Source organism: Lolium perenne, chromosome 5 (genome assembly GCF_019359855.2).
Source record: "Lolium perenne isolate Kyuss_39 chromosome 5, Kyuss_2.0, whole genome shotgun sequence".
Classification (NCBI taxonomy): domain Eukaryota; kingdom Viridiplantae; phylum Streptophyta; class Magnoliopsida; order Poales; family Poaceae; genus Lolium; species Lolium perenne.
In genome coordinates, this window is record NC_067248.2 from 118,696,619 (window position 1) to 118,768,707 (window position 72,089).

General features: G+C 42.9%; 1 protein-coding gene, 1 long non-coding RNA gene and 1 pseudogene across 2 annotated transcripts; 2 read left to right on the forward strand and 1 right to left on the reverse strand.

The window, feature by feature from the left end:
• Positions 1-17,032: 17,032 nt before the first annotated feature.
• Positions 17,033-17,800, forward strand: LOC127303523 (citrate-binding protein-like). Its single transcript, XM_051334246.1, has 2 exons — positions 17,033-17,284; positions 17,408-17,800. The coding sequence occupies exons 1-2, from the start codon at positions 17,033-17,035 to the stop codon at positions 17,798-17,800; spliced, it is 645 nt and encodes a 214-aa protein (XP_051190206.1).
• A 1,766-nt stretch (positions 17,801-19,566) lies between these two features.
• On the forward strand, positions 19,567-20,376 carry LOC127303524 (citrate-binding protein-like; annotated as a pseudogene).
• A 608-nt stretch (positions 20,377-20,984) lies between these two features.
• LOC127299727 (uncharacterized) lies at positions 20,985-24,335 on the reverse strand. Its single transcript, XR_007850612.2, has 3 exons — positions 24,011-24,335; positions 23,168-23,891; positions 20,985-22,870 (listed from the first exon to the last, which is right to left on the reverse strand). It is a non-coding gene; the product is annotated as an uncharacterized lncRNA (long non-coding RNA).
• Between the last annotated feature and the right edge of the window lie 47,754 nt (positions 24,336-72,089).

Sequence of the window (72,089 nt, forward strand, 5' to 3'; positions counted from 1 at the left end):
TAACCTGAGTACGACAGGACGACAAAAAATCTAGACGTAGTGTGAGTGGGTAGAATAGAGAACACCTTCGTCCTTTTTAATTAGTGTAGATTTGCAGAGAACATTCTAGAGTAGTAGTATATTATGGTCGTATATTTGATTTTGAGTTAGACAGATTGTACATCAAAAAATTATATTTTGTCGATGTAACTTTCTCAGCGGATTGATAGTAGGTAGTATTGCATGTGCTACTAGATAAGTAGTTGTACAAATTTGTACCAATATGTCAGAAAAAATTAGGGGCACATGCAAATAGTTCTAAATATAGTTGTTGAATATGCATTTTAGGTGTAATAGAAGTGGAGCGCTTCTGCCATTGACGATTGGTATTTAGTTGGGAATTTTGTGGCGCGTAATTTATTATTGGAGAAGAACCATCATAGTCAAGTTGAGGTATAAATGATGTCGTCTTATATTTGGTGTTAGAATATATGATGGATGGCATTTTTTTCTAGAGTTGTTGTATAGTTTGTAGCTATCGTATTCGTAAAAAAGTTCTTATGGAACTAATAATTGTAAATTCTTAAGTGCATGTTATAATTGATATAATAAATTATGAAAAAGTAATATGAGTTAAGCTGCGATTTACTAATATTATTTTTAAAATATGGTTGTGCGGTAGGTACGATGGAAACTGTGTTATTGTTTTATAGAGAGGTCGTACGCGACGAATTTTCCGGTGTCGATGTGTCGCGCTGCGTGTCGATGAAAATTGTAGTGATAGACATGGTGAGTAGAGGATTTGTGGATGTTAGAAGATGCATCCGAGCAAAGTTTGGTCCTGGCATGCATGGGAAGAAGATGATCGTTGAGGCTCTCATCGTCGTAGGAGGGGATGATGGGACACGTGCCCGTTGAAGTTTGCGGGAGGTAAATAGTGATAGAAATTGGGGTAGGTACATGAGATTTGCAAGCACACCTGGTGCTTCTATGTACGGAGAGCCCATGGTGTATGTTCAGTTTATATCTGGTGATGATGATGCCGGATGCAGTACATGCGCTGGTGAAGAGGAGATGGCCATCACCACAGGACCGAGCGCCGTTCAATCGGAGCATATGACCCTGACTGCAGCACCCATGACAGGCCAATCAGAGCAAGATGGTCGTCCACTTTATTATCGACACATGATATTGGTCTGTGTTCGTTGATATTAGCGAGCGTGTGGAGGGATTGCCGGAGGCATTGGACGATGATACTCATTCTTCTTCATCTAAATCCTCCTCGGACGAAGAAGGCGTCGGCCATTCCCGGAGGGCGGTTGCGGCACCAATGGACCCTGAGTTCTTAAAAACAATGACCATCAGCAATGAATTACGCTCTGTTCAAGGCCTAGGGGAGGCGAGTTTGCAGGTTGGGCAAACTTTCCTAGACAAGAACTCGGCTGACCAAGCAATCAAGAGGTATGCGTTGGCCATATCACGGGAACACATAGTGAAGCCGTCTAATCGAAGGCACATGAAAGTCATATGCGTCAAATTGGCTGAGGGTTGCAGGGGGAGAGTTATCGCTCGAGTGAGCCCTGGGGTACGTCAGCCATGGCATATCTCAAAAATAAAACCCCATAGCTGCGAGCAGGTTGGGGCTCTTGACGAACACTGCAACGTCACTGCAAAATATGTATCACATATCATGCAAGTGGCAATGGAAGAGGATATAACGCTTGATACAAAGAAGCTGCAAAAAACCGTGGAATATATGATTGGCTTCCCGGTCAGCTACAGTAAGGCAAGGCGGGCGAAGGAGGGCATTTTCCAGAGATTGTTTGGCACCTATGAGGAGGCATATAACCTTGCCCCCAGACTACTCCATTAGATAGCAGTAACTAACCGGGGGACTCAAGTGGTTAGGGGAACTCGTCAACACCCTCTGGGGGAAAACATAGAAATCTTTGATCGTTTATTCTGGGCATTCCCCCCAGACTATACGGGCATTCTATCACTGCCACCCAGTGCTGTCAATAGATGGTACTTTTCTCACTGGAAAGTACAAGGGCACACTCCTGGGGGCGACCGCAGCTGACGCAAATAATCAGCTCTTGCCTATTGCATATGCACTTGTCGAGAGTGAGAACAAAGATAGCTGGTTATGGTTCCTCAGCTGCTTGAAGATGAGATTCGTGAGATGTTTGCTTCATATCATATCGTAACACGGGCCTTTTGAGCGCTCTCGAAATAATCAAGCATTCATCACACCCTGACTGGGGGTGGCCTGACCTGGAGACAAGGTGGTGCATGACACACTTGGCAGCCATTTTTTACTCAAAGTTCAAGAACAAGGATTGGTTCAAGCTATTTAAGAGGATGTGCATGCATAAGACATCAACGAAGATGAATGCTATTTGGGCTGGAATAAATAAAGAAATCGAGCATGCTGCCCTGCCGCCGAGAGAAGACCGGAGGGGCCGGAGGACTTAAATAAATTTGAGTACATGGATTAATGAGAACTGCCCCGATTTAAGTAAGTTAGAGCAAGCTCACGACACGGGGCTCGGTACGGCATAATGATCAGCAACATGTCATAGATGTACAATGGCGTACTGAAAGGTGTGTGAGCCCTCCATATCACAACCCTGATTGCTGAAACTTGGAACCGGACTCTGTCATACTTTGCAGACAGAGTGCATGTCGCAAACACACGGTACATGATGAAGAAACAATGGTGTGAAAAGATGCAACGACATTTGGATGAGAAAGTTGAAAAATCCAAAATTCATGGGTTTCGTCAAATTGATGCACTTAATAATAAGTGGGAAATCCACGTACGAGCCAAGTATATGAAAGGCCACCATAGAGGATCAAGAAAGCAAGCTGTTCAACTCAACCCCAACACGTGTGAATGCAGTTGCAACAAGCCCAAGATTTTAGGATACACATGTAGTCATGTCCTTAGGGCGGCTACAACGCAGAACACCAGCGTGGAGAGCTACATATCTCCGTACTTCAACATCCAGAACCTACTCGGAACTTGGAACGGTGAGTTCTGGATCTAGGGACTCGACCGACACTATAGGGACGAGTTTCCGGAAAGAACTACCAAATGGGTCCGGACCCGACGTTGAAGAGAAACGCGAGGGGAAGATGCCAATCTCGACGTCATAGGAATGACATGGATCATAGCTAGGCAGGAGAACCATGTAGTTGTCGCCTTACCATGTCGTTGTCGCCTTTGCAGATTGCCCGGTCATGCGCGAAGGGAATGCCCTTACCGCACCAACAATAACCCTGCATGATGTAACTTTTTGTTTTGAAATATTTGTATGTCTGATGTGCTGTAATAAAGAGAAATGTATTACTGTATGATTATCGCATCGCTGCATGCATACATATTTAAATATTATTTTTTACTAATGTGTGATTAATGTATTAATGTATGATTATCCCATCGATGCATGCAGGTTATGATGTCGGATTTGCCAGACCTTTTGCGAAGGTCCTGCGATGTCGGACACCGTTGCCACCTCTGGTCGAACCCGAACGCCCACTCGAACCCACCTCCGACCTTCAGGGTATGAACCATTAAGAGTAGGTTTCTTGTTAACAATGTTTATGAAAATCATCTCAGGACCCATGGACTTCTGCCATATTCTAAGCTGACATCAAGGAGGGAGAAGTTCACGTTAGACCCCTCTCTTCTATCGTCCCTTGTTGATCGTTGGAGAGCTGAAACCCACACCTTCCACTTAAGTTATGGGGAGCTGACATCTACGCTGAAAGATGTTTCCATTATCACTTGTTTGCCATTCAAGGGTACTCCTTTGGTCCCCGTCTCTTATTTTAGTATTTGGCCGACCGAGGTACATGACCGTCTTGGCGTGGCAATGCTTGCTACGAGCCACGGAGGGTCACTTCCTAGGAGGTCCCTCTAAGCTGGTTGGTCAATAATTTTCAAGAGTTACCAGCTCATGCAGATAATGCGATGGTGAGGCGACATCTTTTTGCGTATTTATTGTACCTATTTGGTATAATGTTTCCTTCGTCCCATGGTGACATTGTTCTCCTGGGTCTAATTAAGATAGCCGAGAACATAGTAGATTCCCCTCCACCTCCCAGCCCTATATACAACTTTTGTTCTACAGTGCTCGCGTATACCTATAGGGGGTTGTGTGATGCAACAAAGAAAACCAACGCATCTTCAAAGGGACAAACCCTTGAAAAATGCATTGCTCATGGCCCGGCTCCTCGACGTGAAGACTTCTTCGTCCTCCTAGGTCGAGGAAGCCCACTCAAAGGGATACCTTACAAATTCTTCTTGTCTCTTCTCATCCTTGGGTTTCTTCTTCTCAAACCTAGCTTGCAACCTAAGAAGCTATTGTCCTATTTCCACCGGAGTTCGACAAGGCTTACCTGCGTGCCTAGAAAAAAAAAGCCTACCTACCTCGACGAGGAGGGTCACATTCGTGACGAGGTCTTCGATATTGTCTATGTTATTGGCACTCATAACTAAAGAAGCAGAGGAGAGAATATGAGCAGCCATAAAGCTAGTAAAACTATGATCGCCGGGAGGAGCCATCTTGGAGCGACTATGATTTTCTTGAACAAATGAATGCCTGATACGTCCAAAACGTATCTACTTTCCCGAACACTTTTGCTATTGTTTTGCCTCTAATTTGTGTATTTTGGATGCAACTAACACGGACTAACGCTGTTTTCAGCAGAACTGCTCTGGTGTCTCGTTTTTGTGCAGAAATCCAACTTTCGGGAAAATCCTCGGAATTTATGCAGAAGGCCCTATTTTCCCAGAAAACTGACGGAGCCAGAAGGACAAGTAAGGTGGAGGCCCGAGGGCCCCACACCATAGGGCGGCGCGGCCCAGGGGGGGCCCGCGCGGCCCTATGGTGTGGCCCCCTCGGCCGGCCTCCGACGCCCTCCTTCGGACTACTTATTGGCCTCGACCTAAAAACGCAAGGGGAGAAGTCGAAGTCGCCAGAAACCCTCCAGAACGCCACCACATCGCGAAACTCCGTCGCGGGAGCCAGAAGTCTCCGTTCTGGCACTCCGCCGGGACGGGGAATTGGAGGAGATCATCGCCGCCATCACCGCCAACGCCTCTACATCAACCAGCCATGTTTCCCCCATCCATGTGTGAGTAATTCCCCCGCTGTAGGCTGAAGGGGATGGTAGGGATTGGATGAGATTGGTCATGTAATAGCATAAGATTGTTAGGGCATAGTGCCTAGTGTCCGTAATTGGTACTTTGATGATATTGTTGCAACTTGTTATGCTTAATGCTTGTCACTAGGGCTCGAGTGCCATGATCTCAGATCTGAACATGTTATTGTTTCATCAAGATATTCATTGTTTATGGTCTTACCTATAAGTTGTATACACATGTCGCTGTCCGGAACCAATGGCCCCGAAGTGACAAGAATTGGGACAACCGGAGGGGATGGTAGCGATGTGAGGATCACATGTGTTCACGGAGTGTTAATGCTTTGCTCCGGTACTCTATTAAAAGGAGTACCTTAATATCCAGTAGTTTCCCTTGAGGCCCGGCTGCCACCGGCTGGTAGGACAAAAGATGTTGTGCAAGTTTCTCATTGCGAGCACGCACGACTATATATGGAACACATGCCTATTGATTGATTTGTACTTGGACACCGTTTTATTATTATCTGCAAATGCCCTACTATGATTGTTACATGAGTTTCTCTCATCCATGCAACGCCCGTTCATCCGTCCCCGTGCCTACAGTATTTTAATCCTGCTGTTTACTAAAATCACTACTGCTGTCTTTGTTACTCTGCTGCTGTTATTTCACTACTCATATCGCTATAAAAGCTGTTACTCTTGATAAACTCTTGCGAGCAAGTCTGTTTTCTGTGTGCAGCTGAATTGACAACTCCGCTGTTAAGGCTTCCAAGTGTTCTTTGTCTCCCCTTGTGTCGAATCAATAAATTGGGTTTTACTTCCCTCGAAGACTATTGCGATCCCCTATACTTGTGGGTCATCAAGACTATTTTCTGGCGCCATTGCCGGGGAGTATAGCTTTATTTGGAAGTTCACTTGGATTAATATTGTTCGCTGCAAATTCTCCATCATGGGTAAACCTCGCGATACTAAGATCGCTATATTGCCATCCACTACAAGAAAAGGTACAATTCTGAGTACCTCCGCTACACTTGATTCACCATCAGTGATTGATAAACTTGTTTCACCGCCACATGCTTCACATGCGGGTACTTCTGCTGAATCTGAAAACTCTCATAATATTGATAATATTTCTGCTGTGCTTGATGATAGTGGTTCATTGGGATCTTTTCTAGATGCTACAATTGCTAGGTCTAGACAAATTGAAAATACTGAAACTCCTAATGCTACTACACCTGTTAATTCACCTGAACTTGATTATTTTAGTGATGATCCTGATGAAGATTATGTGGAGCTTAATGATGATTTTATTGAAAAATGCAATGCTACTACTGATGCAAGAAAAATTAAAAAGTTGCTTGCAGAACATGCTGTTAGATATAAACTGTCTCCCGATCCTAAATTTGCCACATCTCCTATAAACATTAAGGATAAAGATTATGATTTTTCTCTAGATCTATCTCATATAGCTATTGTTGAGAAAACACCCTTTTTTTGTACTGAAAAAGAAAGTGCTGTTGAACATATGACTGAGTTATCTACTCTAAGTAGCTTGTTTTCTGATGATGTCAAGATGCGTACTTACTTTGTTGCTAAAATCTTTCCATTCTCATTAAAGGATGACGCTAAAACTTGGTATAATAGTTTGCCACCTAATTCTATTAAAAGTCCAAAAGAATTGCTTGATGTTGTCTTCCGTAAATACTTTCCTGCTAGTGCTCAACATATTGCTTTGCAGAGAATTTATAATTTTGACCAGGGAGATGAAGAGAAATTGCCTGAGGCTTGGGCGAGATTCTGCTCTCTTATTAGAGCTCGGCCTGATCATGATTTGGAAAAGCATGATTTACTTGATATATTTTATATTGGACTAACCATTGAGTCTAGGGCATACCTGGATAGTTGTGCTGGTTGTGTTTTCAGGAAAAGAACTCCAGACGACGCTGAAGAATTATTGGCTAAAATAAGCCGGAATCATGATGATTGGACTACGCCTGAACCCACTCCAACGCCAATATTGAAGAAGAGGGGTTTAATTAAATTGAATGATGAAGATATGAGGGAAGCCAAAAAGTCTCTCAAGGAGAAGGGTATTAAATCTGAAGATGTGAAGAATCTTCCTCCCATAGAAGATATATGTGAGATAATTCCCCCTTCATCCATGATTGAGGTAAATTCCCTTCAACGCTTTACTAGGGAAGATATTCCGTATTCAAAACCTCCTGCACAATGCTTAGATGAGTTTGATAATTATATTGTTAAGCAAGAAAATTTTAATATGAGAGTAGAGAATCATTTAATGGAAAATTCTCGAGCTATTAGTGAATTGCATGATATTGTAGAGAGAACCTCCAATGATGTTAAGATGCTTGTTAAACATTTTCATATGATTCAAACTCAAATTGATCAACTCACTAAAGTGCAAAATAACTTGTTGGGGAATAATTCTAAAGAGAAACGCTTATGAAGTAACAACTAGAGGTGGTGTCTCTACCCAGGATCCTCTATATCCTGAAGGGCATCCCAAAAGAATTGAACAAGATTCTCAACGCATTGAACCTAATGCTCCTTCTAAGAAGAAAAAGAAGAAGAAACATAAAAATGTTGTAGAATCCTCTGAACCTGCTAATGATCCTAATAGTATTTCTATTTCTGATGCTGAAACTAAAAGTGGTAATGAACATGATAAAGATAATGATAAGAATGATACTCCTGATAAAGAAGAGGTAGAGGATGAACCTGAAAAGCATGCTAAAAATAAAAAGTACACTAAAGAAGATTTTATTGCTGAGAAACATGGTAATGAAAGAGAACCTTGGGTGAAAAAGCAAATGCCTTTTCCTGCTAAGAAATTAAAATCAAAGGAAGAAGAACACTATAATAAATTTTGTGATTGGATGAAACCTTTATTCTTGCAAATCCCTTTGACTGATGCTATTAAATTTCCTCCTTATTCAAAGTATATGAAAGATATTGTTACTAACAAAAGGAAAATCCCCAATGAGGAAATTTCCACTATGCTTGCTAATTACTCTTTCAATGGCAAAGTTCCAAAGAAGTTGGGCGACCCAGGTATACCTACTATTCCTTGTTCTATTAAGAATAATTATGTTAAAACTGCTCTATGTGACTTGGGAGCCGGTGTTAGTGTTATGCCTTTTTCTCTTTATAAGAGACTTTACTTAGATAAGTTGATACCTACTGATATATCTTTGCAAATGGCTGATAAATCTACTGCTATTCCTGTTGGTATATGTGAGGATGTTCCTGTTCAAGTTACTACTAACTGCTTGATATTAACTGATTTTGTTGTGTTGGAAATGCCTGAAGATGATAATATGTCTATTATTCTTGGGAGACCTTTTCTTAACACCGCAGGGGCTGTTATTGATTGCAATAAAGGAAAGGTTACTTTCAATGTTGATGATAAAGAGCATACCGTTTATTTCCCCAAGAAGATTGATAAAGTATGTGGAGTTAATACTATTTCTAATGTGAGAACTATCAAAGTGGGAACTATTGATTGTCCTATATATGAGCCTAAAGAAGAATATCAAACTCTCGTGATTGGATCCATATCAATACAATTCAAGGTAACATGATTGATTTGAGGTTTATTTCTTCTTATGCTATGTAAAATTTATTTGGTGGCAAGACTTGATCAACCTTGTTAACGAATACTTTTTATATGCATAGAGGAGGTAAACAACATCTCTTTCTTCCTCCACTTGCTCTAGTTGCTGTAGCACTTTTAATTTGCAAAGTTCCTTAGTTAATTAGAGATTTCAAAATTTTTCCTGGCCAGTAATAATAAATTAAATACCGAGAAATGTTCATTTTTCAAAGTTTTCAAAAATTCACAAAAATTATACCGTTGGTCCTATTTTTCGACCAGGCACCTGGGAGCACCAGAGGATGACCTGTGGGGCACCAGAGGGTGCCAAACCACAGGCGCGGCCAAGGAGGGGGGCGCGCCACCCTGTGGTGTGGGCCCCTCCTTGCCCCACTTTGCCATCTCTTCCTCCCAGCATCTTCTCTCTCCCGAAAAAACTCGTACCAGGTTCCTCTCACTCGCGTTTTTGCTCAAGAGCTCTAGATTTCTCGATCTCTTTGCTCAGTCCAGATTTCTTGCTGAAATTTGGCACATTTGCTCCTTGGTATGTGACTCCTCCACCCATCCAAGTAGAATTTTGTTTGGTTGAGTATATCTTGAATATTTTGCTGCTGTAGGTAACATGTTTAGTGAGCTTGCATGCTTGTTCTAAGTTGTATAAACTAGTTTTGATGCATGATTAGTACTCTAGCAAGTTCCTATAGTAGTTCCCCTTGATTATATGTCACCAAATCAAATTTTTATATTGTTTGTTGAAAATTTCAGAAAATGGAGTGGAATAGATATCAATTGAACCAACAAGAATTGGAAGTCCAACAAGTTATGAGAGTGAACCGTGAAGAGGGAGTATACCCCTCCTACTACCCATGCGCAGATTTCATGAGAAGCGCGGGAATATTTGAAGATGTTCAAAGTCTAATTTCTCGTGCAGGGCTGAGTGGCTTTGTTGAAGGAGAGCCAAGACAATATGCAAAATTAACTATGTCTTTTGTGCAGGACTTTAAGTTTAATTGGTCGCGATCTAACCCCACGGTCCAGTATAAAATTTATAATAAAGCTCTCAACTTGCCATTTAGTGATTTTTATGCAGCAATTAGAGTACCGCAATGGGGATCATGCGAGAAGATAAGGGGATCGCCGCAAGAAATCTTAGATCTCTTCAAGATGATTAGCTATGGAAGGAGTTTCTCAGAGGATAGTGGTAAAATCACTAGCATTCAGCTCCCGGCTATCCGCTACTTTGCCTATTTTATTACTAAATGCGTTCTTGCTAAAAAGATTGGTGGTAAACTTTCTATCCCGGATTTAGCTTTTCTAGCTGCGGCACTTCAAGGTAGTAAGACTTATAATTTGGGGGCATTGATAGCTTATAGACTTGCTACTAACCGTGAGAAAGGTGGAATTTGTGGAGGTCTCATCGCCTCTCGTTTACTAGCTTTTCATAATGTAGAACCTCATCATTTTGATATTCCATTCCCCATAGAAAAACTTGACATAGCCTCTATGATTAAACATGAATTCGTTTCTGATTCCTCCAACTTGGGTAACCTGTTTTACAAGATGATATTTTATAAGAAAGTCTGGAGAATAACTAAGAAAAATGAGAAATTAGTAAGATTGCCTGCGCCTGTTCTGTCTAACCTTGATTCCAGGGGAGATTTTTCGGTCACAGAAGGTGCACTGGATGCACACATAGAGAGAGGAGGCCAACATGCAAGAGACGACACGGAGGTCGAGGAGCACCTCGACTCATCATCCGATGCAGCAAGTTCCTCGCATCAACATGGTGGACATATGGAGCCTCCACGCTTTTCTTCTGCACAGGAACTTTACTATGACTACTCCATGAATTATCCACCGGCGAGAAGCAGCGACCCTCGTTGGGGTTGAACTCCACTTAGGCCAAAAGCCTAAGCTTGGGGGGAGGTATGCCGGCATCACTCATTCTTTGCATATTATGGTTTCTGGATACTTGCACATACTTGTTTTGTTCGTTTGAATGGTTTTCTAATGAGAGGAAGATGATATTTGGGGAAGTGCTGCCTGAAAACAGATTCTGGACTGTTACTAGAAAAATTCGTGCGCACAGCCAGAGCGTTATTTTGAGCTGCAAATTTTTGTGCAGGTTCCCCAGGTTGTTATCTAACTTTCATTAGTTGAACACTTTTCGATCTGAGCAACGTAAGATTTTTGTAAAAATCGATTTCTGTACTGCTGTCAGGTTTTGGCAGATTTCTGCCATCTGGCTTTTCTGTGTTTCTTCTAGTTTGCTATTTCTTGTTTTTGCTTTGTTTCCTTTCCAAAACACAAAAAGACCAAAAATATTTCTGTTGTTTCTCTTCACCATTTGTTTGTTTTGGTTTCTTGCATTTGTTTTGCTTTATTTGCTATTGCTAGTTTGCTATAAGAAAACCCAAAAAGATTTTGCTTTGTTTGTTTGTTTTCTTTTGTTCTTGTTTCCAATTCGAAAATACCAAAAATATTTGCTGTTCCTCTTTGGTTTGTAAAGTTCTTTATGAGTTCAATGGTCTTCGGTGGCTGGAGCGTGGTTTTCATTTCATATTATCCAAGCTGCACAAGTGAAAAGGCAATAATGACGATCTACGACAATTGGATTGTGGTGAGAGGCTGGTATAAACTCTATTTGTTTTCATTTTTGTACATATACTCATCCATGTGAGCATGCTTAGTTGGTTCATGTGAGGTATATGTTATTTGAGAAAGTCTAGTAGTTCATGATCTCTCATGTTTAGCTCCAATCTATTAATATGAGTAGCATGTCATGGATGTTTGCTTGCATTGTTTTATTCATAAGTAAGTATGGCATTGTGGTATCCTCCTCTGAATAATTCATTTATATCGACTTGGCACATGCTCACGCATGCATATGACTGAACCAAAGTCAATTAAGCCTCGATGATTTATATTGCTTCAGAGTTCTTGTATCACTTTTATGCCTCCGTTAATTTATTTTGCCGCAAGCATGATTATGACAGTTACTGCTCTCTTGATTTGTCGCTCCCTAGTCTATTGCTAGCCTCCACTTGTACTGAGCGGGAACTCTGCTCGTGCTTCCAACCACATGAAAACCAAGTTATTCCAGAGTGTCCACCATAAATACCTATGCATGGCATTTCAAACCATTCCAAGTAAATTCTCATGCGCTACCTTAAAACCTTCAAAATGCTTCTCAATTTGTGTTTATGTTTCATAGCTCATGAGGAAGTATGTAGTGTTTAGCTTTCAACCTTGTCATTTACTTTTGACGGACTCTCATATGGACTAGTGGCACATCCGCTTATCCAATAATTTTGCAAAAAGAGCTGGCAATGGGATTCCCAGTCCCGAATTAATTAACTTAAATAGACACTCCTCCATGGTTTGTGATTGTTGGACGGCACCCGAAGGATTCGGTTAGCCATGGCTTGTGTAAGCAAAGGTTGGGGGGAGTGTCATCATCATAATAAAAATAAAATAAAAAGGCACTCCTTCATGGTATGAGATTGTTGGCAGGCACCCGAGGATTCGGTTAGCCATGGTTTGTGTAAGAAAGGTTGGAAGGAGTGCCACATAAATATGCAATAATTCATGGGAGCCGCTCTTGAAAGTCCGGTTGGCGAGGTAGTTGGTGTACCCATTACCATTCGTTGACAACAACAAACACCTCTCAAAATAATTTTACTCCTGTCTTTATAAAAATGAAAAGCTCTAGCGCATGTTAATCCCTGCTTCCTTCTGCGAAGGGTCAATCTTTTACTTTTATGTTGTGTCTCCATTATTTCTTTGAGCATTATCTTGAGAGCACAATTGTCATTCTTACTATAATATGCTTGTCTCAAAATATGATTGATTGTGGTATAACTTTGATGCATTTATCTTTTGACAATCACTACTTCTAGTCTTTCTATGAACTCCAGAGGTGCCCGGGCATTTATGTTTTGCCAATCAAATACAGGCAAGCGAGATACCACTTTATCATACTCTCTTATGAACATTGCAATCTTGCTTATATACATGATTCATGATGCTTATTATTAATTGTTGGTACCTCTCCATGATTGACATAGCTGTTAGATGATCTTATTTGCATGTATCTCATTATGAACTGCTTAAGTATTAGCCATAGCATGAGAATATATACATCATATGAGCAAATGTGTTCGTGAAAGTTCTTTTATCGCTCAGTTGTTAACTGAATTGCTTGAGGACAAGCAATAAGCTAAGCTTGGGGGGAGTTGATACGTCCAAAACGTATCTACTTTCCCGAACACTTTTGCTATTGTTTTGCCTCTAATTTGTGTATTTTGGATGCAACTAACGCTGTTTTCAGCAAAACTGCTCTGGTGTCTCGTTTTTGTGCAGAAATCCAACTTTCGGGAAAATCCTCGGAATTTATGCAGAAGGCCCTATTTTCCCAGAAAACTGACGGAGCCAGAAGGACAAGTAAGGTGGAGGCCCGAGGGCCCCACACCATAGGGCGGCGCGGCCCAGGGGGGGCCCGCGCGGCCCTATGGTGTGGCCCCCTCGGCCGGCCTCCGACGCCCTCCTTCGGACTACTTATTGGCCTCGACCTAAAAACGCAAGGGGAGAAGTTGAAGTCGCCAGAAACCCTCCAGAACGCCGCCACATCGCGAAACTCCGTCGCGGGAGCCAGAAGTCTCCGTTCTGGCACTCCGCCGGGACGGGGAATTGGAGGAGATCATCGCCGCCATCACCGCCAACGCCTCTACATCAACCAGCCATGTTTCCCCCATCCATGTGTGAGTAATTCCCCCGCTGTAGACTGAAGGAGATGGTAGGGATTGGATGAGATTGGTCATGTAATAGCATAAGATTGTTAGGGCATAGTGCCTAGTGTCCGTAATTGGTACTTTGATGATATTGTTGCAACTTGTTATGCTTAATGCTTGTCACTAGGGCCCGAGTGCCATGATCTCAGATCTGAACATGTTATTGTTTCATCAAGATATTCATTGTTTATGGTCTTACCTATAAGTTGTATACACATGTCGCTGTCCGGAACCAATGGCCCCAAAGTGACAAGAATTGGGACAACCGGAGGGGATGGTAGCGATGTGAGGATCACATGTGTTCACGGAGTGTTAATGCTTTGCTCCGGTACTCTATTAAAAGGAGTACCTTAATATCCAGTAGTTTCCCTTGAGGCCCGGCTGCCACCGGCTGGTAGGACAAAAGATGTTGTGCAAGTTTCTCATTGTGAGCACGCACGACTATATATGGAACACATGCCTATTGATTGCTTTGTACTTGGACACCGTTTTATTATTATCTGCAAATGCCCTGCTATGATTGTTACATGAGTTTCTCTCATCCATGCAACGCCCGTTCATCCGTCCCCGTGCCTACAGTATTTTAATCCTGCTGTTTACTAAAATCACTACTGCTGTCTTTGTTACTCTGCTGCTGTTATTTCACTACCGCTACTGCTATAAAACTGTTACTACTGATAAACTCTTGCGAGCAAGTCTGTTTCCAGGTGCAGCTGAATTGACAACTCCGCTGTTAAGGCTTCCAAGTGTTCTTTGTCTCCCCTTGTGTCGAATCAATAAATTGGGTTTTACTTCCCTCGAAGACTGTTGCGATCCCCTATACTTGTGGGTCATCAATGCCCATGGAGGGTTTTTATAGCACGGGACTCAGAGAAAAGGCGGAAAATCTTGGCGGGAATTCCTAGCGGGAAATATTGGCGGGGAAAATATGGCGGGAATTTTGGGTGGAAAAAATTAGGCGCGATCTTTTTTCAGGAAATCAACATTTCTTTATTAATACATCTGACGAAATAACGATGCAAATATAACTAAAATTAAAATACGGCTAATCTGTACAACGGAATTTAAGATATAGCGAGAAAGTAAAACTGAAATTAACATGCCATGCGTCCAGCGTGGCTATTTTCCCGTCTTGTCGCCGCGTTCTTCTGCTGCCCGCGCCTCAGCAACACTTTCTCTTAATCTACTAATTTCCGCTTCACGGGCCTCCCTGCGCACCTCTTCCTCCGCATACCTACGCGCAACCTCATCATCCATCCTCTTCTGATTCACCTCACGATTTCGAGCTGCTCCGCCCTTAATTTTTGTATCTGTCTCTCTCTGCTTTATCATTAGCAACAACTTTTTCCCTACGCACCTCCTCATGGAACCTTGCCCATGCACGCCGATGTTTTTCCTCCACCTCACGGCGTGCCCAATCCGGCTACTCCTGGTCTATCTAGTGAAACCACTTGCAAAGGGGCGGGGGAGACTGCAACGTAAATAATACGGTTAATAAACAAAAACTAATGACATATAAATATGATTTTTAATCATGCTATTAGAACATAAGGAAGGACGATGGACTTGTTTGTCTGGGTGGAGCATGATCGTAGTTCGCGCACATGAAATATTCATGCCAAACTTATCGGAAAAATCCACCACCTCCTTCACCTTCGCAAGGCGGCCGCACCAACACCTCTCTGCTCTCACCCTCGGTGGCATGCTTGCATTCTTTCCCTTCATCAACCTAAAATCCTGGTTCGAACAAGGCACACTCATACTCGCTCAAATATTTTCCGCACGAAAGAGAGACGCGGAGAAGGCAAACTCGATCCTGCTGTTTTGATTTGTATGTGGGTAAGACGACTTATATAGTCTTCACTTAGTGTGAGCAGTACCAAAAAATTAGTGCAGAATAATTGGCGTAGGTTGTCGGTGCTCTATTTTCTGTATCAGTACAGAACTTCTACTTAGATAGACTGCTTTCGGTGATCAATTTTCTGTATCGAGCGGGAATCTCCGATAGCCTCATGTCTTGTCGATTGGAAATCAGGGCAATAGTGGCATGAAAATCAGTGTCGTCAGTGGCAGGCTGTCACGTGACTACTGTCGGGCCCTGCCGCCACCAGCACTGGAGGCAAGCTCCACGTAGCCCTGCCACCGGAGCCCGGGGCGCCATGGCCCGCAGAGCGGAACGGCGACGTACGGAGAAGCTTTGCGCCCTAACGTGCCGGCACGCGCAGGGACGGCAAGCCCTGCCGCCACCACCCGTGGCGGCATCTTGCCACGTGTCGCCAGGGCCGCTGCCGCCACGCCGGAAGTGGTCCTTTTTGGCAAATCGATTCACAGGTGGTCCTTTTTATCAATGAATTGGGCAGGGTGGTCTTATTTGCCAAAAATTCAAGTTCCGACCCAGACTTTTGGTGGACATACGTGCGTGTGTATTTTTTATGAAGAGTTAAATCAGGAAAAAATACTAAATGACTCAAAATACACCGCATAAATCATGCATGTGGAGAAAACGTATGCAGGTACGTGCACATCAAGTTCAAAACTAAAATGGAAAAGTATGTTTTTTTTGCGAAAAAATACAAAAGTATTTTATGCAAAAAAAGTCCATGTAATAGTTCAAGAACCGGATCTCTGCGGTGCATAAAAATACGGTTTCATTGTTTATTCCTATGTAGGTTGCACACAATTATATTTTTACTTAAAAGTTTGTGTGAGTAAGTATCAAGGTAATATGTATGTCTATAATCTATTTAAAAAAAAAATTTGGTTTAACAATTTTCAGAATCGGGCCTAGACCCATGTTCTACCGGCTATTTTCGCCGAAAGTTGCACTTTATATTTAGGCTTTTTTGTAAAGAAAATATATTGATATAGTCTGAACATTCACTTTCGAATCCGTGCAATATAAGTGCAACTTTAGTGGCCATTGTGTAATCTCCCGGGAAAATTGAGAAGATGAGATATCTGTGTAATGGATTAGAGAATTAGTGGTCCATTAATTCCAGCAAGCACGGCATTAGTCTATCGAACACATTCTCAATCCGCCGTCGTCAACAAAAACCCACTCGTGTAGTTATAAAAAAATGCCACTAGCCTGCTCTTACGTAACGTATGGACTGATTGGTTCAGTTATTATTTATTAACTCGTAAGTGTAGATCGTTTGTAAAAACTAAACAAAAAAGTAAAGCCACCTACGGGAGACGTGCGTGCGTATTCATCCATGATCGATCGATGCATTCTTTCACACGCGCCCGGCGTTACCACCTTATTATTTTCTCGACAAAATTTCACAGATGACGTCGCGTACTTAATTACGGTCGATTTGGCCGGCTCGGTACTATCAGTACTATTTATGCATGCCATTGCTTCCTAGCTTAATTTACACACTCCCATCCTAAACTCGACCACCAGCCTTATCTGTTAGCTTAAGCTCGATCTATAACCCCGCAAGCAAAAGCTCGATCAAGACAGGGATTCAATTAGATGACGTCTCCTCTCTCGGGTTTGATGGTTCTCCTGCTCGTGGCAAACCTCGTGCACTGCGCAGTCCATGCATCAGCCTCCGGCGCCAACCCCACGGCCGGGTTCGTCAAGGTGGACCTGACCGACCGCAACTTCCAGGTGCAGAGCCCCTACAACGTGCCGGAGAGCCAGCGGTTCCAGTACAGTCACGGTGTCCGTCAGTTTTGGATCCTTGACACCGACAAACCCTTCAACACCGCCACCAACACCAACCCCCGCACCGAAGTTAGGCTCCGGGTAAGTTAACCACCTACGAATCCATGATCTAGCTAGTTTCAACGTGGCATTTCTGCGTTTGCTTCTCATTTGTCACAAGAAAAGGAAAATAGGGTTTAATTAAGCGTGTGAAAATGGTTGCAGGGCCACGACTATTCGTCGGGAGTGTGGCAGTTCCAGGGATACGGGTATGTGCCATCGGGCACATCTGGCGTGTCGGTGATGCAGATCCACAACGAGGAAGGTGCGGAGCACTCGACGGTGCTGATGCTGCACGTCTACGACGGTGTGCTCCGTTTCTACAGCGGGCAGGCAGTGGAGGGGAATATCTATGACCGTTGGTTCCGGCTCAACGTGGTGCATGATGTGGATAGGTCCACGGTGGCTGTGTACATTGATGGGGAGAAGAGGTTTGCAACCGATGTCACCCCTAGCCAGTCATACTACTTCAAGTTCGGTGTCTACATGCAGCACCACAACTGGTCACCATGCATGGAGTCGCGATGGACTAACGTTACCGTCTACACCAAGCCATAGGCCATCCATCCCGATTCTTTGTGCATATGTATTTGCGGACATGACTGATAGTATTTTTTTTGTCGTCAGATCATATACACATTTATTATTATTTTTGTGGTGAGAATACATAGTGTGTAACTATGCTTATATGTATTGTAAATGGAGCTGTATAAATTATTGCATGACTACAATTTTTTCGATTTGACTATTTCATCAATAGTCCAATTTTTAAAACTGATCTTGGTCACTTCTCAAAGATTTTCGATCAACATAACACCGTTCTCGTCTAAACCCAAAATTTAGCGTCTACATGCAACACCAGAACTGGTCACCATGCATGGAGTCACGCTGGACCAACGTCACCGTCTACACCAAGCCCTAGGCCGTCAATCCTGATACATGTGTACATATGTACATACGGACATGGCTGGTATATAGTATACATTTCTTTTTTATTTTGATGTTGAATCATATACATATTTTTTATTATTTTTAAGGTGAGATCATATACATAGTGTAGAACTATGCTTATATCTACTGCAAGTGGAGATGTATAAATTATTGCATGATTCCTTTTTTGAATTGATTATTTCATCAGTAGTCCAAATTTTTAAACCTGATCTCGGTCACTTCTCAAACTTCCTGATCAACACATAACACCGCTTTCATCTAAACCTCGGGCACTAGAAACATCGCATGATCTAGGATGGCCGTATTTGTTGCCGCCCATAACATATATTAAATTTTTTTAATCTTAATCTTATCTTTTATTTTTTTCATACAGTTCATGGGAATTCTTAACGTGCAGTGACAAAAAAATTATGCACTTCTAAATTAAATGCAGTAGTGTTCATATTTATAACAAAATATGTCCTTGTACATCGAATAATGTCTTCATATGTACAGAAAATGTTCATGTATCTGAAAAAGGAAAAGAAAAATAGAAAAAATATCAGGAAAATAGAAAAAATGATGGAAATACAAAAAAAATATGTCCACGTGGACCAACTAGCCTATTTCAAAAAATTACTTGCATTTTTTCTTAAAAGAAAATAACGTAAAAAATCTTTCATATTCATTAATATGGAATATGCATCAAGTAAGATTTCCGAGAATAGGAAGGTTTTTGTGTGCTCCTCGGCCACATGGACTAACTTGCGTACATGTTTGTCGACATTAGTACGCCTCAAAACAAATCCGAAGCTCACAAATGTTGAGACAAGCTATTGATATCGCGGACTGAAAATATAATACCTGTTCTTGCTAATTCTCAGTTGCCTCTAATTAGTCACGTAAAGTTCCATTGTGCACTATGTCGTGCACTTTTGAATTCAATCAATTTTAGTGTAACTCAGTGGTGGTCCATTGTGCAATCCCCGCACCAAAAAAAGACATTGTCTAACGAATTAGTGGCCCATTCCAGCACGCACGGCATGTAGCGTCGACGTGCATATTTGTTTCATAGTCTATCAAACAGCCGTCAAACAATAACAAATTTGTAATAAAAAAAGAAGCTTCCCTATAAAAAAACACTATCTTGTTCGTACATAACGTATGGAAATAGAACTACCGAAACGTACGTATTCTTCCAAGAACATTTCACGGGCAGACGACGTACTAGCGTACTTAATTAATTACCATTTGGCCGGCGCGGTAGTACTATTTATGCATGCCATTGCTTCCTAGCAATTACATTCGCATCTAAGCTTGATCGATCAACCTTCTCAGTTAGCTTAGTTAAGCTCAGCCTACACCGGGATTAACAAATTAAGATGTCATCTTCTATGGCGAGTTCTTTGCTAGCCCTGCTTGTGGTGATCGTCGTGCACTGCATCGTCCATGCATCGGCCTCCGGCGCGAACCCCACAGCCGGGTTCCTGAAAGTGGATCTGACCGACGGCAACTTCCAAGTGCAGAGCCCTTACAACGTGCCGGAGAGCCAGCGGTTCTGATACAGTCACGGTATCCGTCAGTTTTGGGTCCTTGAAACCGACAAACCCTTCAACACTGCCACCCACACCAACCCCGCACCGAAGTCAGGCTCCGAGTAAGTTAACCACCTGCAATCCATGATCTAGCTAGTTTTAACATGGCATTTCTGCATTTGTAGCTAGTTTCAACGTGGCATTTTTGCATTCGATTCTCGTCTGTCTCGTGAAAAAGGAAATGGGCTTTAATTAAGCGTCTGAAAATGGTTGCAGGGGCACGATTACTCGTCTGGAGTGTGGCAGTTTCAGGGATACGGGTATGTGCCGTCGGGCACATCCGGCGTGTCAGTGATGCAGATTCACAACGAGGAAGGCGCGGAGCACTCAACTGTGCTGATGCTGCACGTCTACGACGGTGTGCTTCGTTTCTACAGTGGGCAGGCCGTGGAGGGGAACATCTATGACCGTTGGTTCCGGCTCAACGTGGTGCATGATGTGGATAGGTCCACCGTGGCTGTGTACATTGATGGGGAGAAGAAGTTTGCCACCGATGTGACCCCTAGCCGGTCATACTACTTCAAGTTTGGCGTCTACATGCAGCACCACAACTGGTCGCCCTGCATGGAGTCGCATTGGACCAACGTCACAGTCTACACCAAGCCCTAGGCCATCAATCCCACTTCATCTGTACATATGTACCTACAGACATGGCCGGTAGCATACAATTTTTTTTATTTTGCCGTTGGATAATATACATATTTATTATTATTTTTATGGTGAGATCATATACATAGTGTAGAACTATGCTTATATCTACTGCAAATGGAGCTGTATAAAATATTGCATGATTTTTTTTAATTGACTATTTTATCAGTAGTCTAATTTTTAAACCTGATCTCGGTCACTTAAGCTTTTCGATCAACACATAACACCGTTCTCATCTAAACCTCGGGCACTAAGCCGATAGTAGTCTAATGAACTTGCAAACATCGTAACCCCATACCCATGCATCTTCATTCTCCAATCCTCACTCTCAAAAAAAGGCCATAAGCCCTTCAACACTGCCACTCACACCAACCCCCGCACCGAAGTCAGGCTCCGGGTAAGTTAATCACCTGTGAGCCATGATCAAGATAATTTCAATGTGACATTTCTGTATTTGCTTCTCCTATTTTATAAGAACTAGTTGAGTGCCCGTGCGTTGCTACGGATCTTACGAAAAAAGATTATTTTTTATCGAACATGTAAACATAAATTATATTTACATATTCATATATATTGACAAAACTAACTTATAGTATTACCAAAACATAGTCTACGAATATCATGCAGCTGATGCATCAATTCCAACTCACAAGAAGATAACACTCTTCTCTTCCTCTTGTCTTCTTGACTCCAACCATTAGCTTGGTTTTGAGGTTTTGCTAGGCTTTACGGTTGAGCAACTCAATAGTACATAAATGTCATACAATCCATGTGTCAATTACAACCTAAGAAGATAACACACTGATCTTCTTTTTTCTTGGTAGTTCCACCCTTTCGCTTTGTTATTGAGGCTTTTCTAGGCTCAACAGTTTGTACCTCAACTTTGTGTTGTCATCGTAACAGCCGCCTTTGCCTTCAATTCTAAGGGGAGTTCCTTGTCAATGGTTTTGCCATCAGCTCTGCGAATATTTCCGCTCGCCTTGTGGCATCACTGCGATACCTTTTTTTTATAATATGGAGAAGAGTTATTAATGCTGCCATAAGAGTTGAATCTAGTTGCTGAATACAATCAGCGGTTTTCATTTTCATGGGACCTCCCGTACATGATATCATTCAGTTTCTATGCCTTCCGTTGTATGTAGTTCATAAAAACTGATTGAAACTTGATGAATCAATGTGGCTGCAAATAAGTTACGATATCAAATAAGCATATCAAATAAGTTATCATGACTGCAAGAACAATAAGTATGAGAGTACACATTAGGCAAAATAAGGAATCTATGAAACTCCCCTGTTGGAACATAAACAATTTCGGTCATACTAAGGCAGATAATATTTGATTGTTGCAAATGGCAAAAGTTATAAAGAAAATATGCAGTCCATAATTTTCCAAGAAAAAATCCGTAGTTACTCGACTTCAGCAATTGTTTGCATACAATAAGATCCTTCGAATATGTGACTATTGCCTACTCCAACAATACATTAGATGAAATAAAAACTCCCCATACCTTTAAAAGAGGCACCCCTTTAGGTCTCTGTTGAAATGACTGATGAAGTTTTTGCACAATAAATCTGAAAATCTTTATGTTTTATATAACCGGAGCCAATAAAGCAATATCTATGACTTTATTCACAGTATAAGCAGACAGATGCCCAGACTTTGTTCCTACCTATTATAAAATATAATACTTCCACTGGTTCAAAAAAATTGCTCACATGTGTAGATACATCCATTTCAGAGTGATTATTTCAAACCAGAGGGAGAATTTTTTTTTCAAAAATGTAAATACAATCTATTGAGACCTTAAGTATATTTTGCTTGCAGGCAACCATCTATCTTACGATCATGAGAAATGGAGTTTTTTGTACGGACATCTACCTTACATGTTGCACATCCCATTATCGGATCAACTTCCATGTGTGGCAAACCGGCTCTGAACATCTTCCCCACCAGGTTCCAAAGTCCAAATTGGTGCATCACAGACAAAAGTAATAAAAACAAAATAACACTATGGAGCATACTGTCATCAGCACCATCTTCTGTAATGACAATAAAGGTTATATTCTACAAGTCAGTACATGACCCATTTTTATCCTCTATTTTTTTTCTAAAAGAACTCCCCAAAGTATGTTTACATCGCTCATCACAGTGTGCTCGAATAACAATAACCTCACAATGATGCCCATATCTGCTGAGGTGACCAACTTGGTCTCTCCAAATATGTGGGGAGGCCACTATCAGTGCTGACAACAATTTCACACATGCATCATTTCTTACTATTTCTAGTATCTAATTGAGGAAATAAACATTCAGTAGATAGTTAAATGAAATTTAGAATACATAACCAAGAATGTGCACTGAACTCACTAAAATCTGCAAGTTGACATTATGTGTTGCTCTAGTAGCGGTGTTCATCTGCAGTTCCTTGTTTCCGTTTTGCCACTGTATCTTGAACTACATTCGGAGGTTCCATATAAAAAACATTAGCATGTACTGTAACCATGAGAGGTATTAAACAAAAGGGCCACAACATTAAACACAGAAATCATTGGTTTCGTGCTATTAAGAAATTTTGTCTGGAGAAGCAAAGCACCATTTCAAGGATATTAGCAGACTATGAATAATTTTAATAAGAAGCAAAGCACAAATACAAGGAGATTAACAAAATATGAATATTTTTTATAAGAAGCAAAAAAAAACTACCATTGTAGCAAAGATCACATGAGAAATTGTACACTATTAAGTACTCACCAGGTATGAGAGGAAGACGTGCTCTGTTGCGTATGGTCAGTAAACTCCTCAAAGATAATGGACTTGCCAGCCGATGAAGTTGTCATCAATCAACTGCTCTGGGCTAGGTAGTCACTGGTGCCGAGGACACCCCTGCCGATATTAATTGATATAGTAGCTTCCAGGAGGTAGAGGTAGCAACCCTCTATCTCAGATCTAAGGCATGAAATATTTTCATCTAGCTCATCATCGTTCTTGAGGAGATGAATAAAAATGTCACGGAATTTGTACAAAATTGAGCTCTACTCAGAGAGCAAATTAGTCAGCAAGTTTAACTGAAAAAATGGTTAGTTCGTGTTTTCCTGTATCCCCGCCACTCCTCCCAAATATCAGCTCATCTCTTACTAAAATCTTCTAGTAAATAGGACGGACACTATCTATCTCTATTCTTTTATATGGCTTGTCCTGGCTCACGGGGTCTTGTAGTACTATTCTGCTTGACCACGGAATCTAGGGAATAGTAGCTGAAATCTACAACAATGAGGTAAACATATGTCACTTGATATTTTTTGATTTTACGCTAGCCTGTTGCTGCTTTACTACTTCCTGTGCTTGACATTTTCTTGATTAGTAGTGGCACCTATCTCTGAAATTCGGTTCTAGTCTGCAAGCAACCATGCTGGCTTCTCTTATTTTGTACTTTCCAGTCCACAACGACAGATCCAGAAATCCTGAATTCCAATCCCTAGCACAAAGCAGAGTAGTTTAGATAGGGCCACACTGCATAGCTGCAGCATGCATCTCGCGCAGCAACTCAACAAGCGCCAGCGACCTCTAGTATAGGAGGAGCTCGTAGAGGCATACCTGGTGCTCCACCACCTCCATACGTGCTCCGGCTTCAGGATGTGGCCTCACCAGTTTGGCCGGTCGTGCTCGGATGGCGGGCACGGAAGATCTAGGTCTCCTCCCTGGTTACTTCGGTCGGTGGCAGGGTGCAAGATCTAGGCGGCGACAGGGAAGATCAGCTCGGACGGGGAGCCAAAGAGTTCGCGGAGGCAGTGAGAGGTGGAGCGTCGGTAGCTCGGGGGGCGGCGGTGGGTATGTGGCGGCGGGTCGTTTCAAGGGAGGAAACCCTATGCGTGAGATGAGGAGGGGAAAAGAGAGAAAACGTTTTGCTGATCCGGTGCGGTGGCAATTTCACTGATATTAGTGCCACGGACCGGATGTTGATTTTCAACCGTGGATCCTTGATCGTATGGTATGGATGTCTTCAATGTTTGATGTCAAAGTGAGACAACATCCCCAACTCCAATATAGTAGTAAAGAAAAATGAATTAGCTCTAATTATAAGCGTCTAAAAATGGTTGTAGAGGCACGACTACTCATCGAGTGTGTGGCAGTTCCAGGGTTGCAACTACATGTTGTCTGGCACATCGGGCGTCTCCGTGATGCAGATCCACAACGAGGAAGGCACAGAGCACTCGACGGTTCTGATGTTGCAACTCTAAGACGGTGTGTGATGTTGTGTAGAGTAATGAAGTTGGGAAATCCCAAGAGGAATGTATGATAAGCACAACATCAGTTTTACCTCAGAAAGAAACTAAGGTTTAATCGACCAATAGGAGAAAGAAATCACTTCTGAAGGTTGTTGCTGGCTGACTTTGGCAGGACGCACTACCGGTGTCAGCAACAACGTGGAACCTGCACACAACACAACCAAACTACTTTGCCCCAACTTACAGTGAGGTTGTCAATCTTACTGATTTTGCTGAAAATAAAGGATTAGACGTATAGTGTGGAAAGAGATATATGTTTGCAGTGAAATAAAGAGAACAGTGTTTGCAGTAAGGAAACAGAACATGTATTTGCAGTAGATGGTTTTATAAGTGTAAAATAAAGGACCGGGGTCCACAATTCACTAGAGGTGCCTCTCCATAAAGATAAATAACATGTTGGGTAAACAAATTACAGCTGGCAAATTGACAGAATAAAGACCATACATGACAAGATGATTACTATGAGATTCATTTGGGCATTACATCGTAGACCGTAATCCAACTGCATCTATGACTAATAATCCACCCTCATGATATCATCCGAACAACTTTGGGTATTAAGCTGCAAGCAACAGATTATTGCATTAAGTAAAGTGTGTAAAGTAAGCAATAAAATTATCCTTGGATAAAGCATTGTTGTTTCTCCCTAGTAGCAACAGCACATCTACAACATTAGGAGTTATTGTCACTCTCCCAGATTTCTAGAGGCATGAACCCACTATCGAGCATAAATACTCTCTCTTAGAGTCACAAGCACATACTTGGCCAGAGCATCTACTAGCAACGGAGAGCATGCAAGATCACAAATAACATATAAACCAGATCTATAATCAACTCAATCATAGTATTCAATATTCATCGGATTCTAGCTAAACACAACATGTAGCATTACATAAATATGATATTGATCATGTTAGGCAGCTCACAAGATTTAAACATGAAGCATAATTAAGGAGGAGAAGACAACAATCTAGCTACTGCTATGGACCCGTAGTCCAAAGATGAACTACTCACACATCACTTCGGAGGCGGGCATGGTGATGAAGAGGCCTCCGGTGATGATCACCCTCTCTGGCAGGGTGCCGGGAAGAGCTTCAGAACCCTCCCGAACTAGGGTCGACGATGGCGGTGGCTACGGAAGTTTTCGTGGATGGAGGCTCGGGTATTTAGGTTTTTCCCGAGGATGTCAATTTATAGGCGAAAGGGCGATGTCGGTGGGCGCCCGAGGGGCCCACACCATGCCTAGGAGCGGCCAGGGGGGTCGTGCCTAGGGGTGGTGTGGTCGCCTCCCGACTCTTCTCCGTCTCCCATTTGGACTTCGTCTTCGTGACAACAAAATAGGAACTTCGGCTTTTATTTCGTCCAATTCCGAGAATATTTCCAGAACAACTTTTCTAAAATACAAAAACAGCAGAAAATAGGAACTGTCACTGTGGCATCGTGTTAATAGGTTAGCTCCAGAAAATGCATAAAATGCCACAAAGTGTAAACAAAACTACAGAAATTGGTGTAAAACAAGCATGGAGTATCAAAAATTATAGATACGTTTGCAACATATCAACATCCCCAAGCTTAACTCCTGCTCGTCCTCGAGTAGATAAGTGATAACAAAAATAATTTTTGAGGTGACATGCAGCCAACACAATCTTGATCAAGTTATTGTAAAAGCATTGTAAGCTGAGATCAAAGTACTCTAAACATAGTTATGATAGATATAATTCTAACAATAGAACTTAGCAACTATGTTACAACATAAAAGTAACTCAAACAAAAGATCATAAATAATAGTGCAGTGAAAGCAACTGTTTGTTTTTTGGCATAGAGAAAACATAGCAAAGTGGTATTCAGCTTGTCCTTCATGGAATAGCAAAACATAAATGCATAGGACACCTTTAAAGTTCAAAAGGGTGACTAGATACAAATAGTTTGAGAACAAGCAATAACATAATTATGAATTAATCAATAATAAATATTGGAACTATGCACATTATACTCAGAATGACAACTATGCTCTCTCAGTTGGTGCATAAAGTTAGAAGATGAAGACTCAACATATAAGTAAAAGAAATGCCCTTCGCAGAGGGAAGCAGAGATTACTCATGTGCTAGAGCTTTTTATTTTGAATAAAACAAAGGTGTTGAAAATGTATTTTGAGAGGTATGTATGTCTATGTCAATGACTGGTATCAAATGGTTTATCATCCTTTCATATAATGCTTCAAGAGCGGCTCCGAGATAGTTCTCCTTTTGCACACCATTATTTAGGATCTCTCTTGTACATAGTGTGCGGAGCTTTACTTGCTTATTTTATATTTTCTTGTAGGCTGGGCACCCAGTTGTCTTGCTCTTTTTGCAATATTAAGGAATATCACATTATTCATGCTTGTCAATGTGTGAAGTCAGGAAAATACAAAAAAGCATTCAATACTTACTCATGAGCTAAAACAGGAACACAAAACAGGTAATAGTTTTTGAATGTTTTAAAGGTAGCACATAAGCAATTTACTTTGGAGTGGCGGTGAAATACCACATATAGGTAAGTATGGTGGACACAATTGGCAAACTTTGGTTTCTTTGGAAGTTGGATGCACGAGTAGAGCTCATACTCAGTACAGGTGAAGGCTACCAAAAGACTGGGAGGGATGATACGTCTCAAACGTATCTATAATTTTTGATGCTCCATGTTTGTTTTACACCAATTTGTATATGTTTTGCTTACACTCCATTGTACTTTTATACGATTTCTGGACTAATCTATTAACAAGATACCACAGTGCCAGTTCCCTGTATTCTGTTGTTTTGTATTTCAGAAAAATTATATAGCAAATATTCTCGGAATTGGACGAAACAAAAGCCGAAGTCAATATTTTACCGTGAGAAAGATGAAGTCCGGAGGGGGGGACGAAGTGGCGCCACAGGGCGGCCAGACCACCCCATGGTGCGGCCTGGGTGTGGCTCGCGCCTAGGGGTGGTGTGGCCCCCCCCCAGGCGTCCACCGACCTTGCCTCCTCCACCTATTTATTCAAGAACTCGAGAAAACCCTGGATACCCGAGCCTTCATACACGAAAAGTTCAGTCGCGGCCGCCATAGCAGAACCCATCTCGGGGGTTCTGAAGCTCTTCCCGGCACCCTGCCGAGGGGGGAAATCATCGCCGGAGGCATCTACATCGCCATGCCCGCCTCCGAAGTGATGCGTGAGTAGTTCATCCCTGAACTATGGGTCTATAGCAGTAGCTAGATGGTTGTCTTCTTGATACGTCTCAAACGTATCTATAATTTCTTATGTTCCATGCTAGTTTTATGACAATACTCACATGTTTTATATACACTTTACATCATTTTTATGCATTTTCCGGCACTAACCTATTAACAAGATGCCGAAGCGTCAGTTCCTGTTTTCTGCTGTTTTTTGTTTCAAAAATCCTACACAGGAAATATTCTCGGAATTGGACGAAACAAAAGCCGAACTTCCTATTTTCCTCGGAGGGTTCCAAAACACCGAAGGAGAGACGGAGAGGGCCCACGAGGTGGCCACACCACGTGGCGGCGCGGCCAAGAGGGGGGCACGCCGCCAAATGGTGTGGGCCCCTCGGGCACCCCCTGCGCTGCCCCTTCTCCTACTTAATCCCTCCATCGCGAAAACCCTAGTACCGAGAGCCACGATACGGAAAAAGTTCCAGAGACGCCGCCGCCGCCAATCCCATCTCGGGGGATTCAGGAGATCGCCTCTGGCACCCTGCCGGAGAGGGGAATCATCACCGGAGGGCTCTACATCACCATGCCCGCCTTCGGACTGATGCGTGAGTAGTTCATCCTTGGACTATGGGTCCGTAGCAGTAGCTAGATGGTTGTCTTCTCCTCTTGTGCTATCATGTTTAGATCTTGTGAGCTGCCTATCATGATCAAGATCATCTATTTATAATACTACATGTTGTGTTTGGTGGGATCCGATGAATATTGAATACTATGTCAAGTTGATTATTGATCTATCATATATGTGCTATTTATGTTCTTGCATGCTCTCCGTTGCTAGTAGAGACTCTGGCCAAGTTGATACTTGTGACTCCAAGAGGGAGTATTTATGCTCGATAGTGGGTTCATGCCTCCATTGAATGCAGGACAAGATGTGAAAGTTCTAAGGTTGTGGATGTGTTGTTGCCACTAGGGATAAAACATCAATGCTTTGTCTAAGGATATTTGTGTTGATTACATTACGCACCATACTTAATGACCTTGTCTGTTGTTTGCAACTTAATACTGGAAGGGGTGCGGATGTTAACCTGAAGGTGGACTTTTTAGGCATAGATGCATGCTGGATGGCGGTCTATGTTCTTTGTCGTAATGCCCTGATTAAATCTCATAGTAGTCATCATGATATGTGTATGAATCTCTATTTTGTCAATTGCCCACCTGTAATTTGTTCACCCAGCATGTTATTTATCTTATTGGAGAGACACCACTAGTGAACTGTGGACCCCGGTCCATTCTTTTACATCTGAAATACAATCATCATAATCATCGTTCTTTGTTGTTCTTCGCAAACAAATATCATTCTCCACACCATACGTTTAATCCTTTGTTTTCAGCAAGCCGGTGAGATTGACAACCTCACTGTTAAGTTGGGGCAAAGTATTTTGATTGTGTTGTGCAGGTTCCACGTTGGCGCCGGAATCACTGGTGTTGCGCCTCACTACACTCCTCCACCAACAACCTTCACGTGGCCTTCATCTCCTACTGGTTTGATAAACCTTGGTTTCTTTCTGAGGGAAAACTTGCTGCTGTGCTCATCATACCTTCCTCTTGGGGTTCCCAACAGATGTGTGCTTTACCGTCACAAGGAAGTTGTTGCCTACATGCACAACAACTCTTTTTCTGGTGCCGTTGCCGGGGAGATCAAGACACGCTGCAAGGGGAGTCTCTCACATCCAATCTCTTTACTTTGTTTATTGTCTTGCTTTACTTTATTTTATTTTCTGTCTTGTTTGCTTTCTTTATATCAAAAACACAAAAAAATTAGTTACTTGCATTTACTTCATCAAGTTTACTTTTATTTATTTCAACATGCTTCATCCTAAGTTCACTTTGAAAGATATATCGGTAGGAAGTGGGTCTATCATTGGAAAAGATAATATAGAAGAATTTTTCACTCATGTTAGTAAGGCTGAAGATTTTGAAGATGGATCCTTGGTAGAACTTGCTCCTAATTATTGCTACTGCCTCTAGATTTGTTAATCTTAATCCAATAATGCAACATATGTTTCTTACACTCGGTGATATGGAAGAAGGAGAAAAGAAAGATTTTGTTTTAGAATCCCTTCTTAGAGAATTTGGTGATGTAGCTAGAGAAGCTAGGATAGTTTTTATTCGACATAAGATGCTAGGCTTGTGTACCAATTTTGCAAATATCCTTGAAAGGAGGGAAAAAGATAGGATAAGATACACTAATAAAGCCAATTGTGAGGGGGAGATTAAAATACCAATACATTATAAACTCATAGGAATGCATGAGGCATTAGAAAAGAATTTTGATTGGATTGTTCCTGAAAATTTATTTGAGGATGATAGTAAGCCCAAAGGTAATGAAAAAGGAGTTTCTTACATAGATAAGATACAATGCATAGTTGAGAAAACTCCAAATTATGATGTTGATACTTCTTCTCTTGATAATACTTGATTTGCACTTTCTGCGCCTAGCTGAAAGGCATTAAAGAAAAGCACTTCTTGGGAGATAACCCATGTTGTTTTTATTTTTACTACTGTTTTGTTGAGTTTTGGAAGTTGTTACTACTGTAGCAACCTCTCCTTATCATGTTATTGTGCCAAGTAAAGTCTCTAATAGAAGGTTGATACTAGATTTGGATTTCTGCGCAGAAACAGATTTGCTGTCTGTCACGAATTCGTGTTTTTCTCTCTGTAGAAGAATCAAAAAAATCAGCGAAAAATCATTCGTGATCCTCAGATATGTACACAACTTTCATTAGTTTTGAGTTTTTCCATCTGAGTAAGTTAAGTGCCTCAGACAAATTCGTCTTTACGGACTGTTCTGTTTTGACAAATTCTGCATTTTATTTCGCATTGCCTCTTTTACTGTGTTGAGTGGATTTCTTTGTTCCATTAACTTTCAGTAGCCTTGGGTAATGTCCAGAAGTGTTAAGAATGATTGTGTCCTCTCTCAACATGTGAATTTTTATTTATGCACTAACCCTCTAATGAGTTTGCTTTAAGTTTGGTGTGGAGGAAGTTTTCAAGGGTCAAGAGAAGAGGATGATATAATATGATCAAGAAGAGTGAAAAGTCTAAGCTTGGGGATGCCCCCGTGGTTCATCCCTGCATATTTCAAGAAAACTCAAGCATCTAAGCTTGGGGATGCCCAAGTCATCCCCTTCTTCATCGACAACTTATCAGGTCACTTCTAGTGAAACTATATTTTTATGGGATTTCTATTTTCGTGCCCTCAGGTCCTTAGTTGTACTCAGTTTTCCCCAGCTCCTTAGTTTTTCCTCAGTTTTCTCCAAGCCCTTGTTTGAAACCCGCAGAAGCAGCTCAGACGGCAGGATTCCTGTTTAGTTGACCGTTCTGTCACGTGTGGGGCCGCGTCGTGTGGGGCTGGTAGAAAGGGACCGCGTGGGACAGGACGAGACCGCGTTTGGTTGCGCACGTGAGCAGGAGCTGGGTTCTGTCTCTCTCGGCCCCAAATTGGCATTATTAAGAGCACCTTTTTCCCCTCTTTTCTCTCTGTCCTTTTCACCAAATAAGTATCAAATCTAGAGAAGTTTGCATTTCTGTCTTTCTTCAATTATTTGTGTCTTTTAGCCCTCGTTGTTTGCCCAATATGGCAGCAAATCTAGTAGGGATCCCAATCTAGTACTCCCTCTGGTCCATATGTATGTAGTTAAATCTAGAAGCAAATCTCCAGGGTAATGTACGATAAATTCACAGTCATAGTAAATCGAGAAAACAAAGTAGGGCCAACAAAATATAGTAGAATAGGGATAGATAATAGGGATCCCTCCCTAGATAATAAGCTGCATATACAGTAGCCAACATAGTAACAGTTTCGAGGTTCTTCACAGCACCATCATACTAACAACATAACAACAAGGGATCCCTAGCTAACAACAAAGGGATCCCAACAACAAAATGGGATGCAGCAGCAGCACACGTCCAGGACTCCGCCTACCCCATCTGGCTCTCCCTCCACTTGTTGCTGCTGCTCCCCTTGGGAGCCTTGGGCTTGAGCGGAGGCATGCGCCCGGCGGAGATCTCCACCCGCTGCATGCTGCGGAGGTGCATGCCGAGCGCCCTGTGCTTGGAGCGGAAGGAGTAGACGTTCACCGTCGTGCCGACCTTGGGGAAGGTGTTGCTGATGTTCTCGGCATGCGTGATGAGGCAGTTGAAGTCCGTGCCACCGAGTCTCCTAGTGCAGAAGGGGCACCTGTAGACACCCTTGGCGAAGTAGGAGATGTACTGGCCGACCTGCAGCCTCCGCAGCACTTGGCGAGTCTTGACGTCCTCCTCCTCCTCCTCCTCGTCGCTGCCGACGTCGCTGCCAGACAGCTGATCCATATCAAATAGAAACTATGAGTGAATGAGTTGCAACGATGACGAACGTGCATGTGTTATCACCAGATTTTGGCCAAATCAGGAAGTGAGCCGTAAGGGAGATGGGCTTGGAAGGTTACATGTGGAAGATCTCTGAAGCGGCCTTGCACGAAGAATTTGGGCTAGATTGCCCGTGTATCTTTAATTATGGTAGATTGTATCTTAGATTAAAAGTTAGAGTCTGTATCGTGCACGGTGGGGATTATTCCCACGTTAGAAAGTCCCCTGGACTATAAATATGTATCTAGGGTTTATGGAATAAACAACAACCAACGTTCAACCAACCAAATCAATCTCGGCGCATCGCCAACTCCTTCGTCTCGAGGGTTTCTACCGGTAAGCAACATGCTGCCTAGATCGCATCTTGCGATCTAGGCAGCACAAGCTTTATGTTGTTCATGTGTTGCTCGTACTGAAGCCTTTTTGATGGCGAGCAACGTAGTTATCATAGATGTGTTAGGGTTAGCATAGTTCTTCGCGTAACATGCTATCGTAGTGCAACCCTTGCATATCTAGCCGCCCTTACACCTATCTTAGGTGTAGGGGCGGCACCCCGCTTGATCATTATTTAGTAGATCCGATCCGTTACGATTGCTCCTTGTTCATCGAGGATTAGTTTAATATCTGCAATAGTTAGGCCTTACAAAGGGCTGGAGGATCCAGCGACACGTAGGGTGTCGTTTGCTAGTCCTAGACAGGATGTTCCGGGGATCAACCTCGTGTTGGTTTTTAGGCCTTGTCTAGGATCGGCTTACGATCACCGTGCGTGGCCGCGAGGCCCAATCCTGAGTAGGATGATCCGATTATGCGGTGAAAACCCTAAATCGTCGTAGATCTCATTAGCTTTATCTTGATTAAGCAGGACCACCATATATTCGTGCACCTTGTACTAATCATGGGTGGATCGGCTCCTTGAGCCGATTCACAGGATAACCTGAGAGCCGATCGAGGCTCGTATTTAATGTTTACGTGTATGCCATGCAGGAAACTAAGCGAGGCATCTCCATCACCTTCCTGACCAGGTATAGGTCAGGTGGCACGCCCTTGCATCAGCATCGGACGTGTGTACCAGAAGGCTTTGCGGGCCGTCGCTCGGAGGGACCTCGGCCAGCCACAGCCCTAGGTTGTTCCCGGCTCTACGGTGTTGCCCGTCGCTGCCCGCCGGTGGGTTTTGACAGCAACACATTCTGGCACGCCCGGTGGGACAAGCTTCTACATCAACCACATCGCCATCTACATCTGAGATGGCGGACGGCACGCCAGTCACGTACGAGGATCTGACCGACGAGCTCAAGAAGAAGTATGACGAGATCAAAGTCATCCTCGAAGCCGACCTCATCGGCTCTTTCCACAGAACCCGTTCACATGGCATCAGGTGGAAGGGGTTCTCGCCTAATGGTGCACTAGATGGGATAGACCTCTCTGCCCCGTCGGAAGAACGCACCAGGTCCCTGCGGCAGGAGATCAACTACTTGGTGGCTCACTCGCTACACCGCCACTCTGAGAACCTGGTCAACACGTTGGAGCGTGTCGCTCTTCGCGTGATCCAGGAGATCATGAGGCACCAGTACTCGCCGTCAGGACCAACTCTCGGGACGCATCAAGGAGAGTTGCCACTCCAGTCCCGTCCACCGCTGCCATTTGCGCTGGCAGCACCAGAAGTGCCGACTTCACCGGCATTCGTCGTCTACAAGATCGGTGGTGACCCTAGTGACTACCAGTTCTTGCTTGAGGCGCCTAAGGAGATCCCTCACGGGTACACGTGCACGTATGTGCCAGATTGCGGTAACTGGGCGCTCACAAACCAGGCCACAACATCAGGGACTTCTGGGAAAACAGGAGGGACGTCAGCGACAGATCTTGAGAAGCGTACGTGGCTAACTAAGTACGCCACCCCGACGAACCTCCGTAGCTCAGCTCCCGCAGCTTGGCTCGTAGCTGGAAAAGCAAACATGGCTGGCTAAGTACGCCACCCCGGCGAATCTTCGTAGTTCAACTCCTGTAGCCAGCACAGCGGATCAGATCGACTACCATCGAGAGATCAGTTCGGCATGGTGCCGAAAAGGAGGGCAATCGGCTATTCCAAGCCGTACCCCGATGACTACGAGATGATCCCGCTACCACCTAAATATCGGCTCCCTGATTTCTCCAAATTCAGTGGATCAGATGGTTCCAGCTCCATCGAGCACGTAGGCCAATATTTGGCACAACTAGGACCGGCCTCAGTGTCGGATCAACTACGCGTGAGGCTCTTCTCACAGTCCCTCACGGGATCGGCTTTCGGGTGGTACACCTCGTTGCCACCAGACTCCATCCGGACTTGGACGATTGGAAGAGCAGTTCCATATGCAGTACCATTCGAAGGCTTCCGAGTCCGGCATTGCCGATCTAGCACAACTACGTCGAAGCGCGGAGAAGCGTGACAGAATACATCCAGCGCTTCAGAATCTTAGGAACCGATGTTATTCGGTTCGTATAACCGAAAAGGAAGCGATCGAGTTGGCGTAGCGGGCCTCGCAACACCGCTCAAGGACATGGCCTCCCAAGCAGACTATCCCTCACTGGCGCACATGGTTCAGAAACTGTCGGCATATGAATAGCGCCACCCGGACCTGTACCAGGACAAATTCAAGCGTGCAGTAGTCCTGGTCGATGCAGAGGAAGACGAAGTTTCTGCGGGAGATCAAGAGGTAGCAGTGGCTGAATGGACTCGGGGGGGACTCCCGTGTCCTGCAAATGGGTAAAGCCACCAGGCCCGCCCAGGGGGTTTGATTTTGACGTGACCAAGACTGAGCAAATCTTCGACCTCCTGCTCAAGGAGAAGCAGTTGACGATTCCTGAAGGTCTCAAATTCCCCACGGTACAAGAGCTGAACGGAAAGCCATACTGCAAATGGCATAACTCGCTCTCCCATGCCACCAACGACTGCAGGGTATGGCGTCAGCACATCCAAGCGGCGATAGAAAAAGGGCGTCTGATTTTCAACCAGTACGCCATGAAGGTCGACACCCAACCCTTCCCCGCCGTTAACATGGTGGAATGCACTTACCCTGAAGGTTGCCAGCCAGGATCCTCGCTAAGCATCAACATGGTAGGACCTGGGCACCACTCTGGCAAAGATGGAGACGAGGGCAGCTGCTCTCGTAGCAAGGATACAGAGGAGGCCGCTCCACGCGATCGGCTCCGTCATGATGGCAAGCGCTACGTCACAGAGGGAGAAGTGAAGAACATAAGATATCAGCGACCCCTCTCTGATCACCTCCTCAACAAGTATGTGAGTCAGTATGACCAACGCCGACGGTCCAGCTATGATGATGAAAGAGATCGTCTGGCTAGAGAAGCCAGAAGACATCGTCGGCACGATCACGATGAGGAGGAGTACGAGCGTCATGCCAAAGGAAAATCAAGGGAGCAAGACGACAACGACAGCATCGGGACCGCCCTTCTTCGTACACCGCTGGGATTCAGAATGAGCCGATTGCCCACAATCGGCAATTGCCGTAATGCAACCAGAAGAAGAAGGAGGCAGCCAACGTGTCTGTGTTCAGGCGCTTAGGGCCTCTCCCGCCACAAAGCAAACGCGCTGAGTCCCCTCGGTGGGCAGATCTCGAGGATTCAGAAGACGAGGGACAAGAAGAAGAAGAAGACAGGTACCACCGTCCAAGGTGGTGCCCTAATGGACTCAGCCGTTCCCAAAAGCGCAGGGTTCAGCGATTGCGCGGCCTGGAGGAAGCCGAAAGGTTATACTTGCATACGCTAAGGAAGGCACGACCTGATCTGGCTGTGAAAGTTCAGCGAACCCTGGATGAAGAGGGTCGTCCACGGAAAATGGAGTGGCGTCCCAAGCAAAGGAAAGCCGATGATGAAACATCGGCTGGTACAAACATGGTGCTCGTCCTTCCGACGGAGCTTAGTGCTCCACGATTCTACGATGCACTCAAGGTGGACGACAGCAAGCGCATCAAGTCAGAGGTTGGGCTGGTTTTATCCACCAGCCTGACCAAGTAGCTGAAGCAAAGCGATGAGCAAACGTGGCGAGGCTGATCCTTGTGATCGGCCCCAAAAATTATGAAGGAGCATTACAGAACCTTCAGTCAGCGCTTCAATCGATATGGAGGCCGATTCCAGCAATCGGCTCAAATTATCTTCACCACATGTTCTGCTTGTGTTCAGCATCGAGCTACTGGGCAGCGGCCACGTCGGCGGATGAAAGTCAGCACGAATCCTCGCGGAGCCGACGTGCAAGTGCAGTGCCCTGGCTAACCACAAAAGCCGATATCTGCAGTCATCTGGCAGATTCGGCTCGGGGGGCATATAGTCAGATGAACATGTGCAGATAAACATGTGTAAACATGCGTGCAGTGAAACATTGGGGGCCGATTAGGAAAAATCGGCCAATAAAAAAAAATTTGCACAAGAAGCGAAGCCGATGCGCAGCCATCGACTCTAGTACAGTTACACAAGACCAAGACCTACTGGCTATATGCTCAAGGTTCACATCAACATCAACGTTCAGTGGAAGAAAGCTGATCAATGACCTGTGCATCATCGCCGGTATTCTCGCCTTAATTAAGGCTCGGGGGGCAGCTAACTTGGTAGATGTTCTATTTCGGGAGCCGATTGGAGTCGCATCGACCGACCCTGCATCGTGATCTTCTTTGAAAGCAGTTCAGGTGTTGCGAAAGAAAACTGCTAAAGCCACGAAGAGGAGCCGGAAAAAGAGGCCGTCGGCTTTACAGGTTTTGGACCGTCCTGTTGCTGCAAGGAAAGGAAAAGGTCTGTATTCTCAAAATAGCCGATGAGTAGTCATCGGCTAAGGGATTGCGAAAAAATTATGGTCAGATATCAAATCGCAGTCTGAATTTGAGAAGTGCTTGACTGACGGTCTAATCGACATTTGAGTCTGGCTTCACGGGCGTCCAAAGGAAAAGGATTCCGATACGTTGCTATCGGTCTTGGTACGACAAGCGGAAGGAGTGAAATTGGATTAATTGAAAGATGAACTGAAAGAACAATTTTCATTAATTCAAAGGAGCGGCTTTACAAGAAAGAGCCGATGGCTTTCAAAAGAGGGATCTGGTGCCTAGTGCACTGCTACTACTAGTCCTACTCTACTAGTCATCGCTGTCCTCATCGTCGCCGTCGTCGATGTCGTCGGCGCTGCTCCCAGGAAGCTCCTCGTCGCTGCTACCCCAGCCCTTGGCCGGAGCTTCGTCTTCCTCGTCATCATCATCATCCTCGCTGTCCGCCCAGGAGCGGAAGCGCTTGGTCGGCGGATACCCGATGGAGGAGGAGGATTCATCCTCCTCCTCTTCCTCCTCGTCATCATCATCGTCCTCACTGTCTGCCCAAGCGCGGAATCGCTTGGCCGGCAGAAGCTTAGCGGGGGAGGAGGGGCCGCCTTCCTCTTCTTCTTCCTCTTCCTCTACTTCTTCCCCCTTCCCGTCGGGGGAGGTGGGTTTCACCCAAGGATGGAGGTCGTCTTCACTTTCGCTTATCAGCTCCCCATCGATAAGGAACTTGAGGTCCTCTTCCCCATCGGTCAGAGGCAGGTCGCCCTCTGGCGCGTGATCGGAGTTCCACTCCGGCTCGCTCGAAGAGAAGGACTGGAGGGAGAGGCCGGAGGAGACAGAGGAAGAGGAAGACATCGTTACAGGGGAAGAGGGTTTTTTGGTGCCGATGGCTGGAGCAGAGGAAGGGGATGAAGAGAGCTAATCGATCGGCACAGTTAAATAATGAGAGGCCTGGTGGAAATTTAATGCCATTGCAGTTTCCGAGGAAGTGATGCCAAAGCTATCGAATTTTGCAGAGAAGCTGGAAAGACAGGGCATCATGATGAAGAATACTGCGACAGGTCTGCTCTGCCACGACATGACCCTTCGAAGGAAAAACAGAGTGGTTTTGAAATTATCATTGCCGAAACCAGGGGGGCATGTGTTATCACCAGATTTTGACCAAATCAGGAAGTGGGCCGTAAGGGAGATGGGCTTGGAAGGTTACATGTGGAAGATCTCTGAAGCGGCCTTGCACGAAGAATTTGGGCTAGATTGCCCGTGTATCTTTAATTATGGTAGATTGTATCTTAGATTAAAAGTTAGAGTCTGTATCGTGCACGGTGGGGATTATTCCCACGTTAGAAAGTCCCCTGGACTATAAATATGTATCTAGGGTTTATGGAATAAACAACAACCAACGTTCAACCAACCAAATCAATCTCGGCGCATCGCCAACTCCTTCGTCTCGAGGTTTCTACCGGTAAGCAACATGCTGCCTAGATCGCATCTTGCGATCTAGGCAACACAAGCTTTATGTTGTTCATGCGTTGCTCGTACTGAAGCCTTTTTGATGGCGAGCAACGTAGTTATCATAGATGTGTTAGGGTTAGCATAGTTCTTCGCGTAACATGCTATCGTAGTGCAACCCTTGCATATCTAGCCGCCCTTACACCTATCTTAGGTGTAGGGGCGGCACCCCGCTTGATCATTATTTAGTAGATCCGATCCGTTACGATTGCTCCTTGTTCATCGAGGATTAGTTTAATATCTGCAATAGTTAGGCCTTACAAAGGGCTGGAGGATCCAGCGGCACGTAGGGTGTCGTTTGCTAGTCCTAGACAGGATGTTCCGGGGATTGATACGTCTCCGACGTATCGATAATTTCTTATGTGCCATGCCACATTATTGATGTTATCTACATGTTTTATGCACACTTTATGTCATATTCGTGCATTTTCTGGAACTAACCTATTAACAAGATGCCGAAGTGCCGATTCTTTGTTCTGTTTTTGGTTTCAGAAATCCTAGTAAGGAAATATTCTCGGAATTGGACGAAATCAAAGCCCAGGGGCCTATTTTTCCACGAAGCTTCCAGAAGTCCGAAGGAGAGACGAAGAGGGGCGACGAGGGGGCCACACCCTAGGGCGGCGTGGCCCCCCCCCTTGGCCGCGCGGCCCTGTGGTGTGGGGCCCCCGTGCCGCCTCTTGACCTGCCCTTTCGCCTATAAAAAGTCTCCGTGACGAAACCCCCGCATCGAGAGCCACGATACGGAAAACCTTCCAGAGACGCCGCCGCCGCCGATCCCATCTCGGGGGATCCAGGAGATCGCCTCCGGCACCCTGCCGGAGAGGGGAATCATCTCCCGGAGGACTCTACGCCGCCATGGTCGCCTCCGGTGTGATGTGTGAGTAGTCTACCCCTGGACTATGGGTCCATAGCAGTAGCTAGATGGTTGTCTTCTCCCCATTGTGCTTCATTGTCGGATCTTGTGAGCTGCCTAACATGATCAAGATCATCTATCTGTAATTCTATATGTTGCGTTTGTTGGGATCCGATGAATAGAGAATACTTGTTATGTTGATTATCAAAGTTATGCTATGTGTTGTTTATGATCTTGCATGCTCTCCGTTATTAGTAGATGCTCTGGCCAAGTTGATGCTAGCAACTCCAAGAGGGAGTATTTATGCTCGATAGTGGGTTCATGCCTCTGTGAATCTGGAGGGGTGACAAGAACCTCTAAGGTTATGGATGTCTTTGTTGCCACTAGGGATAAAACATTAGTGCTATGTTCAAGGATGTAGTCACTAGTTACATTACGCGCAATACTTAATGCAATTGTCTGTTGTTAGCAACTTAATACCGGAGGGGGTTCGGATGATAACTTTGAAGGTGGACTTTTTAGGCATAGATGCAGTTGGATGACGGTCTATGTACTTTGTCGTAATGCCCAATTAAATCTCACTATACTCATCATGATATGTATGTGCATGGTCATGCTCTCTTTATTTGTCAATTGCCCAACTGTAATTTGTTCACCCAACATGCTTTTCGTCTTATGGGAGAGACACCTCTAGTGAACTGTGTCCCCCTGTCCAATTCTCTTTCTTGAAATACAATCTACTGCAATACTGTTCTACTGTTTTCGGCAAACAATCATCTTCCACACAATACGGTTAACTCTTTGTTACAGCAAGCCGGTGAGATTGACAACCTCACTGTTTCGTTGGGGCAAAGTATTTTGGTTGTGTTGTGCAGGTTCCACGTTGGCGCCGGAATCACTGGTGTTGCGCCGCACTACATCTCGCCGCCATCAACCTTCAACGTGCTTCTTGACTCCTACTGGTCCGATTAAACCTTGGTTTCTTACTGAGGGAAACTTGCCGCTGTGCGCATCACACCTTCCTCTTGGGGTTCCCAACGGACGTGCCAACCACACGCATCAAGCAAATTTCTGGCGCCGTTGCCGGGGAGATCAAGACACGCTGCAAGGGGAGTCTCCACTTCTCAATCTCTTTACTTTGTTTTTGTCTTGCTTAGTTTTATTTACTACTTTGTTTGCTGCACTAAATCAAAATACAAAAAATTAGTTGCTAGTTTTACTTTACTTGTTATCTTGTTTGCTATATCAAAAACACAAAAAAATTAGTTTACTTGCATTTACTTTATCTAGTTTGCTTTATTTACTGTTGCTAAAATGGCCAACGCTGAAAATACTAAGTTGTGTGACTTCACAACCACAAATAATAATGATTTCTTATGCACACCTATTGCTCCACCTGCTACTACAGTAGAATTCTTTGAAATTAAACCCGCTTTATCGAATCTTGTTATGCGAGAGCAATTTTCTCGGTGTTAGTTCTGATGATGCTGCTGCCCATCTCAATAATTTTGTTGAATTATGTGAAATGCAAAAATATAAAGATGTAGATGGTGATATTATTAAACTAAAATTGTTCCCTTTCTCATTAAGAGGAAGAGCTAAAGATTGGTTGCTATCTCTGCCTAAGAATAGTATTGATTCATGGACTAAATGCAAAGATGCTTTTATTGGTAGATATTATCCCCCTGCTAAAATTATATCTTTGAGGAGTAGCATAATGAATTTTAAACAATTAGATACTGAACATGTTGCTCAAGCTTGGGAAAGAATGAAATCTTTGGTTAAAAATTGCCCAACCCATGGACTCGACTACTTGGATGATCATCCAAACCTTCTATGCAGGACTAAATTTTTCTTCACGGAATTTATTGGATTCAGCTGCTGGAGGTACCTTTATGTCCATCACTCTTGGTGAAGCAACAAAGCTTCTTGATAATATGATGATCAATTACTCTGAATGGCACACGGAAAGAGCTCCACAAGGTAAGAAGGTAAATTCGTCGAAGAAACCTCTTCCTTGAGTGATAAGATTGATGCTATTATGTCTATGCTTGTGAATGATAGGACTAATATTGATCCTAATAATGTTCCGTTAGCTTCATTGGTTGCACAAGAAGAACATGTTGATGTAAACTTCATTAAAAATAATAATTTCAACAACAATGCTTACCTAACAATTCTAGTAACAACTATAGGCCATATCCTTATAATAATGGCAACGGCTATGGTAATTCTTATGGGAATTCTTACAATAATAATAGGAGTTCACCCCCTGGACTTGAAGCCATGCTTAAAGAATTTATTAGTACACAAACTGCTTTTAACAAATCTGTTGAAGAAAAGCTTGGGAAAATTGATATACTTGCTTCTAAAGTCGATAGTCTTGCTGCTGATGTTGATCTTTTGAAATCAAAAGTTTTGCCTAATGAGAATCATCATAATAAAATTACTACTACAGCAAATGCCATTCAAGTTAGAATTAATGAGAATATAAGATTAATGGCTGAACTGCGTGCTAGGTGGGATAGAGAAGAAAATGAAAAACTAGCTAAAGAGAAGAATGTAGCTAAAGTTTGGACTATTACCACCACTAGTAATGCTAATGCTACACATGTTGCTGCACCTCCTACTCATACTAATAAAAGAATTGGTGTTAGCAATGTTTCCACTTCTAATGCAAAGCGCGAAAAACTGCACTGAAACTGCTAAAACTGCTGAAATCGCTGTGATAAAGCTGCTGAAATTTTTTCCAACATTGGGGATGATGATCCCATTGCTTTAGATTATAATGGTTTGAATTTTGATGATTGCCACATCTCTGAAGTTATAAATTTCTTGCAAAAACTTGCTAAAAGTCCTAATGCTAGTGCTATAAATTTGGCTTTCACGCATCATATTACAAATGCTCTCATAAAAGCTAGAGAAGAGAAACTAGAGCGTGAAGCCTCTATTCCTAAAAAGCTAGAGGATGGTTGGGAGCCCATCATTAAGATGAAGATTAAAGATTTTGATTGTAATGCTTTATGTGATCTTGGTGCAAGTATTTCTGTTATGCCTAAGAAAATTTATAATATGCTTGACTTGCCACCGCTGAAAAATTGTTATTTGGATGTTAATCTTGCTGATCATTCTACAAAGAAACCTTTGGGGAAAGTTGATAATGTTCGCATTACCGTTAACAATAACCTTGTCCCTGTTGATTTTGTTGTCTTGGATATTGAATACAATGCATCTTGTCCCATTATATTGGGAAGACCTTTTCTTCGAACTGTTGGTGCTATCATTGATATGAAGGAAGGTAATATAAAATATCAATTTCCTCTCAAGAAAGGTATGGAACACTTCCCTAGAAAGAGAATGAAGGTACCTTTTGATTCTATTATGAGAACAAATTATGATGTTGACACTTCATCTCTTGATAATACTTGATACACACTTTTTGCGCCTAGCTGAAAGGCGTTAAAGAAAAGCGCTTATGGGAGACAACCCATGTTTTTACCTACAGTACTTTGTTTTTGTTTTGTGTCTTGGAAGTTGTTTACTACTGTAGCAACCTCTCCTTATCTTAGTTTTGTGTTTTGTTGTGCCAAGTTAAGCCGTTGATAGAAAAGTAAGTACTAGATTTGGATTACTGCACAGTTCCAGATTTCTTTGCTGTCACGAATCTGGGTCCACCTCCCTGTAGGTAGCTCAGAAAATTAAGCCAATTTACGTGCATGATCCTCAGATATGTACGCAACTTTCATTCAATTTGAGCATTTTCATTTGAGCAAGTCTGGTGCCATTTTAAAATTCGTCAATACGAACTGTTCTGTTTTGACAGATTCTGCCTTTTATTTCGCATTGCCTCTTTTGCTATGTTGGATGAATTTCTTTGATCCATTAATGTCCAGTAGCATTATGCAATGTCCTGAAGTGTTAAGAATGATTGTGTCACCTCTGAATATGTCAATTTATAATGTGCACTAACCCTCTAATGAGTTGTTTCGAGTTTGGTGTGGAGGAAGTTTTCAAGGGTCAAGAGAGGAGTATGATGCAACATGATCAAGGAGAGTGAAAGCTCTAAGCTTGGGGATGCACCCGGTGGTTCACCCCTGCATATATCAAGAAGACTCAAGCGTCTAAGCTTGGGGATGCCCAAGGCATCCCCTTCTTCATCGACAACATTATCAGGTTCCTCCCCTGAAACTATATTTTTATTCCATCACATCTTATGTGCTTTTTCTTGGAGCGTCGGTTTGTTTTTGTTTTTGTTTTGTTTGAATAAAATGGATCCTAGCATTCACTTTATGGGAGAGAGACACGCTCCGCTGTAGCATATGGACAAGTATGTCCTTGGTTTCTACTCATAGTATTCATGGCGAAGTTTCTCCTTCGTTAAATTGTTATATGGTTGGAATTGGAAAATGATACATGTAGTAATTGCTATTAATGTTTTGGGTAATGTGATACTTGGCAATTGTTGTGCTCATGTTTAAGCTCTTGCATCATATGCTTTGCACCCATTAATGAAGAAATACATAGAGCATGCTAAAATTTGGTTTGCATATTTGGTTTCTCTAAGGTCTAGATAATTTCTAGTATTGAGTTTGAACAACAAGGAAGACGGTGTAGAGTCTTATAATGTTTTCAATATGTCTTTTATGTGAGTTTTGCTGCACCGGTTCATCCTTGTGTTTGTTTCAAATAAGCCTTGCTAGCCTAAACCTTGTATCGAGAGGGAATACTTCTCATGCATCCAAAATACTTGAGCCAACCACTATGCCATTTGTGTCCACCATACCTACCTATACTACATGGTATTTTCCGCCATTCCAAAGTAAATTGCTTGAGTGCTACCTTTAAAATTCCATCATTCACCTATGCAATATATAGCTCATGGGACAAATAGCTTAAAAACTATTGTGGTATTGAATATGTCATTATGCACTTTATCTCTTATTAAGTTGCTTGTTGTGCGATAACCATGTTCACTGGGGACGCCATCAACTTTTCATTGTTGAATTTCATGTGAGTTGCTATGCATGTTCGTCTTGTCTGAAGCAAGAGAGATCTACCACCATATGGTCAAGCATGCATATGTTAGAGAAGAACATTGGGCCGCTAACCGAAGCCATGTTCCATGGTGGAAGTTTCAGTTTTGGACAATAATCCTCAAATCTCAAATGAGAAAATTATTAATTGTTGTTATATGCTTATGCATAAAAGAGGAGTCCATTATCTGTTGTCTGTGTTGTCCCGGTATGGATGTCTAAGTTGAAGAATAATCAATAGCGAGAAATCCAATGCGAGCTTTCTCCTTAGACCTTTGTACAGGCGGCATAGAGGTACCCCTTTGTGACACTTGGTAAAAACAATGCATTGTGATGATCCGGTAGTCCAAGCTAATTAGGACAAGGTGCGGGCACTATTAGTATGCTATGCATGAGGCTTGCAACTTATTAGATATAATTTACATGGTGCATATGCTTTATTACTACCGTTGACAAAATTGTTTCATGTTTTCAAAATCAAAGCTCTAGCACAAATATAGCAATCGATGCTTTTCCTCTATGGAGGACCATTCTTTTACTTTCAATGTTGAGTCAGTTCACCTATCTCTCTCCACCTCAAGAAGCAAACACTTGTGTGAACTGTGCATTGATTCCTACATACTTGCTTATTGCACTTATTATATTACTCTATGTTGACAATATCCATGAGATATACATGTTACAAGTTGAAAGCAACCGCTGAAACTTAATCTTCTTTTGTGTTGCTTCAATATCTCTACTTTGAATTATTGCTTTATGAGTTAACTCTTATGCAAGACTTATTGATGCTTGTCTTGAAGTGCTATTCATGAAAAGTCTTTGCTATATGATTCACTTGTTTACTCATGTCATATACATTGTTTCGATCGCTGCATTCACTACATATGCTTTACAAATAGTATGATCAAGATTATGATGGCATGTCACTCCAGAAATTATCTGTGTTATCATTTTACCTGCTCGGGACGAGCAGAACTAAGCTTGGGGATGCTGATACGTCTCCGACGTATCGATAATTTCTTACGTTCCATGCCACATTATTGATGTTATCTACATGTTTTATGCACACTTTATGTCATATTCATGCATTTTCTGGAACTAACCTATTAACAAGATGCCGAAGTGCCGATTCTTGTTTTCTGCTGTTTTTGGTTTCAGAAATCCTAGTAAGGAAATATTCTCGGAATTGGACGAAATCAAAGCCCAGGGGCCTATTTTTCCACGAAGCTTCCAGAAGTCCGAAGGAGAGACGAAGAGGGGCGACGAGGGGGCCACACCCTAGGGCGGCGTGGCCCCCCCCCTTGGCCGCGCGGCCCTGTGGTGTGGGGCCCCCGTGCCGCCTCTTGACCTGCCCTTTCGCCTATAAAAAGTCTCCGTGACGAAACCCCCAGTACCGAGAGCCACGATACGGAAAACCTTCCAGAGACGCCGCCGCCGCCGATCCCATCTCGGGGGATCCAGGAGATCGCCTCCGGCACCCTGCCGGAGAGGGGAATCATCTCCCGGAGGACTCTACGCCGCCATGGTCGCCTCCGGTGTGATGTGTGAGTAGTCTACCCCTGGACTATGGGTCCATAGCAGTAGCTAGATGGTTGTCTTCTCCCCATTGTGCTTCATTGTCGGATCTTGTGAGCTGCCTAACATGATCAAGATCATCTATCTGTAATTCTATATGTTGCGTTTGTTGGGATCCGATGAATAGAGAATACTTGTTATGTTGATTATCAAAGTTATGCTATGTGTTGTTTATGATCTTGCATGCTCTCCGTTATTAGTAGATGCTCTGGCCAAGTTGATGCTAGCAACTCCAAGAGGGAGTATTTATGCTCGATAGTGGGTTCATGCCTCTGTGAATCTGGAGGGGTGACAAGAACCTCTAAGGTTATGGATGTGCTGTTGCCACTAGGGATAAAACATTAGTGCTATGTTCAAGGATGTAGTCACTAGTTACATTACGCGCAATACTTAATGCAATTGTCTGTTGTTAGCAACTTAATACTGGAGGGGGTTCGGATGATAACCTGAAGGTGGACTTTTTAGGCATAGATGCAGTTGGATGACGGTCTATGTACTTTGTCGTAATGCCCAATTAAATCTCACTATACTCATCATGATATGTATGTGCATGGTCATGCTCTCTTTATTTGTCAATTGCCCAACTGTAATTTGTTCACCCAACATGCTGTTCGTCTTATGGGAGAGACACCTCTAGTGAACTGTGGACCCCGGTCCAATTCTCTTTACTGAAATACAATCTCTTGCAATATCGTTCTACTGTTTTCTGCAAACAATCATCTTCCACACAATACGGTTAACTCTTTGTTACAGCAAGCCGGTGAGATTGACAACCTCACTGTTTCGTTGGGGCAAAGTATTTTGGTTGTGTTGTGCAGGTTCCACGTTGGCGCCGGAATCACTGGTGTTGCGCCGCACTACATCTCGCCGCCATCAACCTTCAACGTGCTTCTTGACTCCTACTGGTCCGATTAAACCTTGGTTTCTTACTGAGGGAAACTTGCCGCTGTGCGCATCACACCTTCCTCTTGGGGTTCCCAACGGACGTGCCAACCACACGCATCAGGGATCAACCTCGTGTTGGTTTTTAGGCCTTGTCTAGGATCGGCTTACGATCACTGTGCGTGGCCGCGAGGCCCAATCCTGAGTAGGATGATCCGTTTATGCGGTGAAAACCCTAAATTGTCGTAGATCTCATTAGCTTTATCTTGATCAAGCAGGACCACCATATATTCGTGCACCTTGTACGAATCATGGGTGGATCGGCTCCTTGAGCCGATTCACAGGATAACCTGAGAGCCGATCGAGGCTCGTATTTAATGTTTACGTGTATGCCATGCAGGAAACTAAGCGAGGCATCTCCATCACCTTCCTGACCAGGTATAGGTCAGGTGGCACGCCCTTGCATCAGCATCGGACGTGTGTACCAGAAGGCTTTGCGGGCCGTCGCTCGGAGGGACCTCGGCCAGCCGCAGCCCTAGGTTGTTCCCGGCTCTACGGTGTTGCCCGTCGCTGCCCGCCGGTGGGTTTTGACAGCAACAGCATGATAACAAAGTTAGGAAAAACAGAGTATGCCTCAGTTAGAGTGGACACGATTATATATCTACAGGGAAGGTGTAAGCGAACCAAAGCTCATGCACAACAGATTTGTACATAGCAATGGTTCGCTGAACCCTCCCTGTAAAAAATTGTGCCCAACGATTCATCATAGGCAAAGAAACAGATTCCAGATCTGAACTTGAACACATTCCAGATTATTTGCAAAATTAAACGGTTGATATCTTTCGATTAGTGCATAAAATAACTGATTGAGATCCCATGATTACTTGCATAAATTAACTGATTGAGATCCAATTATTACTTGCATAAATTAACCGAACGGCTGAACCCCAAATCTTAAAGGAAATCAAGAAGTGATCAAAACAAAATGGAATAAAATCGGCGCAAATATTAGCCCAATACTCATCCATCTACAGATCCATCTACACCAGCAAAAATAGGGTTCAAAAAGGAATGGGGAACAAAAAAGGAAGCAAACCGTAGTTACCTCGTTCCATGGGTCCTCCAGGAAGGTGTCGTAGGGGTTCGGGGGCGGGACGTACGGCACCGGCTCATAGGGGTCATATCCCGGCGGGATCTGACCGCCACCGGCGGCAGCAGCCTCCGATGCACCGGCGGAGGCGGCGGCGACGTCCGTTGAGGGGACGGCGTCGAAGAGGGAGGCGTCGCGCTTGGAGCCGACGACACCGTGGACGATGGGATTGACATTCTCCTTGTCCATCTCGCCGGCAGAGGAGAGGGAGAGGGACAGGGAGAGGGTTTTTTGCTTTGGAGAAGATGATGGGACGTGAGAGAGGCGTCATTGCGTGGGCGAGTGAGAGTGACAGAGATAGTGGGAGGAGGCGTCTATAAAGGCGAGGGGTGGTTAATGTGACCCGCGTCCTACGCGTCCACCGCTGCACGTCTGCACGTCTTGGACTTCTGCAATGCGACACGCGTCCACGATTGCACGTCTTCGACTTCTACACCGTGACCCGCGTCTACGCGTCAACAATTGCACGTCTTCCATTTCTGCACCGCAACACGCGTCCTCGAGTCTAACCCTGGAAATTTAGATATACTCAGGTATAACCTCGAGTCATATACTAGCATATTTTGTGTGCTCCGTTTTCCCCTTGAGTGCTAATACTGGCTAGTGCAATATGCTCAGTTTTACCCTGAAGTGGCTGGTCAACAGACAGTCAACAAATGGGATTAACTAGTTAAATGAGTCATTTAATGTGCAAAAAATTCCAAAAAATAGTGTCACATACTCATGGAGTCTTTACCACAAATTGCCAGTTCTCAAAACATAGATAAGTCATAGATAAATCAAGTTTTACCACAAATTGCCACTTCTCAAAGGCCTTCTCAAATCACCTAGTAGCTATGAAGGTGCATGGTTTTCCACAATGAGCCCTTCCCAAAACAGCTTTCCCCAAAACATACTTTGTCTAAATGAGGCCACAATTCTCACACTCATGTATATTTGTATTGCAAATAGTTTGAGGTAGGCCAAGATGGGTTTCATTGTACAAAACACGCATTTTCCATTTTTTAAATCTCATATTTGAATCCCTTAGTCTGTTTATTACATAGGTGCCCTTGGTTTCTTGATACTACTCAGTTTTGCCCTCTCCCTCCACAAATTCTCGCAGACGTGCAACATTGCCCTGATTGGTCTAGCCCATGTCACGCGGATCGTGCCCGCCGACCGTTGATCGTATGATCTAACGGGCAGGATAACCCCTCTCTCTCTGTCGGCTGTTACCTTCCACTCTCTAAGTATGCTAAAGGGCGGTTTTCTGTATTCATTTTCACGCGCTAAAAATTATAAACTCTTTTAGGCATTACTTTTCACGCAAAAAATGATAAACCATCACCGATTTGTTGTAGCCATTAATTTTCACGCAAAAAATGATAAACCATCACCGATTTGTTGTAGCCATTAATTTTCACAAAAAAAATAATAAACCATCACCGATTTGTTGTAGCCATTAATTTTCACGCAAAAAATGATAAACCATCACCGATTTGTTGTAGCCATTAATTTTCACGAAAAAATGATAAACCATCACCGATTTGTTGTATCCATTACTTTTCACGCAAAAAATCTACCTATCTTTGTATAGAAGATCGTCTGTATGATTTTTTAGGTCATTTAGAGAAGGTAGAAAAAAATCCCTTTTGAGAAGGTCGAAAAAACCTACCTTGTTACAAAAGCTGGTTTCAGTGAGACCTAACCAAATTTGGCATACATGATACCATATCTATAACAACAAGGAATATCTAAAAGGGAAAGTTTCACAAAATTTGAAATTTAGGGCGAAAATGATGCCATACATGATGCCATAACTTGTTACAAAATCTGAAAATCAATTGGGTATTATAAAGGGAAATAAAAAGTTCGAAAAATGTAAAAATGAAACAATCTATCTATCTATGTATAGAAGATCAGCTGTATGAAATTTGAGGTCATTTAGAGAATGTAGGAAAAATCACCTTGTTAGAAACGCTGGTTTCAGTGAGACGAAACGGCATGCGTTTAAGCAAAGTGATTTTTTCGAACATCTCCAAATGACCCCAAATTTGCCATACATGATGCCATACGTGTCAAAAAAGTTTGCCCAACCGTATAGCTCTATCAAAAAGAACCTCACCATGGCGCTAGTATAATTTTGGGCTTAGTTACAAACTTTCGTTACCTAACCTTCAACACGAAACTTGTTTCAAATCACTTTCGGCGTACAAGAAACAAATCCCACCTTGATTCGAGCACCACAGCCTCCAAACGATGCCGATGCCGATATAGGCATGGTCAGAACGACTATGCTCGCCGCCACTGCTAGGTCACCGTCGGGATGCACCGTCAATCCCGTCCCCTCATTCGATCACTGACACACCAGAGATACCGCCGAGGCTAATGCCGAACGTACATGCTGATGCCAATGCCGAACATGCATGCATGCCGCTGTGGGCACGGCCACGCCGCCCCTCTATGCTGGACGCCACAGACCACCGCGAGGTCTTTCCCTTCGCCACCACACTCTTCTAGCACCCATCTATACACGCCAGAAAGGAGAGACACTAGTTTTCTCTACATTGCTCGCGTTCGTGTCGGACACGGTCAGTCAAAGTTTTGAGGTAGTCGTCGATGTCGTCGACCATTTCTTCTCTTATTTGCATGGTTAAACGCGTCTAGTTCATATCTATCTAATGCGTCTGGTCTCGCCTCATGCAGTTCTTTGTGGACGTCGATCTCATCTCGGCACCCCGCAGGCTACCTCCTCCGTGCCATCGCTGTAGAGCTCCGTTTAAAAATCTATTCCTACCCGTGTATTGCCCATTGTATCAGCGCCATGGCCCACTTGTCATTCGATATACCGAAGCCCCACTCGTGCGCGTTTTGGTCAGGGATACACCGATGCTTACGGTCAAACAAATATGGATGGTTTGACGTGTCTTTGCGGGCTCTACGTGGCCCCACTAGTCAGAAGATAACGGTCAACCGTCGGGCAACCGGCCGTTACATCACGTGTGATGGTTTCAGACAAAGGCTTGGGTAAAACCGAGGAAAAACTAAGGAGCTGGGGAAAACTGAGCACAACTAAGGACCCGAGGGCACAAAAATAGAAATCCCTATTTTTATTCCGTCACATCTTATGTTCTTTACTTGGAGCGTCTGTTTGTTTTTGTTTTTGTTTATGTTTGAATAAAATCGGATCCTAGCATTCATTGTATTGGAGAAAGACACGCTCCGCTTTTTCATATGAACACTGGTGTTCTTAGCTTTACTTTTAATGTTCATGGCGGAGTTGAAAACCGCTTCGTTGATTGCTATTTGGTTGGAAACAGAAAATGCTTCATGTGGTAAATGGTACATGTCTTGAATAATTTGATACTTGGCAATTGTTTTGAGCTCTCATAGATCATGTTTAAGCTTTTGCATCATGTAGTTTAAACCTATTAGTGGAGAACCACTGTAGAGCTTGTTGAAATTTGGATTGCATGATTGATCTCTCTAAGGTCTAAATATTTTCTGATAAAAGTGTTTGAGCAACAAGGAGACAGTGTAGAGTCTTATAATGCTTGCAATATGTTCTTATGTAAGTTTTGCTGTACCGGTTCATACTTGTGTTTGCTTCAAACAACCTTGCTAGCCAAAGCCTTGTACTGAGAGGAAATGCTTCTCGTGCATCCAAAAACCTTGAGCCAAAACCCATGCCATTTGTGTCCACCATAACTACCTACTATGTGGTATTTCTCTGCCATTCCAAAGTAAACTGCTTGTGTGCTACCTTTAAAATTTCATTCCTTGTCTTTGCAATACATAGCTCATGGGAAAATAGCTTAAAAACTATTGTGGTATTGAATATGTTGCTTATGTACCTTATTTCTTATAAGTTGCTTGTTGAGCGGTAACCATGTTTCTGGGGACGCCATCAACTTTTTACTTTGTTGAATATCATGTGAGTTGCTATGCATGTTCGTCTTGTCTGAAGTAAGGGTGATTTATCATGATTAAATGGTTTGAGTATGCTTATTGTTTGAGAAGAACATTGGGCCGCCAACCAAAGCCATGTATCATGGTGGAAGTTTTCAGTTTGGACATTAATCCTCAATCTCTTATGAGAATATTATCTGTTGTTGAATGCTTAAGCATTAAAGAGGAGTCCATTATGTGTTTTCTATGTTGTCCCGGTATGGATGTGCTTAAGTTGAGATCTATCAAAACTGAGAAATCAAATTCGATCTATCTCCTTGGACCTTTGTATAGGCGGCATAGAGGTACCCCTTTGTGACACTTGGTAGAAACATATGTAATGCAATGATAATCCATGGAAATCCGAGCTAATTAGGACAAGGTGCGGGCACTATTGGTATTCGATGCATGAGGCTTGCAACTTATAAGAGGTCTTATGCATAACACATATGAATTATTACTACCGTTGACAAAATTGTTTCCATGTTTTCAAAATAAAAAGCTCTAGCACATGAGTAATCCATGCTTCCCTCTGCGAAGGGACTTTCTTTTACTTTATGTTGAGTCAGTTTACCTACTTCTTTCTATCTTAGAAGCAAACACTTGTGTCAACTGTGTGCATTGATTCTTACATGTTTACCAATTGCACTTGTTATATTGCTTTATGTTGACAACTATTCATGAGATATACATGTTACAAGTTGAAAGCAATTGCTGAAACTTAATCATCCTTTGTGTTGCTTCAAAACCTTCTATTAAGAATCTATTGCTTGATGAGTTAACTCTTATGCAAGACTTATTGATACTTGTCTTGAAAGTACTATTCATGAAAAGTCTTTGCTATATGATTCATTTGTTTAGTCATTATCTTTACTATTGCTTTGAATCACTTCATTCACTTCATATGCTTTACAATAGTATTGATCAAGATTATGATATTAGCATGTCACTTCAGAAATTATCCTTGTTATTGTTTACCTACTCAAGGGCGAGTAGGAACTAAGCTTGGGGATGCTTGATACGTCTCAAACGTATCTATAATTTCTTATGTTCCATGCTAGTTTTATGACAATACTCACATGTTTTATATAAACTTTACATCATTTTTATGCATTTTAAGGCACTAACCTATTAACAAGATGCCGAAGCGCTAGTTCATGTTTTCTGCTGTTTTTGGTTTCAGAAATCCTACACAGGAAATATTCTCGGAATTGGACGAAACAAAAGCTGAACTTCCTATTTTCCTCGGAATTGGACGGAGAGGGCCCACGAGGTGGCCACACCAGGTGGCGGCGCGGCCAAGAGGGGGGGCGCGCCACCATATTGTGTGGGCCCCTCGGGCACCCCCCTGCGCTGCCCCTTCGCCTACTTAATCCCTCCGTCGCGAAAACCCTAGTACCGAGAGCCACGATATGGAAAAAGTTCCAGAGACGCCGCCGCCGCCAATCCCATCTCGGGGGATTCAGGAGATCGCCTCCGGCACCCTGCCGGAGAGGGGAATCATCACCGGAGGGCTCTACATCACCATGCCCGCCTCCGGACTGATGCGTGAGTAGTTCATCCTTGGACTATGGGTCCATAGCAGTAGCTAGATGGTTGTCTTCTCCTCTTGTGCTATCATGTTTAGATCTTGTGAGCTGCCTATCATGATCAAGATCATCTATTTGTAATACTACATGTTGTGTTTGGTGGGATCTGATGAATATTGAATACTATGTCAAGTTGATTATTGATCTATCATATATGTGCTATTTATGTTCTTGCATGCTCTCCGTTGCTAGTAGAGGCTCTGGCAGAGTTGATACTTGTGACTCCAAGAGGGAGTATTTATGCTCGATAGTGGGTTCATGCCTCCATTGAATCTGGGACAATGACAGAAAGTTCTAAGGTTATGGATGTGCTGTTGCCACTAGGGATAAAACACAATGCTTTGTCTAAGGATATTTGTGTTGATTACATTACGCACCATACTTAATGCAATTGTCTGTTGTTTGCAACTTAATACTGGAAGGGGTGCGGATGCTAACCTGAAGGTGGACTTTTTAGGCATAGATGCATGCTGGATGGCGGTCTATGTTCTTTGTCGTAATGCCCTGATTAAATCTCATAGTAGTCATCATGATATGTGTATGAATCTCTATTTTGTCAATTGCCCACCTGTAATTTGTTCACTCAGCACGCTATTTATCTTATTGGACAGACACCACTAGTGAACTGTGGACCCCGGTCCATTCTTTTACATCTGAAATACAATCTACTGCAATCACTGTTCTCTGTTGTTCTTCGCAAACAAACATCATTCTCCACACCATACGTTTAATCCTTTGTTTTCAGCAAGCCGGTGAGATTGACAACCTCACTGTTAAGTTGGGGCAAAGTATTTTGATTGTGTTGTGCAGGTTCCACGTTGGTGCCGGAATCACTGGTGTTGCGCCGCACTACACTCCTCCACCAACAACCTTCACGTGGCCTTCATCTCCTACTGGTTCGATAAACCTTGGTTTCTTTCTGAGGGAAAACTTGCTGCTGTGCTCATCATACCTTCCTCTTGGGGTTCCCAACGGACGTGTGCTTTACCGTCACAAGGAAGTTGTTGCCTACACGCACAACACTTCTCCAATTTGTGATTCATGATTAGATCTTGTGAGCTGCCCTACATGATCAAGATCATCCTTATGTAATCCTACATGTTGTGTTTGCTGGGATCCGATGAATATGGTATACTATGTTGAGGTCGATTATATATTCATGTCATATGTTATTTGTGATCTTGCATGCTATCCATTACTAGTTGATTCTCTGGCCAAGTAGATGCTTGTGACTCCAAGAGGGGGTATTTATGCTCGATAGTAGGTTCATATCTCTAGTTTAGAGGAGTGATAATAACTTCTAAGATTGTAGATGTGATGTTGCTACTAGGGAGAAAACAACAATGTTTTATCCAAGGGTAATTCTATTTTTTACTTTACACACATTGCTTAATGTGATAATTTGATGCCTGCAACTTAATACTGGAAGGGGTTCGGACGATAACCGGAAGGTGGATTATTAGTCATATATGTTGTTGGATTACGGTCTATGTATTATGTTGTAATGTGGACCCCGGTACTTTCCTTTACACTGATAAATTCAACCACTGCAATCCTGTTCTTTTACTTACTGCAAAGCTTTGTTCTCTTTCATTACTGCAAACATCTCTTTTCACTCGATACGTCGAATCCTTTGTGTTCAGCAAACCGGTGAGATTGACAACCTCACTGTAAGTTGGGGCAAAATACTTTGGTTGTGTTGTGTGCAGGTTCCACGTTGTTGCTGACGCCGGTAGTGCGCCCTGCCACTAGTTAGCCAGCAACACCTTCAGAAGTCACGCCTTTCTCCTACTGGTCGATTAAACATTGGTTTCTTACTGAGGAAAAACTTGCTGTTGTGCTCATCACACCTTCCTCTTGGGGGTTGCCGAACCGCTTCCACAACAACCGCCACCAAGATTGTCTGGCTCCATCACCGGAGCGCCATCAAGCAGCCAACTAAAATAGCAATAATGGTCATAATCATGCATAGCGACAAAATATTATTAATCAAAGCATAAAGTGATATTACAAGTAAAAAACTAAATGATCATAGAGACTTGAGGTGACTGGTTTGTAGTCATAACATGGTGTAAGCACATTAAGCACTCTCAGCTATTTGAGACAAGTCGTGCTACAACAATAACTACTAAGCATACAATTAAAATAATATCTAACATGACATGCTAAAGTCTAAGTCACAGTCTAAACAAGCTTCCTTTTGCACCACTATAAGCATGAAATATTTTACTCTTCTCCAACACCAATCAATTTATTTGAAACAACTCTCATAGATAATAATCAATAAAGACCAAAGAGATAATCATAACTAACTAAATAAAACTAACAATCTTTAAACAAAATACGAGTGGAAACAAGAGCTAAACGTAGTACTAGCAAAAGAGAACAGTCGCAAAACAATAAGAGTGAAAACTAGAGTGTTATATGCAATGAAAAGGGAGTGTGTCATTCTCAAAAACAAGTATGCTGGGATCCAACCATATAGTACGGCAAACAAAACATAACAAAAACAAAAATAAAGACGCTCCAAGAACAACACATAGCATATGAAGCAATAAAAATATAGTGTCTTGAAAGATGACCTGATTTTTTTGTTGATGAAGAAGGGAATGCCTTGGGCATCCCCAAGCTTTGATGCTTGTACTTCTTGGATATTTCTTGGGGTGACATGGGCATCCCAAAGCTTAAGCTTTTTTCCATCCTTCATCTCATCACATCATTCTTCTCTCCCTACACTTGAAAACTTCCTTCATACAAACTTCACATGATTTTCATTAGCAACATTAGTGCAATCAAAATAACACAATCCACTTTTGGTTCAGTTCTAACATAAGTCGAATATCCATTAAAACAATAGCTACTGTAGAAAATTATTTTAAAAGCTCTTTCTCTCTCAAAAGAACTCAAAAAGAAAAAGATTAAGAGGCAAATGCAAATAGTGGTAGAAATCTATCAAAACAGAACATCAGGTAAAGATCGATTTTTTCGAAAATTCTTTGTTATTTAAATCGAAAAGTGCGAAACTAATGAAAGTTATATAATAACCTAGGGCAAGTGCTCAAAAAATTTCAGATCAATCCGACATTCTGGCTGAGAATAATATTTTTTTTGGTGGCAGCATAGAATCTTTTTCGGGACAGCAACTACCCCAAATCTTACCTTCTTCCTATTGGAGGCTATCCTTGGCACAAAAATAAAATTAAAAGGATAACGAGAGGTTATTACAGAGTTAACAACTTCCAAGACTCAACAGAAGAAATTTTACAGAAATAAAACATGGGTTAAGGTTCTCCTCTTCCCCTCCATCTCTGTTACCTCTCTGTGCGCCTCCATGATTCTGTGATGTCTACGTGTGCTTCTATTCTTGTAGACAGTGTTGGGCCTCCAAGAGCAGAGGTTTGTAGAACAGCAACAAGCTTCCCTTAAGTGAATCACCCAAGGTTTATCGAACTCAGTGAGGTAGAGGTCAAAGATATCCCTCTCAAGCAACCCTGCAATTAAGATACAAGAAGTCTCTTGTGTCCCCAACACACCTAATACACTTTTCAGATGTATAGGTGCACTAGTTCGGCGAAGAGATAGTGAAATACAAGTAATATGGATGATTATACGTAGTAATTGCAATCTGAAATAAAAATGGCAGCAAGCGAACATGTAGCAGAACTTGTTGGAAACGGTGTTTCAATGCTTAGAACAAGGCCTAGGGATCATACTTTCACTAGTGGACACTCTCAACAATGATCACATAATTGAATAAATAGATGCTACTCTTAAACACTCTCTTGTTGGATGACAAACACCATTCATTGTGTAGGGCTACAAAGCACACCTCAAGCCGGAGTAAACAAGCTCCACAACTTCATAAAGGAATCACACATGATGCGCACACTGTCACCATCACACCGTGGAGAGTGAATCCGGAGTTCATATTAAAGTAACCTCTAGAGTGCATAATAGACAAGAGTAACATCTACATATTCAACTAGATCACAAAGCTCATGATCACATAAAGATCACACCATGAGAGAGAGAGATGAACCACATAGCTACCGGTAGAGCCCTCAGCCTCGGGGGAGAACTACTCCCTCCTCATCATGGGAGACAGCAACGGCGATGAAGATGGCGATGGAGTCGATGGAGATGGATTCCGGGGGCACTTCCCCGTCCCGGCAGCGTGCCGGAACAGAGACTTCTGTCCCCCGAGCTTGGCTTCGCGATGGCGGCGGCTACATAACTTTTTGTGGAGGAAGACCGATTGATTTAGGGTTTTCGCATCTGGAGGATTATATAGGCGAAAGGGCGCCATCGGAGGGGTCCCGAGGGGCCCACCCCATATCTGGGCGCGGCCAGGGGGTCACCCGCGCCCCCCTATGGTATGGAGGCCCCTTGGCCCCCCTCTGGCCCTTCTCTGGCTCTCTGGGTCCGTCTCGGTAAAATATTGGCTTATGTCTTCGTGGGGTCCAATTCCGAAAATATTTCCTATGTAGAATTTCTGAAACCAAAAATAGCAGAAAACAGGACTGGCGCTTTGGCATCTTGTTAATAGGTTAGTCCCGGAAAATGCATAAAAATGATATAAAGTGTGAGCAAAACATGTAGGTATTGTCATAAAACTAGCATGGAACATAAGAAATTATAGATACGTTGGAGACGTATCAAGCATCCCCAAGCTTAGTTCCTACTCGCCCTCGAGTAGGTAAACGATAAAAAGAATAATTTCTGAAGTGACATGCTACCAACATAATCTTGATCAACACTATTGTAAAGCATATGAGATGAATGAAGTGACTCAAATCAATGGTCTATAGTTTGCTAACAAATAGGTAATGACTAAACAACTGAATCATATAGCAAAAACTTTTCATGAATAGTACTTTCAAGACAAGCATCAAAAAGTCTTGCATAAGAGTTAACTCATAAAGCAATAGATTCTTAATAAGAGGTTTTGAAGCAACACAAAAGAGGATTTAAGTTTCAGCAATTGCTTTCAACTTTCAACATGTATATCTCATGGATAATTGTCAACACAAAGTAATATAATAAGTGCAATAAGTAAACATGTAAGAATCAATGAACAAAGTTGACACAAGTGTTTGCTTCTAAGATATAAAGAAGTAGGTAAACTGACTCAACATAAAGTAAAAGAAAGGCCCTTCGCAGAGGGAAGCAGGGATTACTCATGTGCTAGAGCTTTTTATTTTGAAAACATGGAAACAATTGTGTCAACGGTAGTAATAATTCATATGTGTTATGTATAAAACTTCCTATAAGTTGCAAGCCTCATGCATCAAATACTAATAGTGCCCGCACCTTGTCCTAATTAGCTCGGATTTCCATGGATTATCATTGCATTACATATGTTTCAACCAAGTGTCACAAAGGGGTACCTCTATGCCACCTGTACAAGGGTCCAAGGAGATAAATCGCATTTGATTTCTCGATTTTGATAGATCTCAACTTGAGGACATCCATATCGGGACAACATAGAAAACAGATAATGGACTCATCTTTTTAATGCTTTAAGCATTCAACAACAAATAATATTCTCATAAGAGATTCTGAGGATTAATGTCCAAGCTGAAACTTCCACCATGATACATGGCTTTGGTTGGCGGCCCAATGTTCTTCTCTAACAATATGCATACTCAAACCATTTAATCATGAGAAATCTCCCTTACTTTAGACAAGACGAACATGCATATCAACTCACATGATCTTCAACAAAGGTGTGACAAGTTGATGGCATCCCCAGAAACATGGTTACCGCTCAACAAGCAACTTATAAGAACTAAGATACATAAACAACATATTCATTACCACAATAGTTTTTTAGGCTACTTTCCCATGAGCTATGTATTGCAAAGACAAGGAATGAAATTTTAAAGGTAGCACGCAAGCTATTTACTTTGGAATGGCAGAAAAATATCACATAATAGGTAGTTATGGTGGACACAAATGGCATAGGTTTTGGCTCAAGGTTTTTGGATGAACGAGAAGCATTCCCTCTCAGTACAAGGCTTTGACTAGCAAGGTTGTTTGAAGCAAACACAAGTATGAACTGGTACAGCAAAAACTTACACAAGAACATATTGCAAGCATTATAAGACTCTACACTGTCCTCCTTGTTGTTCAAACACTTTTACCAGAAAATATCTAGACTTTAGAGAGACCAATCATGCAAACCAAATTTCAACAAGCTCTACGATAGTTCTCCACTAATAGATTTAAACTACATGATGCAAGAGCTTAAACATGATCTACTTGAGAGCTCAAAACAATCGCCAAGTATCAAATTATTCAAGACAATATACCAATTACCACATGAAGCATTTTCTGTTTCCAACCAAATAACAATTAATGCTGAGGCTTTCAGCTTTCGCCATGAATATTAAAGTAAAACGAAGAACACAAGTGTTCAAATGAAAAAGCGGAGCATGTCTCTCTCCCACACAAGCATGTTAGGATCCAATTTATTAATAAAACTTAAATAACAAATGAAAATAAAAGCACACAGACGCTCCAAGTAAAGTGCATAAGATGTGACGGAATTAAAATATAGTTTCACTAGAGATGACCTGATAAGTTGTTGATGAAGAAGGGGATGTCTTGGGCATCCCCAAGCTTAGACGCTTGAGTCTTCTTGAAATATGCAGGGATGAACCACGGGGGCATCCCCAAGCTTAGGCTCTTCACTCTTCTTGATCACATTATATCACCCTTCTCTCTTGACCCTTGAAAACTTCCTTCACACCAAACTCGAAGTAATCTTATTAGCGGGTTAGTGCATAATCAAAAATTCACATGTTTAGCAAGGACACAATCATTCCCAACACTTCTGGATATTACCCAAGGCTACTGAAATTTAATGGAGCAAAGAAATCCACTCAACACAGTAAAAGAGGTAATGCGAAATAAAAGGCAGAATCTATCAAAACAGAACAGTCCGTAAAGACAAATTTTTTCGAGGCACTTAACATGCTCAGATGGAAAAGCTCCAGTTGAATGAAAGTTGCGTGCATATCTGAGGATCACGCATGAATTTTTTCAAGATTTTACGAGTTTCCTACAGAGAGATCAACTCAAATTCGTGACAGCTAAAAATCTGTTTCTGCGCAGAAATCCAAATCTAGTATCAACTTTCTATCAAAGACTTTAGTTGGCACAAAAACGAAATAAACATGATAAGGAGAGGTTGCTACAGTAGTAACAACTTCCAAGACACAACAAAACAGTAGCAAAATAAAAACATAGGTTATCTCCAAAGAAGTGCTTTCTTTATAGCCATTAAGATGGGCTCAGTAATTTTAATGATGCTCTCGCAAGAAATAAGAGTTGAAGCAAAAGAGAGCATCAAAAGCAAATAAGAAACACTTTTAAATCTAACCCACTTCCTATGAAAAGGAATCTTGTAAGGGAACAAGTACTGAAAGCACAAAGCAACAAGCATAGAAAGGCAACACAAGCGCAACTTCAAGATTCTCAACATAAAGAGAGGTGTTTTAGTAACATGAAAATCCCTACAACCATATTGTCCTCTCTCATAAAGATTTTCAGTAGCATCATGAACAAACTCAACAATATAACTATCATATGAAACATTCTTATCATGAGCTACATGCATAAAATTATTACTCTCCACATAAGCATAGTCATTACTATTAATTGTAGTGGGAGCAAATTCAATAAAATAGGTATCATTATTATTCTCATCACCATAATCATCATATATAGGAGGCATATTGTAATCATAATTAATTTTCTCCTCAATAGTAGGTGGACTGAAAATATGATAGTCATCATTGTAATCATCATATATAGGAGGTAAAGTATCATCAAAGTAAATTTTCTCCTCCATGCTTGGGGGACTAAAAATATCATGCTCCTCAAAACCAGCTTCCCCAAGCTTAGAATTTTCCATAGCATTAGCAACAATGGTGTTCAAAGCATTCATACTAATAACATTGCCATTAGCATGCATATAAAGTTCCATAGGTTTTTTAATTTTCTCTTCAAACACCTCATGTCCTAACTCAAGATAAATACTATAAAGATCTCTAATATTTTTGTTGTTTTCCATTAAGCCTAACTAGTGAAATAAAAATAAGAAACAAAAAGATATAATTGCAGAATCTAAAGGAAATAGCTTCGAGCACTCACACACCGGTAACAGTGCTAGGAAATAGCTTAGTAGTCAGAGGATGTGAATACCTTTTACCTTACCTCCCCGGCAACGGCGCCAGAAAATAGCTTGATGTCTACGTGTGCTTCTATTCTTGTAGACAATGTTGGGCCTCCAAGAGCAGAGGTTTGTAGAACAGCAGCAAGTTTCCCTTAAGTGAATCACCCAAGGTTTATCGAACTCAGGGAGGTAGAGGTCAAAGATATCCCTCTCAAGCAACCCTGCAATTAAGATACAAGAAGTCTCTTGTGTCCCCAACACACCTAATACACTTGTCAGATGTATAGGTGCACTAGTTCGGCGAAGAGATAGTGAAATACAAGTAATATGGATGATTATACGTAGTAATTGCAATCTGAAATAAAAATGGCAGCAAGTGAACATGTAGCAGAACTTGTTGGAAACGGTGTTTCAATGCTTAGAAACAAGGCCTAGGGATCATACTTTCACTAGTGGACACTCTCAACAATGATCACATAATTGAATAAATAGATGCTACTCTTAAACACTCTCTTGTTGGATGACAAACACCATTCATTGTGTAGGTCTACAAAGCACACCTCAAGCCGGAGTAAACAAGCTCCACAACTTCATAAAGGAATCACACACGATGCGCACACTGTCACCATCACACCGTGGAGAGTGAATCCGGAGTTCATATTAAAGTAACCTCTAGAGTGCATAATAGACAAGAGTAACATCTACATATTTAACTAGATCACAAAGCTCATGATCACATAAAGATCACACCATGAGAGAGAGAGATAAACCACATAGCTACCGGTAGAGCCCTCAGCCTCGGGGGAGAACTACTCCCTCCTCATCATGGGAGACAGCAACGGTGATGAAGATGGCGATGGAGTCGATGGAGATGGATTCCGGGGGCACTTCCCCGTCCCGGCGGCGTGCCGGAATAGAGACTTCTGTCCCCCGAACTTGGCTTCGCGATGGTGGCGGCTACGTAACTTTTCGTGGAGGAAGACCGATTGATTTAGGGTTTTCGCATCTGGAGGATTATATAGGTGAAAGGGCGGCGTCGGAGGGGTCCCGAGGGGCCCACCCCATATGTGGGCGCGGCCAGGGGGTCACCAGTGCCCCCCTATGGTGTGGAGGCCCCTTGGCCCCCTCTGGCCCTTCTCTGGCTCTCTGGGTCCGTCTCGGTAAAATATTGGCTTCTGTCTTCGTGGGGTCGAATTCCGAGAATATTTCCTGTGTAGAATTTCTGAAACCAAAAACAGCAGAAAACAGGAACTGGCGCTTCGGCATCTTGTTAATAGGTTAGTCCCGGAAAATGCATAAAAATGATATAAAGTGTGAGCAAAACATGTAGGTATTGTCATAAAACTAGCATGGAACATAAGAAATTATAGATACGTTGGAGACGTATCATTCTGCTATTCATCTTCTTTTCTCCTTGCTTCCTGATGATCCAAGGATCATGTAGGAACACCTCTGCTGATGCCCTTTGTATCCATTCCTTCCTCTCTGGTCTGCTTTGGCCAGCCATGCCATTACTGGTCATTGGCCAAGCGTGTGTTGCTGCTATGTTCCTCATTGCTACTTCTACTGCTTCATGCTACTGCTGCTATGCTCCATTGCTACTGCCTGTTGTACTGCTATGCTATCTGATGCCATGTCTAGGCTTACTGGTGCCATGCTTATGCTTGTATAGGTCTACTGCTGCTTGATTGTTTGCTGGTGGTTCTTGCTGTCAGCAGTGGCTAACAGCCTGACACTTTTGATGCATGTGGTGCTCTTCTGTGATTTGTACATGATCCAATTGATCCATTTGGATCAATAGATGCTAGTGGCTAGGCTCTATGACTTGTTTGGATGCTGCTCTAGCCATTGGCTAAGCCTCCTAGCCTTTGCTGGTTGCCATCTGGTTCACCTGTGAAGCTTACTTGTGTGTGATTATCTATCTGGATGCCTTGTGATGCTACTGGTGCTTTACCAGTGGCTTAAGTGCATACTTAGTGGATGATTAAGCTACTTGTGCTTGCATTATTACTTGGTCAAATGGTTTTGGTAGCCCGGTGTGCTTTACTGAAGCAATTGCTTCAGTAAACCTCCTGTGCATGTCATGTTGTTGCCATGTATTGATTTATGTCAGTTATAATTGATGAACCATGTGTTGGTAATGATTCATTTGCATTAATAGTTGCTTATATGGATTCCAATATACTTTGGAATAAATTTGCTTGTCTGAACCATCATGGTAATGAAGACAAACTTGCCTGTGTGGCTAGTTTGCTTGCTAGGCTAGTGATGTGACCTCAGTAGCTTGCTACTGCGTCTAGTTGCATCTTATTTGTCTATCTGGTGGGTTTTATGAAAAGATAAACAATATCCACAGTTGGGAATCATTTATATGAATGCCATGTGGACGCTTTTGATGAAAACTGGGTTGATCTGATGGTTTAATACACCAAATGGTGCTAGATTAACTAGTTGGCCACTGTTCTAGTTGTTCTAGTGTCTTGGATGGCTAGTACTAGATCTACTTATGCATATCCAGTAACTAGATCCCTAGTTCTTGGTCTGGCCTCTTCTTCCTAGCATCACACCAAGTGATGACATACCCTGTGGAGCATCTGATCCACACCAAGTGTGTGTATGAGCATGCTTATGATGGATTTGATCATAAGATCAATCCAGGTATGATTTATACCTTGTTCCAGCTCCTAGATAGATATTTTGTGTTGGTGCAATGCTTCTGGATTGTTGATTTGATCAACTGCCCTTCACCTCCTAGCTCCTGGATGATCTTGCCTTAGGTCACCATGATCTATGGATGGTTTGGTTTGGTTTTGGCGTTGGTTCTCTGGATGATCTATGGAAATGCTCTACTGGTGTGTTCGTGAGTTGTTCTTGTTGTTCTTCTTGCTGTGCTGAATGATCCAACCCTATCTCTAAACCACTGCGCTATATATAGCACAGGGAGCTGCTCTCCTTGGTCGACAGCACTTGTGTATGTGTGTGCTATGCTGTCTAGCCCTTCTCCCCTTGCTCATGATGGAGAAAAGCTGATGGGCCTCACTTTGGCTTTGGTTGGGACTTGATCCCCCCTGCCAAGGCTTATCTCATGCCTTCTGATTATTTTTACTGCCAAGTGTCAATGACACTTGTTAGTGGACAAAATCATTCTATTTGTTGCTCTTATGCAGGTTTCAAATTGGACAATGCTTTAGAGAAGATCAAATGAAGATTTGATGAAGAATTTAGTATAGGAACAATTCATTGATGTAATCTTCATTTTGTTTCTTATTTCTGTTTCATATATTCTATTTATTGTAATATAAAGAATTCTATAATGACAATCTAATGTGTGTGTATGATCAATAAGCTCAAGGTTTTGTTTATGAGCTTTTATATAAATTTGATATTCACTTGTGAATTATGTGTGTAAATGTGATGTGCTTTTGAATTATGAATTCATAATTCACTTATATATTGATCACTTTATACTTCTATTATTTGAATTCAAATTTGAAATACCAAATCAAACATTGTCCCCAAAACCCTAAGTTTCAAAAGAGGTCGTGTTGAATTTCATAGCACTCACATTGCTCTAACCCTAATAGCAACGAGAGAGAAACCCCGATCCCTCTTAGGTTTTATGCAATAAGGCGTCAAAATTTCCCCCGTTAATGCACATCTCATTTCTAAGTCTACCCTTCATTGGTCTTATAGTCTACGATATTACAGGGACATAGGTGTAGGCCTTGAACTACCAGACGCCAGAGGTGTAGTTTTGCTACCTGGCCATGGTCAACATCACGGATTATCACAGCTTTAACTCACGAACCAGAACTAATCCGTAGGGGAGTCAACTAATTACGATGCGGATTTCTGTTCGTGGCGGTGTGGCTGGTGGGGGTGAGAGGCTTATCAGTGCAGACTAGTACACCCCCACAACCGCCGCATGTTGTTGACAAACTCGTACCGTTGATCCACCAACACGTCGGGCGGCCTCTGCACCGGGATCTGCACATTGGTGACAGGCACGGTGATGAAGCCGCTGGTCGGATCGTAGGCGGCAGCGCTGGCGCCGTGCGTGGCGCATGACAGAGCTAGGATGAGGAGGACTGGAGGAGGAGCGTCAAAGAGAGCGTGAGCATATCAGGATTTAAGCAAGCTCACGATCAAGTTGTTGTTAAGCAAGCCTCTGATTAGTGTGTATATATATGCAGTGCTACTTAGGATACACCATGTAGGTTATTTGTAAACCCAGTGTAGTGTTGCGAACTTGCGATGGCTAAAATCAGTTTCCATTCCTACGAATTCATAGTAGAATCAAAATTCCTATATTTCCAGCTCTAAATTATTGTCTAATTGAACATTGCAATCGTGAATCTAAAATCATCCTACCATAACTGAGGTCCTAAACCAGATAATATTCCCATTATAGCAATTTGAAAGAAGTGTTTTCTATTTAATTTTGTTTACGGATGATCCAGAAACTAGAAAACTATTAATCATGTTTCATTATTAGTAACCAGGATCTCCAACACGAAAACTAAAAATGTACATCTTTTTTGTGGGGAAAAAGAATTTCATTAATTTATCACAGGATTACAGTCAATTTTCATCGCTTGAGAAATCTCAGGTGGAGAGCTCCCAAGCCAGACTTGAGTTCGACGCATGGTCCTACCCATTTGGGTAAGTTCATGACTAACCTGATTATAATCCATACTAATCTTTAGCAAAGTAGAATCCCTTTCCTGAAGAAGGTCACGAATAAAATTTATTCTAAACGCGTAAATGGAAGTGTTCGGGGTGCTCTCCTTGATCAACTCCGCGGCTTCTGAGCAGTCTGTCTCGACTGTGGTGTCCATTGGTGTCCAGGTATGAGAGATCTTCAATCCCTCTTTGATCGCCATAAGCTCTGATTCGGTAGCATCCCTGCAATTTCTCACTTCACGACAGGCCGCCACTATCATGTCCCCTTGGCAGTCGCGCAAGGCAATTCCTATCCCAGCTTCACGTACTTCACCAAAAGCCACATCCACAATTAGCTTGACTTTGCCGAGGCTGGGAGGCATCCAACGTTCCTTACTTTTTTCTCGCCCATCATTGCCAGTTTTGATTTTCTTAAAACTTTGCTCAGCATCGACAACCATCTTGCCCTTCTCCATGGCACCCTCGGGCCATTGATGGATTAGGTGATAAGGGGTGGCCCGATCTTCTCAGTAAGCAACGGTGGTGATGATGATCACGGGGTGATAGCAGCGGAGAAACACGACGATGTAATGGATGATAACTTGTATGACGCAACGAGATCTCTCGATTGGTCCCTGTCGCCAGATGCAACAGCTCTCAACCCTGCAAGATATTCGCAACTCCACACACTTGCGCACGTAGCCGCCGACCATGAAGCGGTAATTTGCAACCGTCTAATTCCCAATGGAACAGCAGATCACACAAGACTTAAACAGGATCTACACAATATCCAAGCAATATGGTGTAGGGAATTCAATAGTTTTGCAGAGCAAACAACTAAGAACTAGGGTTTATCTTAAACGTGGTCTAAAGCAGCTAGGGGGTCGTCCAAGGCACTTATATAGGCGTCCGGGACGAGTTCTGGTTGAAAGATACAAGTAAAACCGACCCAGAATAGATCTGGTCGAGACAGACTCGGACTTGTCCGGTCTGGAATCCGGTCGACCGGGCTGTGGACCGGCCGGTCCGGTCGGTGGTCCAGTCAACCGGGCGGTAACCGGAAAACTGCGAAGTTTCAGGTTTCTGCCCGGTACGATGCGCTCCCTCCGGTTGGCGGCCGGTTGGCGGCCGGTTGACCGGGCCAGGGACCGGGCGGCCCGGCGTGGGGGCCGGTCTGACCGGGTGCTGGACCGGCCTAGACTTCTTCTTCTCCTCTCGCGCATTCCTCCCGCTCCTCCCACGCGCGTCCATGAGATATCTTCATGTCCAGCTCCTTGTCCAGTTTCACGTCCATCTTCACGTCCAGCTGCTCCTCTCCTCCTCGTGCGATGCTTGTCTCCTCTTCATACCTGATGATACATAAGTAATAGGACTTAGGTAGTATAAAGTTCTCATCAATCAAGGTATCGTTTAGGAACAAGTTCACCTGTTGTTTAAGTAGCTTCGCACGAGCTCGTGTCATTGGTCCAATCCTGACTTCATTGGACTTGAGCTTCACAGCAGGTTCATCTTCAGTTGGTAATGACGGAGGTAGTAGTGAGGTAGGGATGTCCTCATCATCTCCCCCCCTTCAAAAGGCGTCGACCCCGACGCTCCAAGGTCTTCTCCGTCATATGGTGTCAAATCAGCAACATTGAAAGAATTACTGACACCAAACTCATCCTCTGGAAGATCTATCGAGTATGCATTATCATTGATCTTGGCAAGCACTTTGTAAGGACCAGCACCACGAGGCTTCAACTTAGACTTCCTCAGCTTCGGGAACCTATCCTTGCGAAAATGTATCCAGACCAAATCACCAGGCTTGAACAACATCTCCTTGCGCTTCTTATTCATTCTTGCAGCATTGCTCTTGCCTTTCTTCTCAATCAACTCTTTAGTCTTCACATGAATCTTCATCACAAAATCTGCCCTCTTTGATGCCTCCATATTAACTCTCTCATGTATGGGCAAAGGCAACAAGTCAAGTGGCGTAATGGGTTTGAAACCATACACCACCTCAAAAGGACATAGCTCCGTGGTAGAATGCACCGCCCTGTTGTAAGCAAACTCCACATGCGGCAAACACTCTTCCCACTCCTTCAGGTTCTTCTTGATCATGGATCTCAATAGTTGTGACAATGTTCTATTCACCACTTCAGTTTGACCATCAGTTTGGGGATGACAAGTAGTGCTGAACAGCAGCTTCGTCCCCAGCTTTCTCCAAAGCGTCTTCCAGAAGTAGCTCATAAACTTCACGTCACGATCAGAAACAATAGTCTTCGGGACTCCATGTAGACGTACAATCTCCCTGAAAAACAGGTTAGCAATATGCGACGCATCGTCGCTCTTGTGGCAGGCAATAAAGTGGGACATCTTAGAAAATCTATCCACTACCACAAATATAGAATCATGGCCTCTCTTAGTACGCGGCAAACCCAACACAAAATCCATACTAATATCCTCCCATGGTGTAGTAGGTGCCGGTAAAGGAGTATACAAACCGTGAGGCTTCAGCTTGGACTTGGATTTGTTGCAAGTAATGCATCTCCTCACATATCTATCCACGTCCCGCCTCATCTTTGGCCAATAAAAGTGGTCAGCTAACATGAGTAGCGTCTTCTCATGCCCAAAGTGACCCATCATACCTCCAGCATGTGATTCCTGCAATAAGAGCAAACGCACAGACGATTCTGGAACACATAGTTTGTTAGCTATAAACAAGAACCCATCATGTATGTGATATTTTTCCCATGCTTTACCAAGAGCACATAAGCGATATGGTTCAGCAAAATCATGATCAGTAGCATACAAATCACATAGTATCTCTAAACCAGGAATTTTAACATCAAGTTGAGTTAATAGCATGTTCTTCCTAGATAGAGCATCAGCAACAATATTATCTTTTCCCTTCTTATGCTTAATAATATATGGAAAAGACTCAATGAACTCAACCCACTTAGCTAGACGCTTATGCAAAGTAGATTGGGCTTTTAGGTATTTTAAAGCTTCATGATCAGAATGTATGATAAATTCTTTTGGCCACAAGTAATGTTGCCAAACCTCAAGAACTCTAATTAAAGCATACAATTCTTTATCATATATAGGATAGTTCAACTTAGCACCAGAAAGTTTCTCAGAAAAATATGCAATTGGGCGACCCTCTTGCATCAACACACCACCAATTCCAATACCACTAGCATCACATTCAATCTCAAATTGCTTATTGAAATCAGGAAGTGCAAGCAACGGTGCAGAAGTTAACAATCTCTTAAGTTCATCAAAAGCATGATCTTGGGTTGCACCCCACTCAAAAACAACACCCTTTTTAGTCAAATCATTCAAAGGTGCAGCAATAGTACTAAAGTTGGGCACAAATCGGCGATAAAACCCAGCTAGACCATGGAAACTTCGTACTTGACTCACATTCATGGGAGTAGGCCAATTTTGAATAGCTTCAATTTTAGACACATCTACTTCTACTCCATGCTTAGAGACAACATAACCCAGAAATGTGACCTTATCTTTGCAAAATGTGCACTTCTCAAGATTACCATAGAGTTGATTATCACGCAACACTTGCAAAACATGTTGAATATGTATAGTATGTTCAGATTCATTGCGGCTGTAGATTAATATGTCATCAAAGTAGACAACCACAAATTTGCCAATAAATTCACGCAAAACATGGTTCATCAGTCTCATGAAAGTGCTAGGTGCATTAGTTAACCCAAAAGGCATTACTAACCACTCATATAAACCAAATTTTGTTTTAAAGGCTGTTTTCCACTCATCCCCTTCTTTCATCCTAATTTGATGATAACTACTACGCAAATCAATTTTAGAGAACACAGCAGCACCACTCAATTCATCTAGCATATCCTCTAAACGGGGAATAGGGTGACGATATCGAATAGTAATGTTGTTTATAGCTCTACAATCTACGCACATACGCCAAGTACCATCTTTCTTAGGAACTAGAATAACAGGAACAACACAAGGACTAAGGCTTATGCGGATATAACCTTTGTCGAGTAGCGCTTGTACTTGCTTCTGTATCTCCTTCGTCTCTTCGGGATTAGTGCGATATGGCGCCCTATTGGGCAGCGAAGCTCCGGGAATCAAGTCAATTTGATGCTCAATACCTCGCAATGGTGGTAGTCCTGCGGGTACCTCCTCCGGAAACACGTCGCCAAATTCCTGCAAAACATTAGAAACACCAAGAGGAAGAGGGGTCATGTCGTTAGTAACCAAGACCGTACCCCTGTACAAAAGCACAAGAGGCATGGCCGTAGGATCCTCACTAAATTCTCTCATGTCTTCTTTGGTGGCTAATGAAACTAAGGAATTCACTCTCTCACTTTTCGTTATATCACTCACGACATTACAATTCTCTCGCCTATCTAGAGGTGCATCCTCCAAATTCACTTCAATCTTCTGACGAGACTCATTGACAATCTGTTGTGGTGACATAGGCTGTAAGTTAATTTTCTTGCCATTGTACTCCAAGTGATATGTATTGGCTCGGCCATTGTGTTGCACAGAACGGTCATAGAGCCAAGGCTGACCCAATAAGAGGTGACAAACCGTCATAGGAACCACATCAAAATCAATGCAATCCTTATACGGTCCAATCTCAAACTCAACACGCACCATGTGGTTTACCTTCATCTCACCATTGTCGCTCAACCACTGAATATAATATGGATGCGGGTGCGGTAGATACTTCAACTTCAGCTTGGTACATAACTCCTTGCTTGCTAAATTGCGGCAACTCCCGCCATCAATAATGACCTTGCAAGCCTTGTCAGGACCAACTAAAGCTTTGGTTTGGAACAAATTGCAACACTGAGTAGATGCACTAGGCAACACATTAAGAGCACGCTGCGACACAACAATGGTACGAGCATCAGAAGGATAGGCATCTTCACCATCAGTGTCATAGTCATCATCGTCTGGAGCATTTGGATCAACATCATCTCCAGTCTCATACTCATTGTCCTCATTGATAATCATGACTTTGCGGTTAGGACAATCTCTCTTGAAGTGACCCTTGCCACCACATGTATGGCAAAGCATATCGCGGTTGCGCGCTGTAGACATGCTAGAACCACTCGTACTTGCAGCAGAGTCGGACATCTTTGCATTAGATACATTGGAGACCGGTTTGCTAGGCGGAGTAGAGCAAGGAGCGGAGCGCGTCGAAGGCGCCGGCGCTGTAGAAGGCGCACGGGGTGTAAAACGCCCACTGATGGCGTGTATTTCACACGTTCGTTGGGCAACCCCAAGAGGAAGGTATGATGCGCACAGCAGCAAGTTTTCCCTCAGAAAGAAACCAAGGTTTATCGAACCAGGAGGAGCCAAGAAGCACGTTGAAGGTTGATGGCGGCGGGATGTAGTGCGGCGCAACACCAGGGATTCCGGCGCCAACGTGGAACCTGCACAACACAACCAAAGTACTTTGCCCCAACGAAACAGTGAGGTTGTCAATCTCACCGGCTTGCTGTAACAAAGGATTAACCGTATTGTGTGGAAGATGATTGTTTGCAGAAAACAGTAGAACAAGTATTGCAGATTGTATTTCAAGAAAGAGAATTGGACCGGGGTCCACAGTTCACTAGAGGTGTCTCTCCCATAAGACGAACAGCATG

Bases quoted from the DNA above. Each gene is read 5' to 3' on its own strand.
- LOC127303523 (XM_051334246.1), top strand. From the start codon at position 17,033: ATGGTTCTCCTGCTCGTGGCAAACCTCGTGCACTGCGCAGTCCATGCA. The intron at 17,285-17,407 runs GTAAGTTAACCA...AAATGGTTGCAG, and splicing joins GCACCGAAGTTAGGCTCCGG to GGCCACGACTATTCGTCGGG.